Below are 72089 nucleotides of genomic sequence, written 5' to 3'. Positions count from 1 at the left end.
TATCGAAGTATATAATGACTTGACATCAAGCGTAACAAATATCAAGTTTTTGCTGAATACCAAGTTATCTAGTATTTGTAGGATGTGCATAGTGTCCCTGGTGTATATGGGTTATAGTACGCAAAAGACATTTGTTAATGGAAATGGAGATGGGCTCCAAAATTCCTCCTCTGCCACTAACAATCAGTCTGCCTTCTGGGATTGTGATAAATTCTTTATGTATCTTAGGCAAAAAAGTATCCGGTCGGCATTGTGGGACCATCAACCATTAGAAATTGCTTTTCAATGTCCGTAAGGACACCTTTCTTATACCATTTTTGAATAAATGTGGTGATTGCCAATTTGATCTGATTGTAAGGATTGGTGGGTAAGATCTGATAACAACCCTCTGCATTAAGACGACTTAGGCCCATGTAATGTAGTCGACTTTTTCATAACAATGATGTTGCCACCCATGTCAACTTCTTTAATTATTAAATTGGGATGGTTGGGCAGCCCCTTCAAAGCCAGATTAAATTTGTAGATTAAATTTGGGTCTTGGAGAATGTCATCTCGGTGCATCCGTTAGTTTGTGTATATATTTAGTTACCACCTAATGAAAGGTGTCTATTATGTTATTGTTTGCAAAAATAGGCGTGAACTTTGATTTCTTGCTCAATTCTTTAATTTTGAGAGTTTGTTGTTCAATATCCAAATCACTAAGTACATTCAGAATACTGGATATGGGTTGTTCATTAAAATCTTCCAATAACATCAGTATATGTGTATTCAAAATAGTTTGATCTGGGAAGGGGGAGATGGAACCTCCATAGGTTTGTACGTGCTAATTTGTGTAGCAAAAAACTTTTTTAATTTTAATTTGCAAATAAATTTGAAAACATCTATCTGGATGTCAACATAATTGTTGAAACCAGAAGGTGCGAAAGAAAACTCTTTGTTAAGTACAGATTTCTCTGCTGAGGAGAGTTGGTAGTTACTGCAGATTAAATTCAACGGGTCTGATTGATTAGTTGTTGTTGATATGATGTTTTTATGAACCTGCGTGGTACTAGTAGGGCGTTGTGTTTGCCGCCCCTTGACCAACTTGCTGTGTGCCTGTGTGCCTGGGGTTAAAATATTGGTTGCTACTGGAGTTTGAAATCAGACTTTTTTTAGTGCTTGTCGGTTTCCTTTTTTGTATCTCCTTATTTGTTCTAAGAAAAGATTCAACCCTGCCAATTCAACTATATTTGCAACATCCTCATTGAAATTGGTACTTAGATCATGCCATGATACATCAGAATCACTGGTACCCAACTCTGAAGTGCTAGGAGTTTGTTTCTCAGAATTACTATTCAAACAAAAGCAAGCATATTAACATGTTTTGTTTCTTTCTCATTTTCTGTTATCTCTCTTGTTCTCTTCTTCTGTTTTCTGTCTCTGTGATTATCACATATATATATTAGTGTTGGACATATATTGCTGATCTTATTTATTTGTTTGGATATATATTGATGACTTTGATGTATTTTGAATTGTGAATGTGACTACCAAGCTTCAATATTTTGCAAATTATTATTTATGCATTTGTGTTGTATTTCTATTTTGTGCCTGTTTTATTTGGTCCTATGGTTATGATTTATCAGCCTTGGATGATGAGCACGTTTTTGCTTGAAACACGTGTCAGGCTGCATCATCTGGAAAATAAACACCATATGCAACTGAAGCATACCAGAAGTTAACAATTGGTTCTGAGTGATTGGAACTCTTTTCTCAATGCATGTTATTACCGTGGTGTACACAGACATGCAATGTACCAACACTAACCAGTCACTTGCAGCCTGGTTTCTTGTATTTAACTTGCAAGCGCGGTGGACTCATCTGACTTTATTGCCAAAGGATTATATTTAGTAGTGCTTACATTTATAAATAAAGTCTGTATTTAAGTGCACCAATGTTACATTTATGTTTAAATCTTGTACTTTCAATGCAAAAATGCAATGGCTTGTAAGGAAATAACATCTCACTTTATTTTCAATTCTAAAGGGAAGACACAGGGCACTTTGTGTTCCTGTTCTAAAAATGCATTGCCTTGGACTTTCAGCCCTCTATTACCCTGGTACATTCCCTGGGCAGTCTATATGGACAATTTGGGAGTTACATTGGGAGTTATGTTTACCTTTTTGAATGTGATGTTTTATTTTGGAGAAACAGCAGGGGAACTAGTAGGTCTGGAGTTACTCCCTCATTAAAGCTCTCCAATTTCCAGCATGGACTGGTCATCTCTTCGTTAATGGGATGGTCATCAGTCTACATCGAGTCAGTCAACGTAAATCTCAGGTCTGCTCTGTCATCTCCAGTTTCCCACAAATCCTTCCAGCTTCCTTTCAATATTCGATAACAATAATCCATATGTTCTGTATGCATGCAATTGTAAATCTTTTGACGGTGCCTCTGCCTCTTTACTAGGTGTGGTTTCTTTCAGTCACATAACACACAGAAAGGGAGGAGTAAATCTGCATCAAACATTAAAATCACTATTATATTTTTCAGAGCCAGTTTGGATGTGAACGTGTGAAATTAATAAAATATGGATCACTGTAATCTAGATAGTGTGCACAGCTGAAGACCTGGATCATCGGTGTGTATCAAATATTTTTGGGGATATGTGTTTTGCCCTTTTCCCCCTAAACCTCACGTGTCATCCTACATAAGTTTTTGCATGGTTTGGTTGATATATTTTGCAACTATACAATATAATTTGTTTTGTGTTAATCTGACCTTGCATCACAGAGAAACTGAAAATAATGTTGGATTCAATCTCTAGAGGTCACCATTGACACATATCCTGCATAATTCGTTTGCATGATATCAATGTGTTCATGCAGTATTTAATTGGCCTGTTATGGAGATTTAGCAATTGCTGATTTATTTCAACCAAGAGCATTTTATGAGACTATGCTTGGTCATTTGAGACAAGCCCAAACCCATTAAGCTAATATCTAGGAGTGCCTTATGTGTATAAGCTTTTGAAGTGGCCTAAACATGACAACCAAGGCCTTTCTGTGACCTTGTCTTGTTCTTTTTATATTCCAAATTCCTGAGCAGGGATTCCAGAAAGGGGATCTGACAGTTTCACATTGCCCTCAACAATTTCAGGAATATGTCTGGGCACGTCTTTTGACTTATATTTATAGGTAGAATGCAGTGTTGCTTCAAATGAGACTGCAGTAAGCCTTACATTGTACATCATTTTGTTTTTTAAACTGCATTTGAAAGATAGTCATTGACTGTAACTCACATTTACAGTAGTAGTAGTATAACTTTATTCGGGGGACAAGCCACCATCAAAGTACACTTTACAATACAAAACATAAAAACACAATATTGCATTAATATCTACATTAATTTGCATACAATGATAAAACCACTGACCACTTGTGAGAAACACAACGTACAGACATCTCACCCGGGCTACTGCTTTCCCATTTTTTCACTCATAGTAGACCCCAACAATCTCTTCTTGAATGCAGCTCTTAAGAATTTTGAGACAGTAACACATGTTCAGGGAGGGTGCAGTGTTTCAGGGATTGTACGGCTAAGGGGGTTGGGAAGTGTGCTAGGTGGTTCCAAACAGGGGCAACCAACGCCTCCTTGCCAGAGCATGGGCTTTGCAAAAGAAGAAGAGATGTGCCTCACCCTCATGCCCTCCTTGACATAGCGGACATGCGGGTGAGGAACAAGGCCCACTCTTCCACTTGAAAGACTCATGGGCCAACTGGTCGGATCGGAGCTTGGAAAACCAGGATTTTAGTTTTGCTGACATCCGGAGGACCAAATATACCTCCAACCCCCAAGCGTCCTTAAGCAGCAGGTAAACCCTTGCTTTTTCCCCTTTAGACAGTTATCAAACATTTACGCCAAGCCCATTCTTTAAAATTGTTCTTAAGCACCACCTTGTAGGCACAGCCCAGTTTTGTGGGGTCATTCCAAAGATTCCCCAATCCAATATTAAAGAGCATAGTTATTACATGCTTAAACCAGGGGAGTTTCCCACCATCTGACGTCGCGAGAACCTCTTCCAAACCCTCCCTAAACAAAAGCAGGGCTTCATTATCCAAATGCAGAGCCAGTAAAACACTGGCTGCATCATAATGGGATATTGTATCTCAATGATGGTAAATTTGCATGCCATTGGGGTGGTTAGCGCATTGCACGGTAGGCCCAGTAATGCTTTCAAAAATGTGTTTTCTGCTGTCTGAATCGGGGTACAATCATTTGCTCCCCATAGATCAGCGCCATATATTATCTCTGGTATAGTCTGGGCCTGGTAAATCTTTAGGGGCACCAAAAGAGCCATGCCCTTCAGTCTTGCCATAGAATTTCACATTTATACTGCAGATATATTTTTTCTACACAGGGCATGTTTGTAATACAATGCATCTTCCTTGTATACTGGGAATCCAGGAACATTACACTAGTGATGAAATCCCAGACTCCCTATATATGTGTCATGTTCTTCAAAAATGTGTGAGCTTGTTGAATTTGTTTGCAAAGTATATGCACTACAATGTTTTGGCCCGTGTCTTTTACATGGTGCATTGTTCTTGTTTGGCTCTCATCCTTGACTTCAGCACTAATAAGCCAGGCAGTTAGCTCAGTGCACAGGCCTTGGACAAGGTTGCACATATTTCCACCATTGAGGAAATATGTTTTTAGGGGCAAATGCATTTATTTACACCTCACACTAATCTTGGCAGAGAGAAAAGGGTGCACTCCAACAGGCATCCTTCTCATCATGATAGAGAACAAGAGACAGCAATCTCCAACAAATTACATCATTTGTGACTGGTGCCTCTCTCGCTAATATAGGAATGTCCTTGTCAGTCCACTTTATGGTAGGCAATTATCTGAGCCTTGTTTTCTCTTACAATGGACCCAAGTTCCTATTATCACAAATCCACTAGTGGCGGGTCCACAGAACAAAAGCACAGTGGTAGGCTCTTCACAAGGGCAGAGGTGAATTTCAAACATTTCAATGTGTTATTTAATGAAGAACAGGGATGTCAACATCTATCAAAAAATAGTTATAATAACAGTTAGAGCTGTCAGGGGCGAGGGAGGCTTTCTCAGAACAGCACACAGATGAGCACAATCCAGTTTATGATGGTGTGTTATCAAAACATATGCAAAATTACATTATTACACAGTGCAGAAGTGGAGGGAAAATGTTGGGGTAAGTGAAGTTGAAGCCAAGCTTTGAAGAGATCCACAGTCAGGTTTTCTTTGATTGTGATGGGAAGCAAGTTACAAAGGGGTGGGTTTAGAACAGGGGGACATGGGACAGTGAGGTTGAGTGCTAAGGAGGACCAGAGGCAATGAAATGTAGAGTAGACAGAGATAGAATCAAATAAGTACTGTGGAGAAATAACATTGATAAGCTTTGTGCACAAGGAGAAGGAATGTTTAGCAGTTGTGTTGGTAGGTAGAAGGGGTAGAAGAACTGTGCAGATTGTAGAATCTGTGGGCTGAAAAGTTGAGGATTTTGTCCAGAGGGAGGATGAAGTAGAGACGAATGCCTAGGAATAACCTCTAGGTGTCATCATATTTCTTCAGAATTAGGGTATAGATTAGAGTTTTTGTAGAATAACGAGTAAGAAATAGACACACTATTAGCACATGAAGCCACGTTAGTTGCTGTCAGCGGTTGCTATGAAAGTGGGCTCCAAGGAGCTGATGGCAAGGGAGAAAAAGGTCAAGTTAGAAAGAGATAGGAGAAAAGAGGGCAAGGATGGCATTGGAAGCCAAGAGAAAGGTGCCTTTCATGTTGAAGAGTTCAGCATTATGCAGCACAGAGCCATCCATTCACAGATTGCAGTGAGACCGTTTGCAGTCTGTTCTTTAATGCTGCTGGTGTAGGCAGGAAAAGAGCAGAAGATTTGAGTTTTGTCAGCAAAGCGATGATAATGAAAACTAAAAGAAAATATAGGTCCTCTGAGGGAAGAGGTATAGGAAGTTTAGAGCACAGGTAGAAGGACCAATCCTGGGGGGTTGCTGACAAAGTGAGGGGTGTGGCCAGAGGTGTGTGAGCTCCAGGAGATTTTGAAGTAGCGACCATCCATATATATGGTGATCTAGGTGAGAGCGGGTTGGTTAAACCCAAGGTCCTGAAGAGTAAGGAGGAGAGAGAAGTGTTCCACAATGTTTAAAATGGCAAAGAGGTCCAAAGAGATGAGAATAAAAGAGGGTTTGGAGTACTGAACATCCGAGATGAAGTAGGAGACCTGCATAAGTACAGTCGCAGTGGAGTGTTTACTACAGAAGCCAAATTGAAGTGGATCTCCAAGGCTCTCAATCAAAGCCATTTTGTTTTATTGGGTAGGCATACAACTGGGATATTTTACACCAGGTTGTTTGGGTCAGCAGATGATTTTGCAGATTTGAAGGAGGCAGCGAAGCCTCCAACTGAGAAGTTAAATAGGTCATATATCAGAGCAGGTGATTGAGCCTAAGTCTTTGTTTGATAAGCAAACTGGTCGAAAGGAGAGCAAGGTGGTTTGGCACTGGAAGGACTGGTGCCTATTTTGTAAGAGAGCTATGGGGGAAGTAGTTGAGAGTAAAAGGATTAGGGGAGAGGTAGTGGGCAGGAGAGAGTGAGTAAGAGAGAGAAAGAAGTACTGGTTGAGTGTCATGAATTTTAGATTTTTAAGAGGAAAGTTAGTGAGGAATAGCAGAATGGGAGGTGGCAATGGTTATTGGTTATTCGTTTAGAAGGTATGAGCAAAGTTTAGAGGTCAGATAAAGGTGTCCAGGGGGTGATTGCAGAGGAGGAGATTTTGTTTGATAATTAGTAGGATTTTATAGAATACAGTGCAGATGAGATGGCATCTAGGGAATTTGTGTGGCTAGGACCAGGATGGGGCTGCATGATTAGTGCCAACATCATAGTTCACAATGTATATTTGTTACAAGGGTCTAGATCTCAGTAGTGATCCAGTGCACAGGGTAGAGACAAGAAGGTGTGAATGCGCATTCAATATAGTGTTGGCAAAAGGCAGTAAAGGTATAGTGAATGTTAGAAATAGCTGAGCCAATGAAAAAGGGGTGTAATAGGGGGGTGCTTTTTAAAAGTGGAGCCATCATGGCAGACTTACCCTGAGCTCTGAGCAGCTTTTAGTCACAGATTACTGAAACTGATGCTCTGACCGAGCCCTGCTGGCATCTATCTTGTACATTAACTTGGCAGAAGTGTGGGGATCCTCTTTTTACTGGGATCCATGGTGGCATTCCCAATAACTGCACGGAGCGGCCTGTGGCTTGTCGCTGATGCAACCCTCGCCCTGCACTGATGCGGGGAGGAGCAGGAGACATGCTACCAACATCCCATATGAAGCTGTGTTGGAGCCCTGTGGGACTGCAGCAGACTCTTGCTGCTCTATTATCCTTGTGTGCCTGTGAAGTGAGGGCAGTGAGTAGTGGGGTCTTGTGTTGCCTGCCCCAATATGGTGCGGGTGGTTGGCAGCAGGATCATGCTGTGCTCCAGCAGTGGAGGTCAGACTGCAGGCAGGCTGATACCTGCAGCACTGCTCTGGTATGTGACCACTAGCCCTGGAACCATTGGGGTGGCTGGACGTACACCTCTGGTTGTGGCAATTAAACAATTTGGACAACACTGCAGCTTTTGATCTGTCGAGGCCTGGATCTGAACATGACTCTGCGCAGTTGACACCCATATATTTGGCATGCCATTTTCACTACATTTGAGGAGAGAGAGTGGCAAAGGATAAATCCTTGCACCCCCTGTGGGGATTAACCTCCCTGCTTTCATGATTGGTCTGTATTGTTGGCATTGAAGTGCTGGTGCTGTCGATATTGACACTCCTGTAGTTACATGCCCCAGTTTACCGCGGCCCTTTGCTTGTTCATATCTCTTGGATTGTGGCCTGGGTTAGTGCCTTCTGCTTGTGCCAGAGACCTGGTGGCAACATATGTTTGCCATGGCTTCTGTGTGTTGCTACTTTCATTGGTGATCAAATGTGGATGGTACATGCTGGCTCCAGAGGAGGCAGCCTGTTGTGTACTCCAGCAGCCACAACTGAGATAGTACATGAGGCCTTTTATCTGTGTTGTAGAGGTAGGGGTATACTGCTCAGGCCTGATTGCATATCCTGCAGCTGTGTCTTTGCAACATTGAGGAGGTATCCCATCACTGGATGGATCCTGGAATGATGAAGGGAGCTGGAAACAAGAAAGGTAGGAGCATTTATCGTTTCACAAAATCCACTCCTATACCATCTCATGATACCAGGGCCCGAGTGCACTCATCTGATGTTTACTCCGGCCATTGTGTTTACTCCGGCCATTGTGTCTGCCTCCCTGCTTGATTTGCAGCAAATCTTGGAGACGATGCAGCGTGGCTTTGCATCAGTAAATGAAAAACTGGACGATATAAACACTAATGTTGCTACCCTTCGCACCCAGATGGAGAGAGAAACTACACTAATTACGGCAGCGGATCAGCATGACTGAAGATGATGTCTTGGTTTGACAATCTGCATTTGGCACTTTATCGAAAGACATGAAGCTGATGAAGGCAAAGTGCAATTACCTGGAGTCCAGGTCTCGCAAAAACAATATTGATATAATAGGGGTCCCAGAGGAGGCGCTACATGGGAACAGGTTGAGGAACTCCTCCGAAACTTGTTGGCTAATCCGTCATTATCGCCACACTTCACAGTGCTCTAATGGTGAAACCTAAGCCTGTGACTACCCTGGGCCTATCACTGCACGTATTATGAACTATTGCGACCGTAATTCAATACTTTGTTGTGCCAGAGAGACGAAAGAGTTTTGTCTGGACTCCCAGTCAATTCGCATTTACCTGGATTTTACTGTAGCAGTCCAGCAGGGGTGACGCACATTTCTAGGAGTTAAGAAAAGGCTCTGTGAAAGAAATATAGCCTTTGGAATGCTTTTTTCAGTACAACACAAACTTAAGTTTAACAATAAGTCATATTTGTTCACTTTGCCGGAGGATGCTCTTTCTTTTATTTAATCTAAGATCCCTCTTAGGGCTCCTGGGGATGGTGAAGCGTATGGGCTGAGCTGAATCTTGATTGAAAGTTGTTTGGTGCATATTATCACTGTATACATATAACTGTATCAGTTCATTGCGATGTGTTGAATGTCGGGCCTGGGTCCAAATCCACATCTTTGGTTAGTTATCCAAAATCGACGGAATTGGGGCCTTCACTGTGCTGCAATGGTTGGCCCCTTTTGCAAGTGCTACTGGTTATGTGTGCTATTATGTTGGGGGGATGTGCACTGCCAATTTTTGGGGGCAGTGAGGGTGGGTGTGGTGGTGATGGGAATCGTGGTTTGGGGCAGTTGAAAACACACTTGGTGACAGTAAACACTGGGCAGATGCAGAGAACGATGGCATCAAATGGTCCGAATTGTTCTCCTTGGACTGTGGCAGTGCCCCATAGGATGACCCAACCTGTAGCTCTTCTTGGTTGGAATGGCTGCATATTGGGCAAAATTGCAACCTATGTCAATCGGAAGTGTGCCAAGGTTTTATTTTTGCAAGAGAAACATGCTCTAGGGAGGCAAGCTATTTCCGTTGCAGCATACTTGGGCCTCAGCATTATTATACAACCTACTCTTCACATGCCAGGGGGGTAATGACTCTCATACACCGATCTCCTCAGTTCACGCATTTAGACACAAAGGTTGATGATGTGGGGGCATTACGTAGTGGTTCACAGTATATTACAATGAGGAGAGGTATTGGTGGTTAATGAATACGGCCCTAACGCTGATGATTCTGATTGTGATGATGGGATGTTTCAGTTTTGTGCTGCGTATTCCATGGGCGAAATACTGTGTGACAGTGATCTCAACACAATTCTTGATCCCACACTTAATCACACCAGCATGGCTGCGAGAACGGCCACTAAGGCTGCTTTGTGTATTTGCTGATACGAATGCCATGAATATTTTAGATGCCTGGCGTGGCAGGGTGTATACATTGTATTCGTTGGTGCACAATATGCACTCTCGTATAGAATATTGGCTAGTAACTAGCTTCCTTTTGAATACAGTGGTATGCTGTGAGATCCTGCCACCCACTTTGTTGGATCCCCCTCCTAAACAACTGGCTGTGGGGCTTCTGCCTTGGGATGGACATCTACCGCTGCAGTGATTTAAACCAGCAGCGTTGGTTAAACCTGCTGCCGTGAACAGGTCTCCTTTTATTTTGATAACAATGTGGGGACAGTGTACTTGATAGCAACTCTTTGGCAGGCATTTAAGGCATTTAATCAACGGCAGCAGCAGTATGAGCTTTACCCCTCACCTGCGTTTAGATACACAATTAATACTAAACTGGATGCCTTTCATGAGGCTGCACAAAGAGAGGTGAAGTATTTTCATAGACCTGCGCTTGCTAGGAGGTATGGTGAGATTGATAGGCCTGGAAGGGTCTTTGCATGCATGATGAAGGTAAAAGCTAGCAATGGGCATATACCATTCCTTAAATGTGGGGACAGCACAATGGCACATACTGATGAGGAGATAATTACATTTTTTTCCAGTTTTTCTCTACCCTCATAAGGGCAATGCTACCCCCCCTTGAAACTGAGTTTTTTTTTAATGGGTTATGACCACTCTAATATCTGCTGAGGCAAGAGAGACTCTCGAATCACTAATGACGGCCGAGGAGATTACGGCGACCATCGTGAATGGCAAGGCTCCGGGATCTAATGAATTCCGTACCGAATTCTATAAAGAATTTCAAAATACTCTTGCCCCATATGTATTACAGCTGTGGGAGGAGTCATTGCAGAGGGGAGTGTTGCCTGACACTATCCACAAAGCAATCTTCAATCTAGCAGGTCGTATAGGCCACTGTCCCTTATAAATACAGAAGCTAAGGTATTCTCTAAGATACTAGCGACCAGGCTATCTTTGCTGGTGCCCTATGCGGTCCATCCCAACCAGTCGGGTTTCATTCCAGGTCACTCGATGGCCCTGAATTTGAGAAGGCTTTATAGCGTGATGGCACTGACACCCCCTGAAGTGCATGTAGTGGCAGTATCGCTGGTTATGAGGAAAGCTTTACCAGGAGTTATCCAACTAATGGTTTGAACCCAAGTTTATACCATGAGTCAGGCTCCTGTACATGTCCCCATATGCTAGGGTATGTACTACTTGAATATTATCACCAGTAGTGAAATTAGAGGGTGGCACCAGGCAGGGCTGCCCCCATTTGCCTTGATTGTTGAACCCTTGGCAGATAAGATATGAGATAAGCATGCTAGAGAGGGCACATTGTTAGGAGGGAGACTAGAAATTATATCACTCTATGCAGATTATATACTCTACTATACCCTAAACGATCAGTCCAGGAGATGACTGTCCTGCTTTTTACGCATCTACAAGTCCCTCAGCAGATCTACATACGTAGATCCCTCTAGCACTTTTATCTTTCCTAATCCCATAGGACTCCACTTGAATGGGGGGAAGGATGCACCAGCACCATTGCTAACAGTGGCAGTGCTTCTGTGATGATTCTACCTACCGGGGCCTTTGCGCCTGGCAGTCAGAGTTGTAATGTGGCTGTCTGGAAAGGATGCTGGCACGGTGAAACCGGCACCGTTATTTCCAGACCGCATACTTATAATGAGGCCCACAGTGTGCTTTTACCTCTTCCCCATCACTAACCTGTTGCCATTTGAACTTGTACACCCCTCCACATAAGTGTTTACAACGTTTCAATTCACAGGTAACTGCGGCTACAAATGTTTATGTCATATATGCCAATAGCCATCAATTTCCTCAATAGCTGTGGTTATTGATAATGTCTTTGTGGCAAACTTCCTATTTCATGCGACCTACACTCCGCAATTGCACATGCTCTCCTCTGCCCCTATCCCCACATCTAGCCTGATATCATGTCATGCTTTTTTTGCACTTTTCGTTTTCGGGCAGCAGCTGCTATTTCCTGTTATATCCGCGGCTATTTGGCCTTGCCCACTGTATATTTTAAAAGACTGCCTTTTCACTAGTCATGGCCTTCGGGCATGTATAATATACATGTCTTTTGGACCCTGGTTAATGATCTATATTTTAAAACAATACCTGGCCACTATACATGTCTTTCAGGCTCTGGCTAGTGAGCACGGCATTTGTCCATGCCCACTGTATATTTTACAAAAGTTCCAGCCCACTAGCTACGGCCTTCGGCCATGGATATGATACATGTATTTTGGGCCCATTAACCAGGCCTTGGGCCTCGCCCTCTCTATTCTTTAAAACACTACCTTGTCACTAGCCAAGGCCTTTGGCTATGGCCAATAAACATGTTTTTTCAGGACCCACTAGCTAGGTCCTTCGACCCTGAATAATGAGCACACCTTTAGCCATGCCCATTGTATATTTTAAAACACTACTTGGCCACTAGACATGGTCTTTGGCCCTTGCTAGTGAGCAGGGCCCTTAGCAGTGACAAGTCCATACTTTAAAACACTACCAGGCCAGTAGCCATGACCTTCGCCTCTGGCTAGTGAGCAAGGAGGTCGGCTGTGCCCACTGTATATTTTACAATACTACCAAGCCACCAGCAATTGCCTTCGGCCGTGGCTGCTATACATGTCTTTTGGGCCCATTAACCAGGGCCCTAGGTCATGGCTAGTGAGCACGGCCTCCGGCCATGCCCACTCTTTATTATTAAATAAAATCTGACCACTAACCATGGTCTTTGCCATGGCTAAAATACATGTCTTTCGGGCCCACTAGCTAGGGCCTTCTTCCGTGCTCAATCTATACTTTAAAACATTACCTGGCCTCTAGCCATGGCCTTCGGCTGTGGCCACTATGCATGTCTTTTGGTCCACTAGTCTGTGCCTTAGACACACTGGCTATTTAACAAGGCCTTCGGCCATTCCAACTGTATATTTTATAACACTACCATGCCACTAGCCTTGCCTTTTGGCCGTGGCAAATATAGAAATCTTTCAGGCCGACTAGCCAAGGTCTTCTGCCCTGCCCACTCTATAATATAAAGCACTACCTGACCACTAGCCATGGCCTTCAACAGTGGGACAAATACATGTCTTTTGGGTGCACTAGTAGGTTAGTGAGCACTGCTTTCTGCTGTGCCCACTATATATTGTAAAACACTACCTGGCCACTGGACAGGGTCTTCAGCCCTGGCTACTGAGCCCGCCCTTCACCATGCCCACTCTGGATTTTAAAACACTACCTGACAACTCGCCTTGGTCTTCAGCCGTGGTCACTTCACATGTCTTTTGGGCCCACAAGCCCAGGCCTTTGGCCCTGGCTATGAACATGGCCTTCAGCCATGCCCACTCTATACTTTAGAACACTACCCGCCCACTAGCAATGGCCTTCGGCTGTGGCCACTATAGATGTCTCTTGGGCACACCAGCCAGGGCTTTTGACCCTATCTACTGATAACAGCCTTCAGCCGTGCCCACTCTCTATATTTTAAAACACTACATGGTCACGTATAAAATGAAATCTGTTTCGCCGACTGATGCTATCTCCCTTAACATTGTGAAGGAAATGTTGCTGTCGATTTTCACTAATGTTGTCTCTGATATTAACTTTTCCTGCTCTGTGGGTGAGTTTTCTCCTGAACTTAAACATGCCTTGTTCATTCCCCTGCTTAAAAAGCCCTCCCTGGATCCCTTAATTCCAGCTAATTTTCATCCGAGATCGCTCCTCCTTTTTTTCATGAAGCTGCTGGAGTCGTTGGTTGCTCCATTGCTAGGCAGGTTCTGTGAAGATACAGGTCTTTTTGATGCATTTCAATCCATCTGAGTTCCAACCAGGTCAGGGCATGGAAACTGTAAATGTGTCTGTGCTGGGTGACCTGGCATGTATGGCTGATTAGGGTGGAGTGGCAGCACTGATTCCTTTAGACCTTTCAGCTGCTTTCAATACCATCAACCACTCCATCCTGCTCAGTCGGCTCTCTGCAAGTGGGATCTCTGCTGTGATTCTGTCTTGTTTTCTTTCCTTTCTCTCGAATCGTTCCCAGTCTCTATCTCTTGTTCCTTTCTGTTCTGCACCCTCTTCTTTGGTGTGCGGTGTTGCACAAGGCTCTGCCCTTTCCCCCACCTTGTTTAATATTTACATCCAGCCTCTTGTTGCTCTCATTCACTCCCACGGCTTCCACTGTTATTCTTGCACCAGACCAGATTGAGATGGACCAGATCGAGATGAACTATGATACCAAGATCATAGTTCATCTCGATCTGGTCCACACCTCCATTCAGCTCAGTTAAGGAACTCTGTGGGGGCCGTGGCGAGCTTAGTGATAATTGGCTCAAATTGAATGGGGGTAAGGCAGAGGTGATGGTGGTGGGTCCTGCTCCATCATCCTCTCTGTGGAACTCTTCTTTCTGGCCCTCTTCTATTGACCCTCTTCCTGCACCTGTTTTCACTGTTAGAAACGTAGGTGTTAAACTCTCTGCTTCCCTTTCCACGGCTGCTCAGATTGGCACAGTTTGCCAGTCAGGCCACTTTCAGTTGTAGATCCTAAGAAAGATTTTGCAGTTTATTCCTCAATATGTGCGGAACCTTGTAGTTGGACACTTAAGGGGCGATTCATGGAACAAACGTGAGCCGAAAATCTTGGCGCAAGCTGGCGCAAGCGTGAAAAAACAGGCGCACACACGTGTGCGATTCATGGAAGTCCCTGCGCGTGTTTTCCTCGGGATGTGCGCCAAACCCGTGCGTGGCGCACACGGGCGCACACGTCATTGCAACATCCTGAACGCCGTGCGTGATGCGCACAGGGAAAGCGCACAACGTCCACGCACACACCAAAAAGGGGGCGGGACACAGGGCGGAACACGCGGAATGGGGAACAACGCGTGAAAAAAAGGCATAACTGGGGAAGTACTGCAGGGAAATACACGGAATGCCCACATGCACGCGAACAACCCGTATTCATGGATTCGAATACGGGAAACACGCGCATGGCAAAAGACGCGCATAGGCATCAACACGTCCCCATGAGAAGTATATAAGTGCCTGCAAACAACAAACACGTATATGAATGCCCCATTTGTCGCAGCACTGATTGTGGGACATCACAGGAGGAGGAGAATAGCCAGGGCCCACATTTTTTTTCCCCAGGCCAGCCTTTTTGGGATGCCCGACGACCACGTCATATGGCAGGTATAGGTTTCCACCTCGTATCATCCTAGACCTCGTCAGGGAGTGGGAAGATGACCTTACATCCCCCACCCTGTGCTCCCAAGCATTGAGCCCCTTGGAGAAGGTGCTCAATGTCCTGCATTTTTTGGCCACTGGGTAATTTCAGCAGACAACTGCCATAGTGGGGGGGGTCTCACAGGCCACACAGTCACGCTGCCTACACCAGGTGTTGCCAATCATCACTGCACGCCCCTCAGTCCGCAGGCAGATATACATGCCCAGAACACACACAGAAAGACAGGCCGTGGTCCAGGACTTTTACAGGGTGGCACACGTCCCCAAAGTGCTCGGTGCCATAGATTGCACCCATGTGGCCCTACGTCCACCTAGGGCCACTGAGCACATCTATCGAAACAGCAAGCACTGGCATTCCATCAACGTGCAGGTTGTATGCGATGCTAAAGGAATCATCACCTCTGTCTATGCAAACTACCCTGGCCCCACCCATGACAGTTTCATATACAGAATGTCCACCCTGAACCGGGCCCTGGAAGCTGGGCAGCATGGTGACACATGGCTCCTAGGTGAGTAAAAAATGCCTGTGCGCATGCATGCATGTTACACTCAGACAAATACCCAAACCCTAATAATCATAACTATTATCACCTCCCCAGGGGACAGTGCCTACCCTCTGAGCAACCACATGATGACGCCAATCCGGAACCCAACCACACCACCCCAGGTAAGATACAATGATGCCCATATTGAAACCAGGGGCATAGTGGAGCGCACATTCGGAGTGCTCAAGTCATGCTTCCTCTCCCTTCACCGCTCTGGTGGCCAGCTACTATATGCACCCCCAGTAGTATGCAGGATCATTGTGGCAGCATCTGTCCTGTACAATGTTGCAACACGGCAGGAGGTACCGGTGGACATGGTGGTGCCCCCACATCCCCAACCATAGGCACAGGCGCTGCCCATGGGAGGGGACAGGGCATGTGGCGAGGCAGCCCGGACCCAGATTCTGGCCACATTCTTCACCTAAACTCCCACCCCTGCAGAGTGCACACAGGCCTGGCAAAAACCAGGTGACAATCGATGATGACAAAGAGACAGTCAACTGTCACAACCTTACCACCCTGGGAATGTTGCCACGGAAGTGCTACATTGTGTGCATCCCTAGCTACTTAAACATAACCAATCTTGTGTGACCAAAATGAACACATGCAAGGTGTGTATCACACACCCCTGCAAAACAGGCCATCACAATCCCTGGTATGTCACCCAAACCCTCCCAAACCACATCACCCTTGTCTCTCACACCATGACATGGCATGCAATAGCAAAAGGCCAACAAATGACCAATAAGATACGAAATGACATGTCAAAAATTAAAACTGGCACGATACAATGATGCCTGACATGGAATCAGATGAAATGACTGACCAAAAACCTTCCACACATACAAAGTCAGACACAAATGCTTTCCACCAGTCGTAGCATGAACACAACACTGAATGCCCGTTCACATGCACATTGGGCATGGCAAAATCCAGACTCCCAAACCCGTGTGCTGTGTGTGTCTCCTGCAACACACTGCTCAGCACACAGCACTTTGAGCAGCCATTGTGTTGCAGATACACCCTGAGCATCACATGAAAATGACTAATCAAATCTATAACCAAATGAAGCATGTACAGGATACCCAAATGGTAATAGATCATGTGCTGCAGGGACACAGCGGGCCCGAGAATGCAATCTGTGTGCACCTGTAGCCATGGAAGTGTGGTTGTACGTGTGGTGGATCATTGTGCAACTGTGTGTGTCAATAGGGACATGCACTCAATATATGCATGTGAAATCAAGTGACCCTCAGTGTCCTGTACACATCACATCTGAACATTGCCCATGTGAACACCAAAGCATGTCAAACCACACCAATCCCCTGACACCTGAAAGGTAAACACAACACAGGAACAGGCATTGACCAGCATGTACATAGTACCCCACAATTACAATGTCAGAGTGCCCAAAACACTGTAGCCCAAGCCAATTGTCCAACAACAAAATGCCCTCCCTCATTTACACCTCACTGTGACCTTCTGAACAACTGTCTCTGGGCTATGTAGCCTTCTTCCTTCACGTCTACCTGTCTACAGGATCACCCTACCCCTTGGTCTCCATGTTCCAGCGTGCATGTAAATAGGGTCTAGCCCCCTCAGAGGCCACCTTGACTGGTAAAAATACCAAATCGCAGAGAACTCCAAGGAACCAAACCCACAAACCAGGGGAAAAGCCTGTAGGCACCAAAAAACCATGGAAGAGTCTCCAGTAGATGACTTGAAGTAGCAGTAAATTTCAAAGGACATGTACAAGCACAATGATAGAACAAACAAGGTAGCACCGTTGAACAATGGTCCAACAGGATGGGTACCATTTATGGTACATAACATACAATGAGGATGCAACAACTGATGGGTAGTGTCACAGCTCCAGTGTCCAGGCGCAGGAGTGGCACGAACCAACCACCCCCTCCGTGGTTTGGGGACCTGCAAGGTCAAACTTACACAGGCCTCTGAGACCCTGGCGGGGAAGGAGGGTCAGGGATATGTGGTATGGACAGGCATTGGTATTCTGGATAACCGGAAAGAGGGGCAGGAGAGGGGAGGTGGATTTGAAGGGGAAAGTAGGCAAAATACATTCACAAAAGCACATACTCAATTTGAGAAAACATGTTCATCATTCACATTGTACCAAATGAGTAAAATGCAAGCCAAAGAGAGACTTATCTCTGGGGTGAGTGCTGGCCTCCTGTCTGCGCACTCTCAGGTCCGGTAACAGGAGCAGTTCAATGCTGCAAAGAGAGCGTGAGTTACTAATCGTAATGTGTGTTTACAACACACACACAACACCATCCATGCCCAAAGTAAGTGACTCACCACAAACAAACACCCCTGTCTGCTGCTTTGTACCCATACGTTATCTTGGCCCACTGATGATTCATAGACTGTCAATGCAGTAAGGCAGGCGCATGTGGCCGCGTGAGAAATGTAAGACCAATGTGTCAAGAATCACACATGATACAATGGTCCCTGGGTGAGCTGCTAGACGCACATAGCAAGGTGCAACTTCAGTACAATTTGTGTTCTGGCAGCTGCAGATTTCAATAGGTAGTGCACGTGGCAATTTGCACATGCAAATGACATGCACTGCCCACAAATCTGTGCCTTGCTGGGTGTTCCTGTGCGCTGTATCAGTTTCTGGCTAGGAACGCTACTACCCTAATAACTCTGCTTCAATGGAGCAGGGGGTACTCGAGGATATGTTTGATGGCCCCTGCGTGTGCCCCTGACAACTTGTAAAGCCACTTGGCATTTGGCCCCCAACGCATGTCAGCTGTACTGTGTGCTTCTCCAACAATGCATGGCAAAGCTCCCCAGCACTGGTACTACTTAGCATGCATGTGCAAGTGGCCTGGTGGAAGGTTGGCTGCGGTGTGGGCCCTTGTGCTGCTCACCTTGCCTGGAGCTCCTGGAAACATGTCTGCTTCAAAAGCCACAAAGCACCACACTGTCACATGAATGCACAATAGGCAAACAATATTAAACTATATTAACTCATTAAACTAACAATGAACAACCTACATAACCTAATTAAAATAACTATAAAATAGTCAATATTAACTAAACTAAAAGCAAAAATAAAAAATGGCCACATACGACCCGGGTGGGGGCACCCAGGAGGGGGAAGGTACAGGGTACACCTCAACACCCATATGCGATGATGTTGAGACAAAAAAAAAACCTTCATGGGTTCAACGCCTGCACACCACGACCTGTGTGGGAGATATGCCGTCGTCCGAGTCTACCTCATCCTGAAAAGGTGGACGTGGACCAGGAGCCTGACCACGCCTAGGCGCAGCTTGCCTCTCGTTGGCAGCAAGTCTGCTGGACGGGTGAGCCTGTTCTGTCTAGCAATGACACGCAGCTCTGCATGCAGAACCTCCCGTGATACACGTGCTTCCTCTTGCAAGGTAACACGTGTAACACAGAGTTCTTCCTGTGTGGTCTGGCTGGACAACTGATGCATCTCCCGCCAAGCATGTAGCTCAGCCGAGATGGTACGCTCAAGCTGCTCAAACCTCTCCTCTGACCGCACCCTCTGGACATCAAGAGGACACCCAGAGTGGATCTGAGGGAAGCATACTCACCCTCCATGGCCTTCATGTGTGCCTCTGCGGGAGCAGCAATTGCTTGACGCAGAGAGAACATTTCACCCTGATGTGCCCTGTCTGAGGCCGCCATGCCCAGCCTGAGCGAGCGGGCCGTGGACTGCGCCGCCTGCTGCTGGAGAAGCACCTGTCTAGCAGGGGGAGCACAGATTGGGCCACACGTTCCATGCTCACAGCGATGTTATCAAGTGCTGCCCCCTGCCGCTCTGAATTGGCAGATTGGCAGTCATGTCTTGCTTCCACTCAGTATACCTCGGTGGCGCGCGGCCACAGCGTTGCTGGGCTTGACACCTGCGGGACCGGCCATCCTGGTTGGGTTGGCACCGCCCGCGGCTGCACGATTACATGCCCCCATCTACGTGATGCCCCAGGCACACAAGCGACTGGTGTGGAGGGTGACCCTGCATCCCCATCCACCACAGGCGGAGGTCCCACCACTATCTGGCCCCTCAGTGCAGGTGTCGCGGACAGAGAAGTGTCCACATCAGAATCACTCACCCCTGACGTATGGACCTGATGCACATCCAACTCGACATGGCCGTCAGAGTGGTCATCTGGGCTGGACTCATTGGCAGCCAAAGACAAGATAGTCTGTAGCACATGTGGGTTCTCGTGGTCTACCACCCCACAACCCCCACTTGTGCCGGGTTGCAGTTGTGATAACAACCCTGTGCCTGGCATGACAACACCATCCTCTGGCTCCATTGCATCATCATCTAAAAAATTGAGAGAAAAAAACATTAGTACACATGTTAGAAGCACAAAACACACAAACACATGGACATCACACAGACAGCCAACACATGAAGCAGACATGTCACACACAAAAGAGAACCTGCCATGCATGTCTGTTCAATTTGACATTGCATCAGTGAGTAGGCATGTAGTACGGTGTTACACGGCTCAGAAGTGGGTTGATGCAGTGCAGAACATGTGTACGCTACTCACTATCTACATGAACAAGTACTTCATGATGTGTATCAAAAAACATGAAGGCAGTGCAAAGGCAAGTTCAGGCATCACATGCAATGTGCATGCAATGGGTTACATGGCTACAAGCAAACACCCCCCATGAGTGAAAATGCAGGGATGCCTTGCATGGTAGCAAAAGGGTGACTAGAGACCTGTGTATTGGCAGACAGTGTTGACTAGCATCAATGGCATCATCTGAGTCAACTGACAACATAGCAGATGATGATGGGACATTAAGCAGGACACATGACGAACCCTCAGTAATACACACATGTGTGCAAAAGCCACTACACCAGTTGGACAGAGTCAGTGAGCCTGAAACTGGGGGAGGACTGTGCCCCACACAGTCTTTGACACCCTAAACATGTGTGTGATGCAGGACTGGGCCAGAGTGGGCATGGGATGGCTGAAGATATGCCATGAAATGTTGCTCATCCAAGACACGTACTACAATCATCATCCAGTCAAGGACACATAGCGTCATGCATGGAATGCACATGGAGCATGAATGGGCACTCATGTCCCTGCGGAGCATCTGCCATCTGCACAGTCCAAGTTAGAAACCCTGCATGAACGGCAGAGGATGTACCCCACTGCATGCGTCTGGCAGGTTAGCTGGTGGAAGTTAGCATGTACACAGGAGGCTTGAACAGGCCAATGCAGTACGCCAAAATGTTGCACACCAGTGCAATGGTGTAATTGGGGTGCATGGGGGGTGGAGGGGCAAGGGGGCATGCCTACGTGGAGTGCCCGCATGCAGGCAGAGGACAAATGCACGTCATTCATGCAATGATATTGTCCCAGTGCTGAGAGGAAAGACACCCCTGGCTTCATGCAGAAGGGCCAGTGAGCTGGTAAATGGACCGGAGGGGCATCTGGGTGACTAGCATGTGAGTAGGGTGCAAGTGTGGTGATGAGGACAGTCCCCGTCTGCTCTACATGTCCACCCTCCTGCACAGCAAGCACGCATCAGTGAAGCATTGCATGACTAGCACATGAGAACCATGTACACATAGCATGTAGTGACAGTCAAGCACAACACATCACACAGGCAAACCACACATGGGCTGGACGTACACGCAACAACATTCACTGGACGGGGCATCAAAGTCCTGCATCTCTCCCACTCCTTCGACCGATTCTGCCTTAGGTGGTGGCCCACCGCCAGTCACCAGAGTCATGCTGTAATTAGAGGCACACTTGGCCTTAGCGCTGCGTTTGAGGTCATCCCAATGCATCTTGTACTCAGCACCTGTGCGCACCTCATGGCCGAATGCACTCACATTATCCGCAAAATGCTTCCAGTGGGTATTCTGATGGGCAGCCGTAGTTTGACAATTCGGCCCCACTAGCATGTCACATCTGTGGCCCCGCACGTAGTCCACAAGGGAGTCCAGTTCCTGCACACAGAAAGGCTTCTTCCTTGATGTGCAGGAAGCCGTGGCTGTGTCTGGGGTCCCAGCCTGTGCTGCAGATGCAACCTTCCTCCTCTTGGATAGTGGTGCGGACCCTGGCTGGTAAACGCCGCCCTGATCAGTATGGCCAGTGGCACTGGTGGATTGAACCAAGAGAGTGGCAGGTGGAAGGATGACCGAAGGCCTGATTTGCGTCAGTGGCTGCTGGGTGCCCTGGAATGGACCTTGCGCAGCAACATCCGCTGTGCCAGGGTCATTGACCGCGACTGTCCTGGTTGGTAGACTCACAACCAGGGTGTTGTTGGCTGCATCTGCCCCTGCACTTGCCAACACCCGGCTGGTCGGGGCAGCAGATGACATTACTGCCCCAGGGACACGTGTCTCGGTCAGGGCAGCCCTGCGTGCACCTACGGTGTTCCTCCTGACCTGCTGGAAATCTTCCATGGACTCTTCAAGTGCCAACGCAGCCTGCGCTGGCAGACCCTGAACCTGGGTGGTGGTGTCCACAGCTGCACCTGCAGCTACCACTACCCTTGGGCCCGTGGCAGTCGATGAAACAGACTGCTGTGTCAAGAGGTTATAAGCACCCCTGCACCTGCAAGGCTGTATGTGACCCCGGTGATGAAGTGACAAGTCAGGCAACGCTCAGGCTCCCCTAAACTGCAGTAAAACCGTGCACGCACCCCGGTAGCCCACGTGTGTGAATTAACCTCATGCAGTACGCGGTGGCACCCAGGGACACGAAAAACACGTAAAACACGTACATGTGGGACACGCAGGCTACTATGACCTCAAAAACGGGTACGCGATACACAGGGGCACCCGCAGTGGGAAAAATAGCATGCGCAACTCACCGTCACACTAGCGTGATAATGAAAAACACACGTGGCCAATACCCTTGCCAAAAGAAGAGATACGTCCTTGATCCACAGTGAAGTAGTGATGGTGCGCGAAACAACACGAAGTAGCAACACACACGTCGGTCTCCACGAAAGGCACGTACACGTGAACTGCCGGGACCCACTCACCTTTAACCTGTGCTGAGGGAAAGGCCTGCTCGCATCATATCACTTACGCGCGTAGGCCCTTTCCCCAGATTACACGCATTAACATGCGGACAAGCTGTTTTTCACATGCTTAATCACTATGCACCCGTCACAAGGAAACTCCCTCATGCGTAACGTCACAGATGTGCTTACGCGCTAAGGACCTTTCCTCGAATTACATGCTGACGTGCACTTTTTTCACATGCCAAATCACTCTGCATCAAGCTGGCCATGCGACAACACACGGAAGACCATGCTCATGCCCAGAAGGCCATTTTCCTGAGCCCCGAGCATGCTCCCACCTGCCATCTGCTGCTGCCTGCCTGCAAAACACCTGCCCTGCTCTTTGGTGCCTGCACGTCAGCCATCTGCAGGGGTCCAGTTGCTGTGACTACCCCTGCTGATACAGAAGACTCCCGACTGGGATACCATCACTCCACAGCCCAGCCCCAAGACCCAGTTACCCACCCACACCTGCCTTGGGGGTTGCCATGTCGGACACAACACCATATGGCACCAGTGGCAACCTCCCAGCAGGGAGGCAGAGGGCTACCAGCTTCAGTGCCAATGAAGTTGGTATCCTGGTGGAGCAAGTCCTGGGGCAGTATGATGCCCTCTTTGGAAGTTGGCGTGCCGACTATGAAGGACGGAAGAGGATCTGGATGGACATTGTGGCTGCCATCAATGTGGAGGAGGTGGAAGCCCGCAACATCAAACATGTCCAGAAGTGCTGGGAGGACTTCAGGTCCAGGACCCTCAATAAGGCCCGCTGCCTCTCTCGAAGGCAACTGATGCTGAGGGGTGCTGGGTCCACCTAACCAACAACCAAATGAGGGTCCTGGAACGTATACGCCCAGCGCTCCAAGTCCAGGTCCTTGAGAGGCAGTCCCGTCTAGAGTCGAGCAGTAAGTGTACATACGTACTGATTGGACGCTGTGCATGTTGAGGTGTGGCAGGAGTGTGCAGGTTGCACATATGTCTTTATAGGGCCAAGTATGGATGTGTATGTACAAGAACGTGAGCCTGCCACATGTGAGTCCTCTCATGTGTGAGACACATCGATGGTGTATGTGTTGGTAAGCATGCTGGCCAAATGCAGGTGCGGGTGCACACATTTTTGAATTTCTGTGTATGTATGTAGCAAGGTTGTGGTGTCACACATGGAGGCTGGTTCCACCTGCATGCATCTGCACTATGTACATGTGCATGTGTGTGTATTTGACAAGTGTGCAACTGTGTTACTTCATGGATGCATGTGACACTGACATGCCAGAGGCTGATTGCCCGATGTGACATGGATGGCAATGTTATCACTGCAACAGGTGGTGGAGATGTACAGATGCGTGTATGTCTGGTGGCGTGTGTGCATGTGTTCAACACTCCCCGTGTTGCATGTGACGTCAGGCTCACCTTCGGCTACTCATGCTATTGTTAGTGTATGGATGGTGCTGCCTGGTGCAACATTCCTGTTGATTTGCTCATTTGTGTGAGTTCAAATGACATGTGTGTTGGGGAGTGTGATGCCATGTCTGAAGTTTGCGACTGCCACTCATGTGCAACTGTCATGTGTGTATCAGACCATTGTACATTGCCCTGATGCCTGTGTTCTGTCTCTCCCTGTCTGCACCGTCAACTGATGAAGAGGGAGGACACGGTTCTGTGGAGCACAGCGCCATGGATCCCACCGCCAGCCGGAGACCCAAGGCCCAGCTCCCCTCCCAGGTTGACATCTCTTCGGGGAGTGAGGAGTCTGGTGCCGCATCCGCGGCTTCAGCTGCCGGGGGTAGGTCCAAGAGGCAGAGGTCGGAGGTGGACTCCTCGGCAGCAGAAGGGTCAGCTGAGACCCCGCAGGAGCCCACGGAGGAAGATGACACGGAGTCATCCAGGTTGGTGGGGGGTTTGGTTGAGGAGGAGGCCGTGGAAGTCACACGCACAGGGCCTGGGGGGGGGGATTCCACTGCCAGTGGTGCAGTCCAGGGGCAGGGACAGGCGGCAGCACAGGCTGCCGCAGAGGTGCCTGTTTGTAATCCTGTCCCCGATCCTGTGACTGCATCATCCAGTGCCAGCAGGGATGCCTTCGTCCAGAACCATGTTCAGGGAGGGGATAGCTGCACAACAACTGGCCTTCCTCTCCCTGCAGACGTAGCAATCCGGGACCGTGTTCAGCCTGTCCTGGCTGGGGTGCAGTTGTGTGTTTGTGACATGCGGGGTGACGTGCAGGGTTCTCGTGAGGACAATGCACATCATTTCGAATGCCTCGAAGACTGCGTCGACCGGCTAGGAGGGATCACCGGTGCTGGGTTCCTCTGTGTGCCGGAGCTTCTACCGACCCCCTCCTCAACTGAACCCCCTATGCGCCAGTCGTCCTCTGTGCCATCTTCCTGCCCAAGTGTCACCCAGGCACCCTGTGGAGCTGGCCCTAACCCAGCGGCCAGGCTGGTGGAGGACACATCCCTGCCATAGTCAGGCTCAAGGTGGGAGCAATGATGGCTTGGGGCCATCAACATCAGAGGGGCAGGCATCGGCCAGAAGGCAGGAGGACCATGGATTGGGAGTGTCTTCCGTGTGGCAGCAGTTGGGCCAGCAGATAGATGCGGAGCAGCGGCGGGCAGAAGAGGCACAGCTCTCTATGGTAAGAGCGGAGAACTCCATGCACAGGGTGCTGAGGTGGGGCAAGTGCCTCCAGGCAATTCGCAGGGAGTTGGAGTTGGACATGGCGTTATCCCTGCAAAACCTCAGGGCCATGGCACAGGGCCGCCTCCAGGACATAGTACAGGAGTTTGATGATGCCCTGGCCCGGGAAATCCGCAAGTGATCGTAGGTCTCGCCCTCTGCCATTGGATATAGTTATTTAATGTTAGGTTTCATTTATGTTTTTCTTTCATTTGGGGTGCTTGGACTATGCCCCACCTTTTTGTAGAAAGTTCTTTATTAGGTAGATTTTTTTGTAGGTTTGATTTCAATGGTTGGGCTCATGCACACTGGATTTGTTATTTGTATATAGTTTAACAGTGGATTCATCGTCATTTTATTTTTTTTCACCATGGAGCAATGGATTTTACTTATTTCATTCCCTTTGGATTTGCTTTATTGGACAAGACTTTGGACACATTTTCATTTGGATTTTTTTGGATTCTGATTTCATATTCGTTCTCATTTTGGAACATGCAGCATTTTATTTCTTATTTCCATTATTTTGTGTTTTCATTTGATTCACGGCATTTTGTGTTGAATACATTTTTGTTTCATACTTCAATGTGTGGTATTCTCTCATTGGTTTCATGCATGTCACGATGTGGGTTTTCACATTCACTGGCACCCATTGTGTGTGTGTGGCGGACATATGTTGATGTACATACATGCCATTTGGGTTGTTTCATGTAATGGCCATTTCAATGTGGGGTGTATGTAATACTTGGTTGGTTCTTTGGGCAGGGGTGGTGTGCAGTGGGATTTGGGTGGCTATGAGGGCCATGATTGTGGATCATGATGATGTGTTGGGGGGGACATGAGTCGGGGCCTGCAGGCAGGTGCTTGTCACTGCCGGGTGGGTGGGGGTGCAGGGGGACATGAGTCGGGGCATGCTGGCAGGTGCCCATCACTGCTGGGTGGGTGACAGGGTGGGGGGACATGAGTCGTGGCCTGCTGGCAGGTGCCGTCACTGCTGAGTGGGTGAGTGGCTGGGGGGACATGGGTCGGGGCTTGCTGGCAGGTGCCTGTCACTGCTGGGTGGGTGAGTGGGTGGGGGGACATGAGTCACAGCCTGCTGGCAGGTGCCCATCACTGCTGGGTGGGTGAGTGGGTGGGGGGACATGAGTCGGGGCCTGCTGGCAGGTGCCCGTCACTGCTGGGTGGGTGAGTGGGTGGGGGGACATGAGTCGGGGCCTGCTGGCAGGTGCCCGTCACTGCTGGGTGGGTGAGTGGGTGGGGGGACATGAGTCGGGGCCTGCTGGCAGGTGCCCATCACTGGTGGGTGAGTGGGTGGGGGGACATGAGTCGGGCCTGCTGGCAGGTGCCCATCACTGCAGGGTGGGTGAGTGGGTGGGGTGACATGAGTCGGGCCTGCTGGCAGGTGCCCGTCACTGCTAGGTGGGTGGGAGTGCAGGGGGACATGAGTCGGGGCCTGCTGGCAGGTGCCCATCACTGCTGGGTGGGTGAGTGGGTGGGGGGACATGAGTCGGGGCCTGCTGGCAGGTGCCCGTAACTGCTGGGTGGGTGAGTGGGTGGGGGGCATGAGTTGGGGCCTGCTGGCAGGTGCCCATCACTGCTGGGTGGGTGAGTGGGTGGGGGGACATGAGTCAGTGCCTGCTGGCAGGTGCCCGTTACTGCTGGGTGGGTGGGGGCGCAGGGGGACATGTGTCAGTGCTCACTTGTGCATGGTGACATGTGGGCTGGCTGGGGGGCATGGCCAGGGTGGATGGGCTGCCTGCAGGGCATGGCCAGGGGTGCAGGGTAGTCCCCTGTGGTGTGGGCTGCCTGCATGCCCTGGGGAGGGGGGAGAAGGCTCACCTGGGAGGACACACACTGCCAATTCGCGTTGGGGCACCCCAGGAATATACGTACCCCGCTCGCCTAGCGAAATTGTGTGTGGAACACCACGCACACCCCTCACTATATACACGTACCCCGCTGTCCAAGGCCTATAGCGTGTATGACTTCCCGCACACCCCCAGGACACATGTACCCCACTCACACAGGGCCTATCACGTGTGAAACTCCGCACGTACCCCACAAATACACGTACCCTGCTCGCACAGGGCCTATCGCGTTTGAAACTCCCCGCGTACCCTACAAATCCACGAACCCTGCTCACCCAGGGCCTATCGCGTGTGAAACTCCCCACATACACTCCAAATACACATACCCTGCTCGCACAGGGCCTATCGCGTGTGAAACTCCCTGCGTACCCCACAAATTCACATACCCTGCTCGCCCAGGGCCTATTGCATGTGCAACTCCCCGCGCACCCCAAAAAAACACGTACCTGTCTCGCACAGGGCCTATCGCGTGTAACATTTCCCGCTCACCCCTGAAATTCGCCCAGTCTGCCCATCCACCCTCCCCATGCCCCACAGGCAGCCATCCACCCTCCCCATGCCCCACCTCCTCATGCCCAACAGGCAGCCCATCCACCCTCCCCAGGCCCACAGGTACCACATCCACCCTCCCCATGCCCCACAGGCAGCCCACACCACAGGGGGGGCTTTTTACACGCAAATTACTTGGCACGAGCAGGGTACGTGTATTCCGAGGGGGGCACGTGGAGTTTTACATGCTATTGGCCTAGCGTAAGCGGGGTACGTGTATTCTGGGGCGTGCGTGGGGAGTTTTGCACGCATTTTCGTGGTTGGAGGGCTGTATGCTGGTCCACTGGCCTTTGTGCCTGGTACTGGATTTGTGTGATTTCTTTGGCGCACAGGGCGGGGTTGGGGGTGTAACTGGCACTGCTGCAGGGTCGCTGCGCCACGGCTGGTTATGGATGTGTGATTTCATGAATACGCTGTGTGCCTAAATGGGTTTTGGCGCACGCGGCTGGCGCGGACTGCCGCAAGCGCACTCTGTGAGCCAGCCGCGTGCGCCACTTGTGTGCCGAATTCTATGAATTACCCCCTTAGTTTTAAATAATATCGACTATTGCAATTCTCTGTACTTGGCACAACCCACTTTTTTGATACGTCTGCAGATTCTTCAGAATTCTGCAGTGCGGCTGGCCACCTGCATCCCTTTCAGGGATTATATTTCCATGATTCTTTCTGCTCTTCATTGGCGTCCAGTGTCCAAGTGTGTGCATTTTAAATCTTTGTCCTTGGTACACAAGGCACTTCATGCTGTGGGGCCTGAATATTTACAGCTTAAGTTCCACCCCTATGTGCCCTGTTGTCTCCTTCATTGTAGGGACCGATTTCTATTTCTGTCCCTAGATTTCGTTATGTGCGAATCAGTGGCCAGGCTTTTTCAGTGGCGGCCCCCAACTAGGAAACACCCTGCCACTGCGCTCTACTGTGAATCACCTGCAGTTTCGACATTCTCTAAAAACCATGTTTTTTTGCTAGTTTGTGTCTGGCTGCTGGTGTATGCTCTGTAAGTCTTTCTAGGGCCACGCTGCCTTCTGCCATAGGTTGCGCTGTACCTCTTTGACAAAATGGGTAACACAACACATAACATAACACTAGCCATGGCCTTCGGCTGTGACAACTATACATGTCTTTTGGGCCCACTAACCAGGGCCAAATGCCCTGGCTAATGAGCATGGTCTTAGGCCATGCCCACTCTATACTTTAAAACAATACCTGGCCACTAGCCAGAGCCCTCCTCCTTTGAATATGCCATTATTCAACCCCTCCCTCCTTCTCCATTTACTATTCTGTCACTCTACCAAACTCCTCGCCCTCTCAACTGCTTCTTCAGTGATCTGGACCTTCTCCTTCCCACTGACAATCTCATGTCCATGATGGGGGACTTTATCCATTCAAGTTCTCTGCAGCCACACGACTTGAACTTAACTCCATCCTATCGGACCACTCGTACTACTACTCCCTCCATGACCATCAACACACCCTTTCCTGCCCTTGTCTTTCTCTTTACTTTGCTCTCCTCCTCTGTCCTCTCCCTTGACCCCTCCCTCTCAGATCAGTAAATTCTTCACATTAATATCTCGGTCCATCCCTCCTCTACACCTTCTTCTTCCCTCTTCAATTACCAAAAGGAAATTGAAGCAGGATTATCTTGCCCCCATATCTTAATGTGTGAGGACCTCTCTGTCTCTCTCTCGTGTTCTCTGTTGCTCTCTCCCTTCCCTATACTTTTATTTATTCAATACTTGTTGAATCGACAGCTGACAGTTACAATCCAAACAAACAAAATGAACATACAAATACAGAAAAAGAATAATGCACCAGTAGGCCCTGTTAAGATATTGCATATTGCTTCATAAACCATATCCCACCAAAACGTTCTATCATCATTACGAGTATGTAGGATTTCTCATAGGAAAATGACAAAAGTCCTGCCACACATTTTTAGGTCATCATATTGGTGGCAACAATGACAAATACAGTTCCACCGGTCATTCGCCCACATGACGTCATGTAAGCAATCCTCATGAGTAAGTGGCGCACTCCAGGACCATTGCAGCAAGATGGCACTCTTAGCAGGCAGCAGCCCCAAATTCAAAAATCGCGACTGAACTGTTCTCATTTTACCCGTGTACCCCAACAAACAATCCTGTGCCTTCAAGGTTGAATAGTCGACCCAGTATATCCAACGGAGTCTGGCAAATCAAATCCCAGTATCCACTGAGTTAGGGCACCCCTAAAACATATGCAACAATGTGGCATTCACCTCATGACATCTGGGGCGTTTCATAGCACTCAGGGAGCCAAAACTGTTGATCTTAGAAGGCGGGTAGTACAGCCTATTAAGTGTCTTAAACTGAATTGAACTAACTCAAATTTGGTGAACCCCCTTAGTCAGGTTGCATATATTCTGCCATTGTAAATCACAAAATTCTACTTGTAGATCTGCGTACCATTTTCCCGTTGATTTTTGCCCTGTTGTTGTGTCCATGGCCTGCACCAGTGCATAAAGTGTAGAGACATCCTTCTTGGCGCCTGGGTTAGATAATATTTATTTCAAACAGACGTGCCAAGGAGGCTCTGCTGGAAATGCAGACCATTGCGCCATGAAAGCAGCTCTCATGCGACAGTTGTATAACAAGTAGTGATCCATACCATACCATAACTGTAAAGGATCATCATCTATGTGAATCTTAATAGTATTCCAGTATACGAACCGTTCATCAATATTCAAATCATAGAGAGTAAGAATGTGCGCAATGCGCCAACTACTTGCAATGTTCCTGTACCTCGTGGGTGACACCAGCGATAATCCCCAGGCTGGTACCTGCTTATAATTTCGAGCCTCTGCCAGGCTGTCCATGTGGCCCCCACTGGATCTAAAAGATGGGAAGGCCAATACGGAACACCAGCATGCAGCGTCACCAAGGGTGTGGTGCCCATCTGCAGCCTCTCCATTTGAACATGTTGATAATCCGACAGTGGGCCCCCCAAACTGTTGCAAAGTGCACTTGTGCCATCAAGTAGTACAGTTCCCAATCTGGCGCTGCCGAACCCCCAACAGCATACAGCCTGGCACGATGAGTCCAATTCATGCGAACCTGAACCATTTAGGTATAGTCCAGAGTTCCTGCCGAAGCCCTTAAATACTTTGTTCAATTTAGACACATTACTTTCACGGATTTCGAATATGTTATGTTATTGGTCATTTGTATAGCGCCTTTTACCATTGGTATGATTCCAAAGTGCTGTGGGTTTAACACCCTTGGAAACTGCAGTCCAAGTCAGTGGAGAGAGACGTTTAATAAGTAGTGCTTCGGTGCACTAGGTATGTGTGCAGTTAGGGTGGATTAAGTGGTGTGTAGCTGAATTCTAGTGCTAGGTGTGGTGCAGAGGTTGTGCAAGGTCAGTAGAATCTGTGCAGCAAGGCCAATTGGACTTGGGTCACTGCATTCTGGTGGCTAAGTTTGTTAATAGGATTATTTGTGCAGCTAGGCCGATTTTTGTGGGGTATAGCTGTGTTCTAAAGACTGTTGGGGTGATCAAGGAGATGTTAATTGAGGGGTATAGCTCAATTTTATTGTTTGTTTGTGCTGAGGAGAGAGTTGGCATATTGGTGTGTTTGAGTGTCTGTGTGGAGTTGAGCGGGGACCCTGTTCCTGATGCGCTTCCAGTGCCTCTCAAAGGGCTGGTGTCTCCATTTAGGTTTGGGTCTATTAGGCTAAGGTCCTCCCTGTGTCGTCTTGGGTCTACAATTGCTTATTGGCAGTATCTGTTGGATGATGACAGCCAGATCAGGCACAAATCATATTGTTTCAATATAGGTGCTAGAGAGGCCCTCAGTGGTCTTTCAGCCAAATACATTTCCAGACAGGTTGGATTAGGAAAGTCCTATGGGACTCCACAGGAAAGGGGAGTAACATGTTCCGGCGTCTGCTATCTCATGCCACTGGGTCTTGTTATGTCCCTGTTGGTACCGGGATATCAGGCACCAGAAAAGTGTTGTGAGTCTGGTGGCAACCTGCCAGTAGTACCAGCAGGTTACCGCCTGACTCGTAATGAAGACCTATGTGAAAATGTGGAGTCAAAGAACCGGGAAATAATTATTTTTTAACAAAGGAATTTTGCGTAAACCCCGGCTATAGACGTGTATATAACCCCCACTATCGGCCAATTTAAAGATGCTAAATGTGAGTGTTTCACAAGAAATATACTGTAGATAAGCATAGGAAGTGCAGGGGGCATGATAAGTAGGCCAGGACCGTGTATTTGGGTGTGCAGAGGGTATTTGGGCTACAATAAAGCCATGTACAGGGCATACACACTGAAACAAGGCACATTTGTATATTTTAGTTAAATAACCGCGATTATGAAAAACAAGCATTTTGGTGCATATCCGTATCTGCGGTTATAGAAAAAATTACAAAAAGCCCTTTTGACACCTACTGTATAAAATGCACCATAAATGGATTATTGACTCATTCATACAGTTTGCATGTTTTTTTCTTCTATTTTTATCACTTGAAGGGTGGTTCTGATAAGAACTGTTTTGTGGTGGAGGGAGGAGGGTGAAACCTGGAAGGGTCGAATATTAGGACTGGAACATGGATAAAAGAAAAAGGAACATATTTCTGTGTTTTTTTTTAATGTTTTGATTTTTGCTCTTTTAAAAAGAAAATGGGGGATTAAACTGCCACTTGAAAATAAAAATAAGACTTGGCTTGATGTTCAAATATAGTTAGTGCCTCCTCATCTATGGTTGTTCCCACGGCAATCCTGTTGTGGCAAATGGTGCACATGCAGTCATTCATATTGATTGCCAGGTGAACGGCAGCTGGTTGGATCACCGGTGTAATGGCTGTCACTACCCCACTGCACTAAGAAGCTGTGGCCTCCGCAGATGTCCATGGAGGTGACTTGGGGGGAGCTGATGATGTAGAGTGTGAGAAGGTAGATGCATCACTGGTGGTAAAAGGTGCCACTCGAGGACTGTGGACCTGTATCTTCTGTCAATGGTGTGCCTGCTGGTTGGCCCCCATTACAGAACTTTGTGGCAGATTGTGCGCTAGACCTCGCCCACCGCCTTCAGGCTGGAGTGCTCTGGCACCCGAAATTACCTCGAGCTGTCCACTTTCTTGTGCATACCGCAGCTCTACTTTTGTACTTTTGGGGCAGTTGATGGCATGGTGACCCAAGCAACATCTTCAGGATCTTATGGAATAGTGACTCTCTGGATGTCATTGTTGCTGCTGCTGCTGTTGTGTCCAGACATAGTTGTAATTGTTGGACAGGGGAGAAAATGTAAAAACAATAAAAAAGACAAGACAAAGAGGACAATGCCACTTAAAAGAAAAAAGTTCCAAAACAAACTAAACTAAAAGCTAAAATAAAGAACAGACACTAACTACAAATCACAGGACAAGGTAGAGAGGTTTTGGAACAAGGGACAGTAAATAGGGATTGGGAAATTAAGTCTTTTTGACTTGAAAGCTCTTTTTTGGGCAGAGAGGCGATATGCCTCATTGGAAAAACAAAAAGCAATGAGAAAAGCTAACAAGTTTCCTGTGGGTGTGGTAAATAACTGTTGTTACGCTCCCTTGCCAATCGGAAGCTGTTTTGAGTAGCCGCAGCTATGCAACATCGTGCCTTGCGTAGCAGCGGTTATGCCCCGAAACCAATCAGAAGCTGCATTGTGTAGCCACAGCTCGTGATTGGTCAGGGGCGCAGGCACAGTAAATGTCATTTCGCTTAGGCAGTGGGCAAAGCCACGGTTACTGAAAGAAACCAATGCAAAAAAGACAAGAATGGTTGATTTTGACTGTTCTCACAGTGTTAACAGGACTCAAATATTTGATTATAGTGTAGCATATCTTGGATGCTAACATCTCATTGAGTGGGCTGTCAGGTGATGAATCTCATTGTTCAGAAGATTGCAAAGGAATAGAGAATTTTGAAAATGGGGTTAACAGTGATGTGGAATATGTTGCGCACATTTATGAGAAGCATTGGATTTTTATGTTTTACAACATCATTTTGAAAGGAGTTTTTGAAAGAAGAAGATTGTGTATGAATTGCGGAGGCATCTTTTTGACTGGAAGTACAGGATATTTTTTTTTTAGGAAAATTAATAAAGCACAGAAAGGAAGAGCACAGAGAAATGTTGGATGTTTTTGGAGTTATTTAAAGGAAACCTATAGTGGAATTGGATAAGTAGACAAGCTGTCACAATGAAAATGTACTTTTTGGGCACAATTTCATGTAAAAACACAAAGGCTCTTTTAAGAGCCAACCATGGAAGGGATTTTGTTATCTTGAAAATGTAGGGTGTGTTGTGATTTTATTTGATAGCCGCTGCAATGAATGTTCTTATTCTTTAATAGTTCAAAATAAATATTTACTTTTACATTTATATATTTGTGTATGTGTGTAAAAGGTAGTCATTAAAGGACTGTTTGTCAGTCGACTCAGTGTACTGTTTCAGAAAAGTTATATTTTGCTTTTATGTTGTCAAGGAATAGTGCATTTCCTTGAGCAGTTAACCGTAGTCCATCATGTCTATAAAGATTACACATCTCGAACTGGATGTTGTTGTTGTATAGCCACAGCTGTTAATGATTTCTGATGTATAATGGTGATGCCGAAGGTCATGGCCACTGGACATTGCCAAAGGCTATGGATAGTGGCACATACAAACAATCTTGGTATAGATCTTGGTGGTTAGCTTCCTTCAACTGTTCAATTATCTAAACTATGCCACTATATATGTCACCCTGACACCTGTATCTTAATGTATGCCATCATTGGGGCAGACCATACTGTAACCCAACCGGTCACGCCACAATCTACTGTGCCCCTTCACGGACCACTGTGTAACCTGGTCCTTCTCACCATTCAATGTACTGTATTATATTCGATTGCCCCTGTATGTGCAACAGTCTGTAACCATTGCTGATCCTAAAGACTTAGCGCCCAGTTATCCTAGGGTTTGGTTGCGCACTACAAATAAACAAACTAAACTAAACTAACCCTCGAAATCCACTGAAAAAGCAGTAATTGCAAGGACATAAAGGTGAGCAATAATTTGTAAAAAAAATAATTCACCTTTCCATTAGTGATCTAATCAGTGATGTCATATATGATGTAATTAGTGATATCACCAGTCATGTCATCAGTGATGCCATCAGTTATGTAATCCCTTATGTCATCATTGTGGTCATACGTTACACAACAGAGGGTCGTGATTTTAAGGTGCCTTTGCCTGCATTGTCTGCTGAATTTCAGCAATTTTGTTGCATGCATTTTCACCTTGACATCTCTGCAGCAAAAGTTTTTCCCCTGAATTCAAGGAAAAAACGTTAGTTGCAGAGACATTAAGTTCACCATGTACCTCCTGGTGCGCATTGTATGACCGCAATGATGACATCACAGATGGCATCACTGATGACGTTGTTAATTACATTTTCTATCAGAGCACTGATGACATCACTGATCGCATCGCTGATACCATCACTGGAGACACTTATTACATTGTATATAACAGATGATATCAATAATGGTATTGGAAATAACATCTTTTATCAGTTATCTCATAAAAACTCTTTGATTATCTTAATAACAATGTTGGCCATGGACTTGACCATGACAAATGCTGTGGTCACTGGCCATCACCAAAAGCCATAGCTAGTGGTCAGTTAGTGTTGTAATATATATAGTGGGCATGGTGGACGCCAAACCTAGTGTTCAGCTACTGTTTTACAATATACAGTGGGCAAGGTCAAAAGCCGTAGCAGCCACTAGCCATGACTAAGGACCATGGCTAGTTCCCATTAATATGTTCGAATATACAGCTGCCACGGCCAAAGGCCATTGCTAATGAATGGCTAGTGTGCTAAAATATCCAGTGGGCATGGTCGAAGGTCATAGCTAGTGGTGCATTAGTACTTTAAAATATACTGTGGCCATAGCCAAAGGATGCTGAGTGAAGATTTTACCTTAACATCCACTGGCTAGTAATGAGCTGTAGGCCATGACTAGTGGCTGGGGGGAGGGGTAGGAGTGAGGAGACACTGACACAGGTAATGGTTTACCAAATGCTTTTATTTAAATCATAAAAGGGGGTTGAAAGATAACTCACTAGCCCTAATTTTATGAGGGGTTTTCCAGTCTCAACAAATGAACTAAAGTGACAATCATCAGGATGTCAAAATAAAGTCAACTGTCATGTGTCAAAACCCTAAACTTGCCCTCACACTCTATATGCTCCAAAACTCCAAAAGGGGAAAATGAAATGGCGTTGGGTGCATTCTTGTGGCCTTCCTCCAAGTTCAACCAATCAAGTCTAGCAACTCAAAATAGTGCCAAAATTACAATTGCCAGTACGATTCTCCCACTGGCTGGCTCAGCTACTAACTCGGAAGTGCTTTTCTACCCTCTAAAATGGTTCTTTTAATGCCAGGGGGACAACTCTTTTCCCTGGTATTTTCAATCCTTTCCTATTAGGGAAAGTAGCTTTCATACCCTGTAGGATTTATCAGTCCCAAGGGGGACAATCCCCTTCCCCTGGAATGTCCTGTGGATAACAATTGTTTGTGGACAAATGATCTATTGTGGTATCCCTAATTTCTGGAACACTTGGTATATTCCTCTGCCAAGTATTGCCAATTGTTATTCTTAGTACCACTGGGACGTGGAAGAGTGGCGCTCACCCTTCATTCATTTTTCCCAAAGGGATGGCTTTGCAGTGTTCAGTTTCAAAATGTATTGGGATGAGGAAGAGTATTATGGAGTCTCTTTATAGCAGGCCCTTATATGCTTTGTTGTTTCCCTCCATAATGGATTGGGGATGAATGGGGTACTTCCACTAACACAGTTCTGGTTTCTTTACTTATTAACATGCATGACCAGATGACATGTGTTTGCCCTTGACTTTTATCCAAGCTGTTCACTCCCCACTTGGGGTTCCTGCACCTGCTCCCGACCCTCTGGTACCTGCTTAGTTTGCTCTCGTGTTTCAGCCCATTTTCCAGTGGATTTTTCTTTCTCCTGGAAGGTCCTCTGGTATGCTCCCCACGTTGCTGACACCAGCTGAGAAAGTCGTTCAAGTTCTCCCTCTCCTGCTGTGAGTGAGTCATTCGCTGGCTGCACCTCTGGCTGGCCTGAGTCATTTTGCCAAACGTGCCGGTCACCATGAAGTTGCCTAATGAGCATTTTATGAACGCAGCTTGCATTCACACTCTAGCAATGCTGCTTGTTTTCACCCACCAGCGTTCTCATTTCTCCAGGTGGGGCAAGCTCATATGAGTCTCCCCGACTAGTTTGGCCATGTCTTCTCGCTTCCCATCAGCACTCTGATACTGCTGCTGACCCTGTTAAATAGATGTATGGGCACTTCACCCATCACTGGTTTCCGCCATCGCTGGAGCTGAATAATTGGTTTCCTGCTGGTTTCAGCAAATAAATATTTTGCAAACTTGCTTTCTGAACTTCATCTTCTTGTTTGTTCTTCTTCATGTCCTGTTTCATAAATGGATCTCTTGTCTCTTCTTTGCAATAGTTTTCCCTTCTATACTCACTTTTGCTACACCATTGTCCCTGACCACTGCTGCTACTACTCCTACTAATTCTCTTCTTCAGTTCTTCTCCACTTCTTTCATGCACCGGACCTCTGCTACTGTCACTACGTCTTCGCTACTGCAACCACCCAAGTTCTTTTTTCTGTGTGTTTTTATTCCCTTGTTCTGCAACAACTAGAGCATTGCATATAGTCCAGCAGCTCCTCATGTGGCCTGCTCGTCCCAGTACGACCAACACCTGTAACTGGCATTATATTATCCCATGCTATTTGGTATGGCCCATGTATGTTAGTAGGGGAGGAAATGTAAGAAACCTTTGTACCATATCAGATTTTTCAGACTGGAATACTGTTCCCTTGTTGGCAATTAGGGACACAACCATTGGGTTCATCACACGGATTAGTGTATATGATTTACAGTGTACACAGATGAAGGCTGTAGCCACTGTTGAAAGCCATAGGCTTTGGCTGCTGGTCCATTAGAGTTTTCAAACATACAGTGGAGACGGCCGAGGACAGAGGCCAGTGTCCATGGCCCAAGGCCATTACTGGTGGCCGATTAATGTGTTAAATAATATCACGCCATGGCCACTGACCATGGCTGAAGGCCCTGCTTAGTTCTGGTTACTGTTGTAATGTAATTAGTGATGTCATCTGTGATGTCATCATTATGGACATAGGCTGCTCAACAGGGGGGTGAAGTTAAGGTGGCTTTAGCTGAATTTCAGGCATGTTGTTGCATTAAGTTCTCACCCTAACGCCCCTGCAACTAAAGATTTTTCATTGAATTTCAAGGGTTTTGTTATTCCATATATTTTTTTGGTGACACTAGCCATGACCCTCAGCCACAGCTCATAGCCATGACATTCAGCCGTGCCCACTATATAGTTTAGAATACTACCAGACCACTAGCCATAATACTTGTAAAGCTTATACAAACAAACATATGGTCAGCACAATGACTTATATAATTTCTTTCATGGATATATAATCTCTGTTCAACATCTCTGAAAGACAATACAATACATTTCATAATAGAAATAAAAAAAAGAGTGATTCATTTTTCTCAATACTTCTGTATGAATACTGAATGTATTCATAGTTCTCAACCAATTAAGGTTGAACACATTAATAATTGTGTAGAGGAAACAAACTTCTCATTGGGGAGTAAATAACCTCTACTCACGGATCTAAAATATCTCAAAATAAATAATTGCACGATTCTATCTTACTTTCTACAAACATCTCTATATGACAGACCTACTGAGGATGATAACATTCCAATGAATGCACATTATATGTCTACATTGGCAATGAAAAACATGTCCTACAAATTACAAGTTTCATGAAAGGGAAGATCCTAACTTCAGTTCTTTCTACTTTTTCAGCATCAATCTAGCACATAAAATGAATAATTGTTAATAGTACCTAAAAAGAGTAATACTCTGATACACAAGTGATGGAAGCTATGGAAATAGGAATAGACATTTCATTATACCTGCTATTCAATTTTTTTCAACATTGAGTAAGAAAACTATGCACCCAATAGTTTATTACATGGCCTGCGGTAGCGGCCATGTAGTTATAGTTAAGTTGCTAAACCCATAGGAAGAGCACTTTGTGGGTGGCTTATAACTTTGCTCCCCCTGGATGAATCCTCAACAAACTTTGCAAAAAAAGTATATGGCCCACTCTGTGGTGAGGTTTGGTCCAGGGGGACAAAGTTATAGGGGGGTCCCGAAATGTCTTTTTTTTCCCATAGAGTGAATTTGGAAAAAACTTTGCTCACGCCTACAGCTCAAACCGCTGGATGGATTTTCACTAAATGTGTGCAGGAGCAGCAGCTGGTCCTGAAAGCGTGCTTTTGTAAATTTGGTGGAAATCCGTCAGGTGTTTTTTTTTTTAAACGACCAAAAATTAGGTCTAAACAAATTACTGATATCTATGTCTGCTCCGCGGACACACTTGCCGGTTCGCTCCGCGGACAGGACACTGATTGGTTAATGGGATTGCATCATGTCCGTGGACAAAGGAAGTGTTTGCTGATTGGCTGGAGTGAGGCGTGAGGTCCATCACGTTGTTTTGATGCGCCTGCCATCTTGGATCCACAGACATCTGCGGACAGCGCAGCAGCGAACAGAAGAAAAATACAATTTTGGGGAGTGTGTTGGTGTGTAGGAGTGCTTGGGATGGGTTGACGAGTAAGAGATGGGTGAAATGCTATATTTCTTTAGGTAGCAGGTGCTCATGATGTGGCTGCGATATCCGCGGTCACCGCAGCTGTCCGTGGACATACTAACTGCTGGGCGCACTACTAGCTATTTTGCTTTAGTATGATGTAGGTTTTGGGTTGTTAGTAGAGTATTGATTGGAATTACTATCCCCTATAAGCAGCCAACATACCAGTCAAAATGTTTGGTAGCATGGGTGTGTTATGCTGCGGTGGTTGTGGCCAGGGCCTAGAGTCTTGGGTGCATGGCGGAAGGGCATAGGCACCCAAGACTCTAGTCCCTGGTCACAACCACAGCAGCACAACACACCCATAGAATCAAACACCCATCCAATATCCACAATCCAAAGGTTTGTGTACTGTTTGATTTGTAGAGTTTGTATGTGAAGTTTTGGCTAGGCCATGCAATTAAGATTGTAGAGTTTGGTAACAAGCACCGCAGTATAACATACCCATGGAAGTAAACATTTTGGATTGTGGTGCATGGTTAGATGTTTGCTTGAATGGTTGTGTTATGCAGAAGTATTTATGAGTCGATTTATTATATACTTACTGTTTGACTTTTTGGGAATGGATATAGTTTTTTCATGACATGGGTAACTGGAGCAGATATTCTTCTTCAAACTCTGTGATAAAAAAAGATCATATGTTAGTGTAGGTAATTCATAATGAGAAGTACTATATTTCAAACCAGTGTACTGTGCAATTTGCTCAATTTCTGAGTTTGTTTGTTAAATCATTGGGTCTGTGGGAAAACAATCCATGCTGGATTAAAAAAAAAACTTTTTTGATATGGTACATTATATTTCTTTCATTGATTTCAGTGTTTATATCTTCTTTCTTGCTAATCTACTATCTGTTGGCTTGTTGCAGATTTTTGGGGCAGTTTGATACTTGTTGGCGTATTCTAATTGTTTATTTATAGTTTCATGCTAATCTTCTATCTGTTAAAACAAAGAGGTGATGGCTGGAAGGTTTAGAATGAATCCTAACCACTGGCATTGCTCTGGGCAACCCTCCAGACCACCGTTCTTCGCCTGCCAAGCCATTACAGAAGGGGAAAGACCATATGCAAATCAGGCTTGGCCCCACCCCAAAAGGGGCAGTCCAGTCTGAACTGCTAGGTCACATCCCTTCTGCACAAGACCACAAGCATCCCCAAACATGTTTCACCCTTGTTGGGGCTCATCAGTGAGGAGTAGCTTGGGTCTCTAGGCCCAGCAGGCACGGGACCCACGTCTGGGCATACCCGTCCCACTCGGGGTGACAAAGCAAAAACAAAGAGGTGATGGCTGGAAGGTTTAGAATGAATCCTAACCACTGGCATTGCTCTGGGCAACCCTCCAGACCACCGTTCTTCGCCTGCCAAGCCATTACAGAAGGGCCATTACTGTTGGCTTGTTGCAGATTTTTTGGGGCAGTTAGTTACATGTTGCCGTATTCTAACTGTTTCTTTCTTGTTACAATTTAGTGGTATTGATTTATTTGTTTGGTTGTTGTAGAATCTTGGGGCAGTTAGATACCTGTTGGCGTATTCTAAATGTTTGTAGATTTTTATCTATACTTTCAAATTATTCATCTATCTGTTGGGTTGTTGCAGATTTTCGGGCAGTTAGATACCTGTTGGCCTATTCTAACTGTTTATTTCTTGTTACATTTTAGTGGTATTGATTTATCTGTTTGGTTGTTGCAGAATCTTGGGGCAGTGAGATACCTGTTGGCGTTACAATTTTGTGATTGAAGTTTTGTTAATGTTTATGCACAGATTAGCTATTACATTTTGGTTTTAAGAATATTAAATAAGCGTTTACAAGATTTGCTGGTAATCTTTGTTTTAGAGTAATGGTAGCATCATTACATTCAAATCATCCAAATTTCTTTTTTATATGTGCAGTGTAGTGACCTGCATTGGTTGTGGCTCCTGCATGGCAGATTATACCTATTGTTTTGAAGGTTTTTTTACTAAGTGATACTTGACCATGTGTGAATCCAGTCAGCTTGCAGTTGTTTTTGGTACCATCTGCATTGTAACGTAAACGCATTTCTATTACGTATTTACTATGTGTCTGTATTGGTATGGTGGATCTGAATTGCAGGTACTACATAATCTGCCATGGTTTGCATTTTGTACAAGTTGCTGAAATGGAATGTATTCACAGTTAGGTATGGATACATAGACGAAGCGTTCATTAGGAATTTGTTCCTGTACCACATGGCTGCAGAGAGTGCATGTTTGTTTCCACATGTATGAAATCTGGCAGATTTCATTTATAGGTATGTTTTTGTGTTCCAGTACTTGTAGTAAGTACATTAGAAATTCTTGTGGATCTTCGTGTGAGTTTATAGTATATTTGACCATTCCAGCACAGTAGACTAATTCTTGCCTTATTCCAGAACACTGTAGGTGTTGTTGGGATTGTTGGTTGCAGTTCTATTTTTTTTTTTTTTTTTTGGTTGGCTAATTAATTAACCTTTCAAAACAAAGATTTTTTATACAATAAGACAATAAAACAAAAATACAATAACACATCATTTCTTACTTAACTCAACATATGTGGTCAAGGAGACAATTTAGCAAACAGCAAGTAAAAAACTTAAATAAAATGTGGTCTAGTAGCATTGTCCTGGTTCTTTCACTAATCATTTCATTCATTTGGAGTCAGAACAAGCTTTCCGACAGATTTCAACTTTTTAAAAAAATATTTTAAGTTAAAAGAAAGGGAAGAGATTTCATAAGATCAAATATCCAATTCAATAATATGCCAAGTTATTTTCCAGAACACATTGTGCACAATACTTTGTTTAAAAATTGCATAGTAGCTATTCTTACTGCGATCTTAGGAGTCGCGAAAAGGTCATACCATAATTCATCATTTGAGCGTTTTATATAATGAAACCTTGTTAATTTGCTAATGATATCTTCTCTTTGCATTTTTATGGCAGCACACTCAATTAATAAGTGTTTCGTTGATTCTTACATCTTTACAAAATCGACAGTATGCTGATTCAACCTTAATAAGGCCTCTTCTCAACAAGATTTGTTTTGTTGGCCATAGATTTAGGCGAAACCTTATAATCTGATTTCTGAGATTATATGAGGGGCATTTTAGTAGATATTCAGCAGCGTGATGAAATTTTTTATGCCCAAAGAGCGCTCTGTCAAAATCTTTCAGTTTCAGACAGTTCTGTTGAGTTAAGTGCCAATCCAGTTGGTATAATTTGATTTTGGCTTTAGTTAGATTACTAAGTAAAAGGTCTAGTGAGATGTTTGCCTCAGACATGTCTGAGAGAAAAGCCGCTCTCCATTTTGATGGGAATGGATGGTTAGATCGCAATAGATAGTCTGCCAGAACTTTGAGCAGATCATTACTATCCAGACCCATTACACATTTTCGAAACAAACAGCATCTCTTCCACGATACTTGAACGTGCATTGATAAAGTTCCCAACTCAAAGCGAAGAAGCACAGTCGGGGTAGAGTTTGGAAGAATCAAGACTTTTTTCCAGAACCTTGCTTCAAGTTTATTCCAGTAGCAGGCCTCTGAGGGTAACCAAGCTTCTGCCCCATAAGTGATAATGGGGATTACCTTTTGTTGGTAAAAAATGAGAATATGTTTACAAGAAAATTTGCCATACTTATATTGCAAAATCTTGGCCTGTGATATTAAAGTAGTTAGTTTGCCATTTAGACTGTTTTGTTGCGGAATGTTTGCAGGGGAGTTACTAAATATGGCACCTGGATATTTATATTCATTTACTAGTTTCAACTTTCCCTTTTCCAAAAACCATTCATAATATTTCCTTTGTCTTATTTTGGATCTCCCAAGCTCCATTACTTGTGTCTTCTCCAAGTTTAAAGTTAAATTATTCTTAGGAACATATTGATCCAACTTATTAAGCATATTCTGCAGGCCACTCGGCGTCTGCGAAATAAGCACCAGGTCATCTGCATACAGAAGCCATTCAATAGCCTGGTTTCCATGTTTTGGCGCATCATTTAGTACTTCTAGAAATGCAATGCCCAAATCAAAAATAAACAGATTAAATAGAGTGGAGGCAAGTATGCAGCCTTGTTTCAGGCTGCGTTTGGTGTAGATTACTTCAGATAACAACCCTTCCAAGTTCATTTTAACCTTCATTGAGGTATTAGAGTGAAGCAAGTATATTATTGACACAAGTGAGGGAGGGCAGCCAAATCTTATCAGTTTTTCAAATAATAAACAACGATCTACGGAGTCAAATGCAACTCGAAAATCAACATAAGCTAGATAAAGAGGTTGGTTCTTCGTTGCGTAGGACTCTTTGATTGCATTGAGTGTCGTTATATTAACACTAGTACCTAGACCTGCAACAAATCCAGTTTGGAATGGATCACAGCGATTTTCTTCTGCTGCCCAGATGTTAAGATCTCTCAAGACAATTCTACTAAAGATCTTGCCTGGGGCATCAAGGAGGGAAATCGGTTGGTAACGTGCAGGGTCCGTGCGATCACCTTTCTTATAAATTGGCACAGTTGTGGCCTTGCACCAAGATGGCGGAACTGTTTGTTTAATTTATATGGCTTGAAAAACTGCAGAAAGAATAGATGCCCATAACACTGGATTCTGTTTTAAAACAAAGTTTGACAGGCCGTCCGGCCCTGGGGCTCTTGAAGAGCTTGCCTTGTTTATATAGAATAACACATCTTCTCGATCAAATTTGATATGAAAGGAAGTGTTAGCAAAATCCAAGTCAGAATGAGAGATGGTGTTATTTGGGAGGTCATAGATGTTAGTGAAGTAACTGACCCACCTATTTTCCGTCACGCCATTAAGTTGAGATGTTAATTGGGAACAGGGTGAGCCATCATTTATCAACTTCCAGATCTGCAAAGTGTTTTTAGACTTAATTGCCTGTAACCATCTTTCGCCATCATTTTGGTACATTATTGCTCTATGTTCTCGTGTCCAGTTTCTATAGTTTGTCTTCAATTTGCGTAAGGATAGTTCACGATATTGCACCGGTAAGGATAATATCTGCCTTTTTTCTTTCCGATACTGCGTCTTCCTCAATCTGACAGATTGGTCAAATACATGGGTGCAGGGCTTATTGCCTTTCTTAGCACCTGATGTGGAGGAGGAAGCAAAAAGAAGCATTTTATTGTGATAATCAGATGAGTCAAGACCTTTCGTCAATCGTTGGTTGTCTTCTGTTAAGCTACACGCAAAAGCTTCCAGCGCAACACTTGACCATCGTAATCTGTTCTGTTGGGGATTTATGATCAGATTGTTCAATTGCAGTTGGCGAGATCGCGGCTTATCCTGAGAGTGAATCAAGATCTCAGCCCTCAGCATCAAATGATCACTTGATGTAGTTGGAATTACCCTAAACTCGGAAATTTAAGCAAATAAGCTTCTATCTACATACATATAGTCAATAATAGCTTTTTGTGCTACACATGTCCAAGTATGGGAAGGGGGATTATCAGTCTCCACAGCTCCATTTAACATAATTAGATCCCATGTTTTAACAAACTCAAGCCACAGAGAGACCCGATCCGAGTTTCCTTTTTTTGCCGGAGCTAGTAGATGAATATTCAGATCACCGGCTAGTATAATATGTGCAATATCCGAGGTTGTAATAATACCTTCCATAAGTGTACTGAGATCATTAAAAAAGGTGGAAGTTAAAATCGCCATTGGGTTCCAGTATATATTAATAATTATTAATTTTAGTTTTTGAATCATTATTGTGGAACATTGTAATTTGGATTAGGCCCGTCTGTTACATTGCTTGTTGTGAGGATATTAGAGATAGTTGCCAGGCCAGACATTGGTCTACCTTTTTGACCCTTTATCGCCGGGATTAAATGGACATAATGATTGTCCCACGATAATGGGACGGTTAACCAAGTTTCCTGCAGAAGCACTAGATCACAATCTTTTAGGCAGCAATTGGCATTATTTAATAGGTGCCTGTGACCCTTAGTATTCCAGCTCACAATTACTACTTTGTGAGTCCGGACACAAGGTTCACCGACTCCTAGTTAAGTTTTCCCACAGCAGCATCCCTGGGCTAAGGTGCGATCACCATTATTGGTTTGTTTGGCAGATTGATGAGCAACCTCAACAGGCGAGTTCTCTATTGTAGTTGGAAATAGATTGAAACCCAAGTCATACAGAGCAGATCTAGCAGACCAAATAATATTAAAAATAATATGAGATCCTATCCACAGACAGGAAACAGTTGGATCATTGTCATCAGGATATTCAACTTGTACAATATCATCAGTAGAAATATCTTCCAACATTGGAATATCCGAAAATATTTGCATAATACTCATTATGTTCATGGTGTATGTTGGAAAGGATTCACCACGACAGCTAAGGAATAATGAGTACAGCTGCGGAGGCTTTGTATTCTTAGAGGTCACTTTTAGAGAGGGGCCTTTTTGCTTACTAGATATTTCTGTGTGCGCACAGCAATTCTTTCCCTCCACAGGGGATTTAAACGAAACACTCTTGGGGTTCGCTCTTCCATCAAGAGCATTTACAGAGTCAACTTGACTACTAATAATTGATTTCATGGAGGATTTGAGAGTCTTTTGTTAGAAGGTTAGAGCTACTAGGCAATCTTTAATTGTACTTAAGATGTTATTTTGCAGATTGACCTGGGAATCAGGAGTCAATGGTATTTCAGGAGATTTGTTCTTTATAAGCTTTACTACTTGTTTGATTTGAGGTCTCTCAACATTTACATTCCCCTCCAGCTTCGATCCTGGCTTTTTCACCATAGCAGTAGACAGCTGCGTTAACGGATGGAGCAAAGTCGGAGGTGAGTGAAATTGACTCACATACTCATCCACTGCTTTCCTGAGTTCCTATCTATTAACTGTTACTTCAGGTATATCATTTCCATTTATTTGGTTAGTGTCAGGTGCCGATACAACTTGAATCTGTTCCGGCACATTCCTTGGACCAGTCCTTAGCTTCTCCGCAATTTGCACCAACTCATCCAGAGGAGCGTGCTCTAGAAACACTTGAGAGGCGTTCACTCCATTTTTTGCCATTCTTTGTCTTTCTTATGCTAAACTTGAGTATTTTTTTGAGATAGCATTTGAGGCTACCACTGAACATCTCACTGGTTTGGTCAGGGATTTAAAAAATTGTCTCGTTTGCCCATTCGAGACCACTCCCTTGGGCTTTTGATTTTTAGGTTTCTTTAAGTTTACCTTAGAAGGATGATTTGGATTTTTTGAGTTTTTTGCGAAAATCGTGTAAGACTCTTTGTGCGGTAGTGCGTTTCTCGACTTAAGGGACTCAGCAGCAGGGGCAACTACCACCTCTTCACCAGTCAATGACTGAGAAGAGGAGGGAGCCCTCACAGCAGTTTTCAGAGGTAATTGACACATATCACCCTCTGCATCAGGCACTGCCATTGCCACCATTGGCGAAGGTTGGGAAGCCAGAGGTGTTTTCGCCACCACCTCCGAAGTTAATTCCCGTATGACACCTGCAATATAAGGCACCGCACTCTTAGAGCATTGTATGTTCCTTTCAGCTGTATGAAAATTCAACTGCATATCTAATCGATCAATTACATTTTTATGTGCTGACAACAACTTTGCCAATTGTTTTAGCAACAAAGCTGCCTCTCTATCATCTGACTCTTGTCTCTGTGCCAAGGATTCAGTAACAACCTTCTGCGATCTCACAAGGTTTTCAATATTGTCATGAACTAGATTTACCTTTGAACCCAAAACTTCAAACAGTTTTGCAAGGGACATTAATGCCGTATTCATTATTTCCAAAGTTATCAGAGGGGCTTCCCTAAAAGGGGTGCCAGGGTTTACAGCCGAGCTAGTTCTATTCGGTCTTCTAGGGGTCGGGGGAATGAATGAAATGGAGCTTTCGGATTCTGTGACGTTTCCATTTTCAAACAAAGCCAGAGATTTGGACAGATCAGAATCAGCTTCCTTGGCCAAAAAGAGTCCGATGATTCCAACTCAATAATCCCATCGTCTGCAATGTCATCAAAAGTGCCCTTATTTAGTGGAACCAGACTAACAGTTCCTGAGCGAGCATTCTGTAATATCATGGAATCTGTCAAGGAGACATTACATAGTTGTTTGTCTACCTCAATATCAACATTCATATCACATACAGTCTGTGAACTCAGTGGTGGTTGCTGTACCAATACCTCACCCTGATCATTCTGGAGAGGCTGAGCCTCAACATTTGAAACACTCAAATTAGTGAGTTCTGACATACAAGTCATTAGGCGCGGAGAGCGCGAGGAGGAGAACCCAAAGTCTCTTAAGTCACCAATTATAAAATTGGGTCTAGTTCTTTTCTTCCTCGAACATTTGTCCCAGTGCGCAGTCTTAACAAAAGGACGAGCCGCTTTTGGAGTAGAGGCCGGACTGTCTTTGGATGTTGATTCAAAGAGAACACGCAATTGTTCAGGGCATGGCATGTCCGTTCGTAGAGTATACATTTTCGACTCTCTCTTACCTCGTGTGAGTAACTCAAAGATAGGTCAGCAGGTGCGCGCGCGCCTGGGCTTATATAGCTCCGCCCAGTACTTGATGCAGTAAAGCCTATATAATAAGAAAAGTATGTTAGAAGTCAACTTTCCATATGAGTAATGTTCTCCACAAAGTCTTTAGTTGTTTTTCTTTTCACCTGTTGGGGCTTGTAGTCCTTTGTGTAGTCTTTCGTGCAGACAGCAAGCAAAGTCCACAGAAGTAAGCGCTGAAGAATAGTCCGCGGCAAAGCGGGACTTAACGGGGCTTTACACGGGTCTGAAGGACCTACATTTACAAACACAATTGGTCTGTGTTGTGTAAGTAAATGTTGTCAATAATTGGTTGCAATTAGAATAGAATATTCATTGCTACATTTGTGTAGCAATTGACATGAGTTGTATTTGAACATTTTGAATGAACCTGACAGTTCTGTGTCCAAGTCATTTGTTCAGAGTGTGTCTTGCTTCTTTGAAGAAGTACTTGAGTTACTTTGAGCAGTAGATTCTGCTTTGGTTGTGGTACTTGATGAAGTATTAGCTTCTTTTACTTTCTTTGGAGGAATTGCAGTGAGATCCTGTATCGTTTCTGTTTGATTTTCTTTTACAACGTTTTGCATTTTGCCGAACTGGATAGGATTTTAGATGCAAGGAATATCAGCATTTACTTACTTGCATCAAAGTTGATTAGAAATAGTCCGTCAAGTGTATGTAAGCGTGATAGTGCTACATAGCTCATGCCTTCTTTAAAGACTGCTCCCAATAGCTATCAATGCTTTATCTAGGGTAAGACCTTGTGATTTGTGAATGGTGACTGCGTATGCTTGGGAAAATTGTTGTCTGCGTACATACATATCTTTGAAAAGAATGAAGCTGGATGTTGAGCGTCCTATCCTTTTAACTTCTGATAGTTTGTCGAAGAGAATATTGACAAACTGAATGTTGTTGTCATGTGGTTATGTTTGAAAGCCAACAACTGTACCAAGTGCTCCATTAACTAGTCCTTGCTCCACATCAAGGTTACGTTTAAGAATTACTCTACAGTTTAAAGATAATTTTAATATTTTCTCCAAACCAGCTGTATTGGAGATAGAGTTTTCTAGGGTATTTACTCTTGTTGTGGTTTGTTGACACATGGGTAGTGTCATACCATGTACGTCCAGTTTGTCTGTGGAGCAAATTTCAATTATGGGTTGCATTTCTTTTTTCAACATGGTTTCATTGAATTTTGAACAGCTTGCAAGAGGTGGCATCAAGGACATACAATTGACATTTTTGTGTGCTAATTGTTCCATGACATCAGTAGCACATGAGGTATGGCCATAGAGTGCATGGATGTGCCTGGTTTTTAATATCGATTGTGCTTCTTGAGATAGTACACCAACACTAATACTTTTTTAAATATTGGCGTATATGAGGTCTGCAGACGGGCGTATGTTTTCAGTTAATTCTCTGTATTACAAATGTTGCCAAAGGTTGACATTTCCTATGCTGCCAAGAGTTTTACGGCACAATTTGTGCCCTGAGGTTTGAAAAATACATTCACATTTCACTGGTGTTAATTGAAGAAGATCTCCGAAAACAATAATATGTTTTCCTCCAAAGAGCTCTTTGCAGTCTGAGTAACTCTTGTACTCTGAGGTGAACCAAAGCCAACATTAGGTTGGAGACCATGCTCACCTCATCTATTAGTAGCATTTTCATTTGTTTCAAAACTCTGCATAGTTCCATTGCAGCTTCTGTAGAAAGTTTGTAATAATCTCATTTGTTTTTTTTTTCTTCTGGAAGGAGTAGTAATAAGTGTAAATTGACACCGCCTATGTTGTAGGCAGCTAAACCTGTGGGGGCAGTTACATCAGCTGACAGTTTGTTTGTCAATTGTTGAAGAAACTTGCTGATGATTTTGATTAAGAATGTTTTACCTGAACCACCTTGACCACTGACGTATAGCAGTATAGGTTTGTAGTTTTGGCAGGTACAGTTTTTATTTTCATGTTGTACACCATGTACAATTTGTTTTGTTACTTCTTGGAAAATGCTACGCTGCTCATTGTTCAGTTTTGATTTCAGTACAGTGAAGTCTTCTGTAGCTTGTTCATACTGACACACACAAGCCGATTCATGGAATAATTAGCGCGGCGCAAGTGGGCAAAAACGTGCGATTCGCAGTGGAATAGCGAAAATCGCAGTGCAATTGCGAAAATCGCACGAAAAGCAGCGCACGCCGATTCATGGAAGGCCGTGCGCGAGAAAACCAGCGGATGTGCGATAAAAAAGTGCGCGGCGCACGTTGGCGCACAGGCCATCTAACAGCGTGCGCCAGGTCACAGCGAAAATCGCACAGGCCACAGCGAAATTCGCACATAGCGCGGCGCACGCAACAAAAGTAGGCGGAACACGGGCGTAACACTCGGAATGGGGAACAACTTGCCAAAACGTGGGCGTCACGGGGGAAGTACAGGGCACAAGTGCGCGGAACGCCCACACGCTCGCCTACAACACGTATTCATGGAATAGAATAGGGGAAAAAAGCGCACGCTCAAACCAGCGCACAGGCACAAACACGACCGCCACAAGAAAGCAGGCGGTAGCGTCTCTGCGGCTGTAAGAAATGTGCGCCAAAAGGTGCGCCAACAAATCGCACCTATATACTGCCATGATGAATGTCCCATACTGTGGCCCTCCAGGAAAAATGACGTGCAAAGGGGTACCCACAAACACGGACACCCGCTGACAAAAAATACGTGTGCGTGTATACCGGGGTGCGCGGGAAGTGTAACACGCGATTTCAGCAGGGTACGTGCATCACAGGGGTTCGCGTGAAGTTTCACACGCGATCGGGCCTGGGGGAGCGGGCTACGTGTATATCAGGGGTTCGCGTGAAGTTCCTCACGCGATCGGGCCTGGGGGAGCGGGCTACGTGTATTACAGAGGTTCGCGTGATGGGGGAGCGGGCTACGTGTATTACAGGGGTTCGCGTGAAGTTCCTCACGCGATCGGGCCTGGGGGAGCGGGCTACGTGTATTACAGGGGTTCGCGTGAAGTTCCTCACGCGATCGGGCCTGGGGGAGCGGGCTATGTGTATTACAGGGGTGCGCGGGAAGATCCAGGGGTGCGCGGGAAGTTCCACACGCGAATAGCCTGGGCGCGTGTATTTCAGGGGTGCGCGGGAAGTTCCACACGGGAATAGCCTGTGCGCGTGTATTTCAGGGGTGCGCGGGAAGTTCCACACGCGAATAGCCTGGGCGCGTGTATTTCATGGGTGCGCGGGAAGTTCCACACGCGAATAGCCTGGGCGCGTGTATTTCAGGGGTGCGCGGGAAGTTCCACACGCGAATAGCCTGGGCGCGTGTATTTCAGGGGTGCGCGGGAAGTTCCACACGCGAATAGCCTGGGCGCGTGTATTTCAGGGGTGCGCGGGAAGTTCCACACGCGAATAGCCTAGGCGCGTGTATTTCAGGGGTGCGGGGGAAGTTCCACACGCGAATAGCCTGGGGGCGCGTGTATTTCAGGGGTGCGGGGGAAGTTCCACACGCAAATAGGCTGGGGGCGCGTGTATTTCAGGGGTGCGCGGGAAGTTCCACACGCGAATAGCCTGGGCGCGTGTATTTCAGGGGTGCGCGGGAAGTTCCACACGCGAATAGCCTGGGCGCGTGTATTTCAGGGGTGCGCGGGAAGTTCCACACGCGAATAGCCTGGGCGTGTGTATTTCAGGGGTGCGCGGGAAGTTCCACACGCGAATAGCCTGGGCGCGTGTATTCCAGGGGTGCGCGGGAAGTTCCACACGCGAATAGCCTGGGCGCGTGTATATCAGGGGTGCGCGGGAAGTTCCACATGTGATTTGACAGTGTGGGTCCTCCCAGGTGTACCCTGTACACCCTCCACGGCCCCTGCAGGCAGCCCACACCACAGGGGACTACCCTGCATCCCTGGTCATGTCCCGCAGGCAGCCCACCCACCATGGGCATGCCCCCCAGCAAAGGCACATGTCTCCTTGAACTAATGAACACCAACTCATGTCCCCTTGCACCCCCACCCCCCAGCACTGTGGGGCACCTGCCAGCAGGCCCCCACCCATGTCCAACTCATGTCCCCCACCACCCCCACCCCCCAGCACTGTGGGGCACCTGCCAGCAGGCCCCCACCCATGTCCAACTCATGTCTGCCACCACCCCCACCCCCCCAGCCACCAGGGTCAGCCTCCACCAGGCCCCCACTCATGTCTCCCACCACCCCCACCCCCCAGCCACCAGGGGCACCCTCCACCAGGCCCCCACTCATGTCACCCACCACCCCCACACCCCAGCAGTGCAGGGTCACCCTCCACCAGGCCCCGACTCATGTCACCCACCACCGCCACCCCCCAGCCACCAGGGGCACCCTCCACCAGGCCCCCACTCATGTCTCCCACCACCCCCACCCCCCAGCACTGTGGGGCACCTGCCAGCAGGCCCCCACCCATGTCCAACTCATGTCCCCCAGCACCCCCACCCCCCAGCACTGTGGGGCACCTGCCAGCAGGCCCCCACCCATGTCCAACTCATGTCTCCCACCACCCCCACCCCCCAGCCACCAGGGTCAGCCTCCACCAGGCCCCCACTCATGTCTCCCACCACCCCCATCCCCCAGCCACCAGGGGCACCCTCCACCAGGCCCCCACTCATGTCACCCACCACCCCCACCCCCCAGCCACCAGGGGCACCCTCCACCAGGCCCCCACTCATGTCTCCCACCACCCCCACCCCCCAGCACTGTGGGGCACCTGCCAGCAGGCCCCCACCCATGTCCAACTCATGTCCCCCACCACCCCCACCCCCCAGCACTGTGGGGCACCTGCCAGCAGGCCCCCACCCATGTCCAACTCATGTCTCCCACCACCCCCACCCCCCAGCCACCAGGGGCACCCTCCACCAGGCCCCCACTCATGTCACCCACCACCCCCACCCCCCAGCCACCAGGGGCACCCTCCACCAGGCCCCCACTCATGTCTCCCACCACCCCCACCCCCCAGCACTGTGGGGCACCTGCCAGCAGGCCCCCACCCATGTCCAACTCATGTCCCCCAGCACCCCCACCCCCCAGCACTGTGGGGCACCTGCCAGCAGGCCCCCACCCATGTCCAACTCATGTCTCCCACCACCCCCACCCCCCAGCCACCAGGGGCACCCTCCACCAGGCCCCCACTCATGTCACCCACCACCCCCACCCCCCAGCCACCAGGGGCACCCTCTACCAGGCCCCCACTCATGTCCCCCACCACCCCCACCCCCCAGCACTGTGGGGCACCTGCCAGCAGGCCCCCACCCATGTCCAACTCATGTCCCCCACCACCCCCACCCCCCAGCACTGTGGGGCACCTGCCAGCAGGCCCCCACCCATGTCCAACTCATGTCTCCCACCACCCCCACCCCCCAGCCACCAGGGGCACCCTCCACCAGGCCCCCACTCATGTCACCCACCACCCCCACCCCCCAGCCACCAGGGGCACCCTCCACCAGGCCCCCACTCATGTCTCCCACCACCCCCACCCCCCAGCACCGTGGGGCACCTGCCAGCAGGCCCCCACCCATGTCCAACTCATGTCCCCCACCACCCCCACCCCCCAGCACTGTGGGGCACCTGCCAGCAGGCCCCCACCCATGTCCAACTCATGTCTCCCACCACCCCCACCCCCCAGCCACCAGGGGCACCCTCCACCAGGCCCCCACTCATGTCACCCACCACCCCCACACCCCAGCAGTGCAGAGTCATCCTCCACCAGGCCCCCACTCATGTCTACCACCACCCCCACCCCCCCAGCACTGTGGGGCACCTGCCAGCAGGCCCCCACCCATGTCCAATCCATGCCCCCCTGCACCTGGGTCCCAACATTCCCCAATCATGTCCGTAATGCCCATCCTCCCCTGCCAAAAGGCCCAACCACCTATCACACCCACCCACATATCAAAGGCAATTACATGTTACACCCCCAATTTAAATAATGCAATTTAACACATGTCTGTCACACACAATGGCTGCAAGTGAATGACAAAACACCCAACATGACATGCCTGAAAGCAATGAGATGATACGACACATTGAAGATTAAACAAATAATATGTATTTAACAGCAAGTAGAATGGAAATGAAATAAGAAAAAACACAAAGCAAATCAAACTAAACAAGATGAATGTCCAAGAAAATAATCTGAAAAAATAAAATAAGCCAATGAAGAAGATCATCCTGGGTCCATGAGCCCTACCAAATTAAACCTAACTGACTACTAACTAAAAAGTGAACTATATACAAAAAAGTGGTGCATTGTCCAATCGCAACCAAAAAAAAATCAAAAAAACAAAGGAAACCTAACCCTAACTATACAACTATATACAAAGGCAGCGGGCTATTCGGACGGCTCACTGGTTGTTGTCATGGGCCAGGGCATCATCGAACTCCTGGTCAATGGCTTGGAGGCGGGCATGTTCCCTGGCCCTGAGGTCCCGCAGGGATAACGCAGTGTCAAGCTCAAACTCCCTGCGAAGACCCTCGAGGCACTCAGCCCGCCTCAGCGCCCTCCGCATGGAGTCCTCCGCCCTGACCATCGTGAGCCGTTCCTCCTCTGCCCGCTGCCGCTCCGCACCTATCCGCTGGCACAACCTCTCCCACACGGAAGCCACTCCCATTCCAGGGTTCTCCTGCCCTCCGGCCGATGCCTGCACCCCTGATGTTGATGGCCCCGAGCCATGATGCCTCCCACGTTGAGCCTGCTGCTGCCTCCGACGCAACTGCCTGTGCCAGCACGACGGCATCCAGGCTGATGGAAACCACCGACACCGTCGTGCACGTGCCCTGCCCGATGATGCCCTCACATCCTCCATCTGCTGGGGTCCAGTTGCTCTGGTGTCCACCCCTGCTGGATCTCTGACTCCTGACTGTGGCAGGGATGGGATCCCCACCGAGCTGGCTGCATTGGTCGGGGCAGGTCCACAGGGGGCCCTGGTGGCATCTGGGCTGGAAGACGGCAAGGAGAACGCGTGGAGGATAGCCTGCACAGAGGAGGAGAGGGCCGCCACATTGGCCAACACATGCAGGAAACCCCCGAACATGGCCGATCCCAATTGGGCCACGTCGGCACGGTGCACTTCGTGATGACGTGCGTGCTCCTCCCGGGAAGCACGCACGGCATCACGAATCACAGCCGTGCGCATCGCGACCCCAATCAGGACCTTCTCCGCACGGCCAGGGGTTCCCACGTCCGCAGGTGGAGGGGAGTCAGGTGACATGGACATCCCCTCTACCTGCGGACAGGCCTGGGACGGGGCATCCCTGCTGGTGCATGGTGGTGCACTCACAGGGTCAGGGACAGCGACATGCACAGGCCCCTCCACGGTGACCTGTGCTGCCTCCTGCCCCTGGCCCTGGACTGCACCACTTGCACCAGCAGGGATGCCCCTACCAGGCCCCATGTGTGCCCCAGTGGCGGCCTCCTCCTCCTCTGTGCAAACCACCAACCTGGATGGCTCCTCACCGTCTCCCACCGTAGCAGGCCCCTGTGGGGGCTCACCCACCCCTTCCGCTGCAGCCGTGGGGGCATCCCCGCCGCCTTGCTCCACAGCGCCGTCTCCGCCCTCTTCTTCACTAGCCGCTGCGTAGAGGGAGACAAAGAACACAAGCATCAGGGCACTGTACAATGGTCCCCTAGACAGGAAGCAATAGCAGATGAGCACCACTGTCAAAGTACACTTCCATCATGTCCCTCCACAACACATGGGTCAGTCCAGGCAAAACACACACAGTAACAGGCATGGTGCATGCCATGGACATTTCCATGCATGTCCAATGGACTCTTGAAACATTCAATGATATGTAACTCACATGCATCATGGCTCATGCCCATCACATGCACACACTTCACCTCAGTCACATCCATCTGGCCCCAAACACACCAAACACAGCGGATACAAGGGTAATTTGGCAGCTTTACTGAATCTCTGCATTGTCACACACATGTGTCATGCATCCATGGCATGCACAAGTCACAGACACGCAGGTCAGGCACACAGACATGGCTACCATATATGTACCTGGCATCAGCACCCATCCCACACCCCCACCCATGTCCAGGTACAGAGACTGGCATGCTCTCATGTTCAAAATCTGAATAGGGCTCCCCATGCGGCATTTCAACACATGCAACAACCATGTGCATCACACATCACTGGTCGCACATGCATTACCATGATGTCCCTGCACACATACATGCATACATGGCCTATGGCGCACATACAGGCAAGTATCATAGAACCAGCACACCGCAACATGCCCTGTCTCACACAGTAATGCATGGACACTTACTGCTCAACTCCAGACGGGCCTCCCTCTCAAGGATCTGGGCGTGGAGCGCTGGGCGTACGCGTTCCAGGACCCTCATCTGGATGGAACTCATGCGGCCCCGGCCCCCCTCCACGAGGCGCCGGGCCTTCACAAGGGTCCTGGACCTCAAGTCCTCCCAGCGCTTCTTGATCTTCAGGACGTCGCGGGTTGCCACCCCCTCCGCGTTGATGGCAACCACACAGTCGGCCCAGATCCTCTGCCGTCCTTCCTTGCTGGCGCGGGACGATCCAAAGAGGGCATCATACTGCCCCAGGACATGCTCCACCAGGACACCAACTTCGGTGACAGTGAAGCTGGTGCCCCTCTGCCCCTCTGGCCTGGGGTTGCCACTGGTGCCAGATGTGGAAGTGCCCGACATGGCAACCCCAGAGGCAGGTGTGGGTGGGCAACTGGGTCCTGGGGCTGGGCTGTGGAGCGATGGAATCCCAGTCGGGAGTCTTCAGTTCCAGCAGGGGTGGACACAGCAACTGGACCCCTGCAGATGGCTGATGTGCAGGCACCAAATGGCAGGGCACGGTGGCAGCAGGCAGGCAGGCAGCAGCAGATGGCACGTGGGAGGCTGCTCGGGGCACTGGGGGGCAGTAACTCGGCCTTCTGGGCAGGAGCGTGGGCTTCCGTGTGTTTTCGCGTGGCCAGCTTGATACGGAGTGATTTGGCACGTGAATATCCTGCACGTCAGCGTGAAATCCGAGGAAAGGCCCTTAGCGCGTAAGCGCGTCAGCACGCATACGCGATTCTATTGGACCAGAGTCCCTCAGCGCGTAAGCGCGTCTGTGACGTGACCCGCACGGGTGTTCCCCACTCAGCACGTGATGACGGGGCACACGTGGAGATACTGCACGTCAGAGTGTCATCGCGTGTAATTGGACAAAAGTGCGCGTACACGCGATTGGCCTATGTACGTGTATTTAATGGGTGCGCGGCCACTTACACACGCAAGTACGTCAGCGAACCTGTATCCCGTGGTGCGTGTGAATTTCCACACGCTATTGGCCTGGGAACTGGATTCCAGGGGTGCGCGGGTCACACGCTGTATCCCATGGTGCGTGTGAATTACCACACGCTATTGGACTGGGAACTGGATTCCAGGGGTGCGCGGGTCACACGCTGTATCCCGTGGTGCGTGTGAATTTCCACACGCTATTGGACTGGAAACTGGATTCCAGGGGTGCGCGGGTCACACGCTGTATCCCGTGGTGCGTGTGAATTTCCACACGCTATTGGACTGGGAACTGGATTCCAGGGGTGCGCGGGTCACACGCTGTATCCCGTGGTGCGTGTGAATTTCCACACGCTATTGGACTGGGAACTGGATTCCAGGGGTGCGCGGGTCACACGCTCGCTAGAACACGCGCAAAGCATAAAATTGCGGACTTTAACAATAACAAGCTCAGATGCCAGGATGAACATACCGTTCCTAGCAGCAGTGGCAGTGGGCTACCAAAGGAGGAGGAGGAGGATAGTCAGGGCCAGAATATTCACACCCAGAACCAGCCTTTTCGGGATGCCTGATGACCAGGTGTATGGGAGGTACAGGTTTCCACCACACATCATACTGGACCTGGTGACTGAGTGGGAGGATGACCTCACATCACCCACCCTGTGCTCCCAAGCACTCAGCCCCCTGGAGAAGGTCCTCAATGTACTGCACTTCTTAGCCACTGGATCATTTCAGCGGACAAGTGCCATAGTGGGTGGGGTGTCACAGGCCACCCAGTCACGCTGCCTACACCAGGTCTTGAACATCATGACTGCACGCCCATCAGTCCGCAGGCACATATACCTGCCCAGAACACCTGCAGAAAGGCATGCTGCCCCCCTGGATTTTTACGCAGTGGCACGATTCCCCAAAGTGCTAGGTGCCATCGACTGCACCCATGTGTCTCTACGTCCCCCCAGGGCATCTGAGCACATCTATAGGAACCGCAAGCACTGGCATTCCATCAACGTGCAGGTAGCATGTAATGCCAAGGAAATCATCACCTCAGTATATGCCAACTATCCCGGCTCCACCCACGACAGCTTCATTTACCGAATGTCCACCCTAAGCCGGGACCTAGAAGCTGGGCGGCATGGCGATACATGGCTGCTTGGTGAGTATGTATGCCACTGCACATGCATGCATGTTGGATACTGAACAAGGTCACAACCTCACCAATGATACCAATCCCCACCTCCACAGGGGACAGTGCCTACCCTCTCAGCCCCCACATGATGACGCCAATTCGGAACCCCACCACGCCACCCCAGGTAAGATATAACACAGCCCACATTACAACCAGGGGCATAGTGGAGCGCACATTCGGAGTGCTAAAGTCACGCTTTCGCTCCCTTGACCGTTCTGGCGGGCAGCTGTTATACGCTCCCCCAGTAGTGTGCAGGATCATAGTGGCAGCATGTGTCCTGCACAACGTTGCAACACGCCGGGGCCTGGCCGTGGACATGGTGGTGGCCCCACATCCCCAACCACATGCACAGCCGCTGCGCATCGGAGGGGAAAGGGCACGGGGGAGGCAGCCCGTACACAGCTAGTGGCTAATTACTTCACATAGAAATCACACCCCTGTGGAGTGCACACTGCCCTGGCACATTCCATCTGACAATCAATGATGACTCAACCTGACACTGATCCTGAATGTCTGGAGAATGAACCGGGAATACCATGTCAGCCTGAGATTGTTCACCTGGAAGTGTCACAATGTGTGCATCCCTACCCACACAGACACCACCAATGCAGTTTTGTGAAGTTACACATTGAAGCAGCTAAAATGAATACCCACTTGCAAAATGCAACAAGAGGACAGTGCCATGTCAGCCAACCCAACCCCAGCACTGCCACACGACACACCGTGCCATGTCATGATAATTGCAGGTAAACAAAGTAATCCCCACAACATGACATCACTCTCACTATGTACAGTGGCACTATTAGAAACCTGCAACACCTGAAATGCTCACAGCAATGCCGGACCAACAACATACTTGAGCACGTAGTACCATTAACATGACATCACAAATGTTACATATTAGTAGTCTCACCACCTGGAAATGCCTGCACTCCCACCACTACCAACTGTGCAGTGTTGTCGCCATGTAGAGTTGTAGGTGCACTGCTGCCAACATGGTCCCCATCTCCAGACTAGAGGTCCTTGTGTGGACTTGAGGAAGGGACCTGCAAATTGGGAGGTAGACACAGAAGAAGAGTTACACATCAATGCAACATGCAGTGTACAACACAACAGCAATATGCACTATGAATGTATACACAGTATTGACTACAGACTGGCCACACAGCTCATGGGAGTCCAACGTCACTGTGTAATTCACTGTCACTTGGGCACACCCTTTGCAAGCCCATGGAAACGGGAAGCAGGAGGGGTGTGTGTGACTCAAACCCAAGCATCTGAACCAAATACATTACAAGCCTGCATGTGCCCAGCCACAATGCAGCGTATGCCCACAGGAACCACGGAAGCCAACAGATCGAAGCCAACAGATCGAAGCCAACCGATCGAAGCCAACAGATCGTCCCAAAAATATTGGGAATAAAAGAAATCAAAATAAAAATAAAAATAAGAAACAATCAAAAATGGCCATTGATGGGCCCGGGGGGGGTTGGGGAGGCCACCCAGGAGGTCCGAGGACAGGATGCACACCAGAACCCACCTGCGTGGATCCTGGGAAGATAAAACACCTCCATGGGCTCATGGCCCACACGGCTACCCTATTGTGGGAGTATCACTGCTGTCGCTATTATCACCCTGTGCAGCTGCATCCGGAGGTGGTTGCACTATGGGAGGCAGCCCACGCAAGGCCCTAGTCTGCTCCTCCATGGCTGCAAGCATGCGGGTGTGGTAGGTCTGGTTCTGGAGGATGAGTGTGCGGAGGTCCCCATGCAACAACTCACGGGATGCCCGGACCTCCGCCCTCGTTGCCTGCATCTCAGCTGAGAGCGTACGGGTGAGACGCTCCAGCTGCTGTTCTGTCCTTTGGTGTGTTGAAGCCTCAAGCTCAACAAGAGTCGTCCTGAGGTGTAGGAGCTCCTGCCTCAGGGCTTCCCTGTGGCCCTGGGACTCAATGGAGATGGCCTCCTGCAGAGTCGCCAGTGCCGCCCGCCTGTCCCTGTTGGACCCCAACATGTCCTCCCTGTGTGACTGGCAGATGGAGTCGGTTGCCTGCTCTAGTCGCTCCATCAGCCTTTCTGGGGGGACAATGGAAGTGGCCACCCTATCCATGGCCTGAGCCATCATCTCGGATGATGCAGCCTGTTGGGTAGCCATACCGTAAATGGATTGCTCCCATGCGGTATTGCCGGGTGGTGTACGGCCACCACGTCGGCGGGCACCACACCTGTCTGGGGCAAGGCGAACTGCGCCTTGCTGTGCCGGCACTGCCTGAGGCTGCAGGACTGCATTCCCCCTCTGATCTGCTGGCCCAGGAACAGGATCAGATGTCGCGGAGTGTGACCCTGCATCCGTAACCACCGAAGGCGTAGCTGCCAACACTGACATCCCCATGGAGGGTACTGACCCTGGTGCAGGTGGGTGAGACAGAACAGAATCCCTCCCTGGAACACTCACCTGCGACGGCACGTAGGTCTCATCCGAATCAACACCTGAGTACAGCTCGGGGGAGGTGCAGCCAGAGACACCCCTTGAGAGCACGACCTGCAGCACTTGTGGGTTCTCCCCCACCACCACACCACGTCCCTCACTGGTGGTTGGTCGGCCCTGGGACACCTCCTGGGTCTGCGCCATCTCCACAACCCCAGCAGTATCAGGTGCGTCTTCCCCTGCAAAGACATGTAAACAAAGAAATGGAAACAGGCATTAGCACCATGGCACACATTGAGGGCTGAGAAGCAAGAGAACCAGTACTTGATTGACACATGTCCCACATGACTAAAACCCTCCCATGCATGCACCCTCACTGCGTATGAAGTGCAGGCAAATGGCACACACTGATGACACCAAGATGGAAGATGAACACATTTTCTGCATGCTGCCTGGCAGTGGCATCACACATTGGCCTGTGATTGGCAGGTGAAACACACATGCCATCACACAGATGGCATGTACCATTGCTATTGAGTGAAGATGGAGAGGAGGGCAGCACCTATTCATTCAGTCCAGTTCCCGCATGTAATAGCTTTTCTAATTCTAACAGGTCAGATTTTTCACCTGGAGCTGCCAGTCTGAAATGGTCAAATTGCACAGGGACATGTGTGTACAAATGATATCCAGGTAACAAAGTCACTCCACTTTACCATACCCATGTCAGACATGTGACTAGTGGACAGCGACATGCCTAGTGAAAGTGGTGGAATGCAAACAAACTGACTGAATGAACAGTGAAAAAGAAGCAAATATGTTGTGTCAAGGTGACACTTCAAGGGCAACTGGCGTGCAGTTGTGCTAGATGTCTACTGTTGGCAGAAGGGATACTGCTATGGCCAAATGCAGCTGCGCAGGAAGGATTGCATGAAGCACATGGCTGACCCATACGACTCAGGCGCACACACTCTCACCTGGCACCCGAACAGAAGCCCTCACACACACACCATGCACATGGATGACACACACATGCATGTGCACTCACCGGACAATGCCTCGTAATCAGCCAGATCTCCCACGCCTTGGATCTGTTCCTCCGTGACGTAGGTCCCAGCGACTGACTCATGTGGAGTGAGTTCCATGTCTACTACTGGAGACCCACCTCCAGTCACTAGAGTTGCGGCATGACTTGAGGCCAGCTTACTCTTTGCCCTGCGCTTTAGGTCATTCCAGCGCTTATAGCAATCATTGGCTGTGCGCCTCACGATTCCAAGGGCACTTACGATGTCCGCAACGGTCTGCCAGTGTGCCTGGCGTTGTGCAGGTGTGGTCTTGGATCCTGCAACAATGACCATCTCGTTGTCATGTCCGGACACATACTCGACAAGTGCATTCAGTTCGTCATCCGTGAAGCTGGGCTTCCTGGACGGGCCGGACTGTGTAGCCGTGTCTGGGGCATCAGCCTGTGCCGGACGAGCACTCTTCCTCTTCCGCTTGGAAGGTGGTGGTGATCCTGAGTGTCCTGCGCCGCTCTGGACACTAGGGGCAGGAGCCCTGGTGGACTCTGTATCAGGAGTGTGGGATTGCACACTCAGCATGGGAGTTGGTGCAGGCATTGGCTCTAGTGTGATGGTGTCAGGGGGAATGTCAGCAGCATGGACTAGGACCGACACTGTCCTGGCTGGGTGTGTGAGGGCTGGGGTGGATGGAGCCGCAGCTGCCCCTGCAGCCTCTCCGCCCTGCCTCCTTGGTGCAGCAGATGACCTTGCAGCCCCAGATCCACGTGGCATGATGGCATCAACGTGCACCAGCGCACGTGTCATAGCCCTGCTGTCCTGGAAGTCAGCCATGGAGTCAGCCAGGTCTGGTGCCACAATGGGCTGGTCCAACAAGGGCTGAGCATGGATGGTGTCAGCCACTTCAGCCTCAACGGGAGGGGGGGAGGGGGGGAGGGGGGGGGGTGATGGGTGCCCTTGACTGGTCCTCCACACATGGGGGGACAGGCTCACCCTGCAAGTTACGACCACGTCCCCTACCGGATCCACCACGGCCACCACTTGTGGCTCTTCCACCTTTGCCACCCTTACGGAATCCTCGCCTCCCAGCCATGGCACTGATATTAATGTGCGTATGGGAGTGGCTGTAGACAATTGTCCTGGGCATTTGGGGGTCAAAGGGGTTGGGTACCAGATGGTAATTGTACCCTAGTGCTCTAGCACGGCTGATTGTAACCCCTGGGGAAAGATGACGGGTCACGCAACGCACAGGAGGCCCAAAAAAGGGAGATGACGTGCACGCAACCCCTCCTAGACCACGTGTGCAGAAAGAAAAACCTGCACTACGCTGTGGCACCCAGTAACACAAGAATGAACGTATGCGTGTCACACGCAGCCTAGAATGACCTCTGAAGGGGTAGGCTACACACGGGGCAAGCACAGAAGTTGGATACGTGCGTGACTCACCGTCTGCCAGGTAAAAGAGCGTGAAAAATGAGCGCGTTTGGCTGGCTAAACCCCCGCCAAAAGAAGATGTGTAAGCTGTCTGAGAAGACAGGTCAACAGTAGAAGGGGACACTGTTTGAGGGAACAGGCCCAGGTAAACCAGTAAAAGAGAAAAAAGAGAAAAAGCTGTCAGAGGTAACAGGGAATACGAACTGGAAACGCCGTGAAGTAAATCGCGTGTGAAACGACAAGAAGTACAGAATTCACCCACTCGCTCTCCACGAAAAGCACGTACAAGGAAATGGTGTTCTACATGTACCTTATATACTGGCCCACACGTACAGCGTCACTTACGCGGCGTGTACATTCACCAATCACACGCTTTGTCACTCCTGCGTGTAGATCCATTTTCACCAATCACATGCTTTGTCACTTCTGCGTGTAGATCCATTTTCACCAATCACACGCTTTGTCACTTCTGCGTGTAGATCCATTTTCACCAATCACACGCTTTGTCACTTCTGCGTGTAGATCCATTTTCACCAATCACATGCTTTGACACTGGGACGTGTCACGCAACAATTTCCTGCACGTGCAGGTGACTATAGGCGCGCATATGCTGTTGACGGGTTTACGCGCTAAGGGCCTTTGCTGACGTGTGGGATTTCACTCCCTATCAGGCTGTCCACGCGTTCACACACGAGAGACCACGCTCCTGGCCAGGAGGCCAAATTACTGCCCCCAGAGCCCTGAGCACGCTCCCACCTGCTGCTGCCTGACTGCCTGCTGGCCACGTGCCCCACAGTGCTGGTGGGTGGGGGTGTTGGGAGACATGGGTGGGGGCCTGGTGGAGGGTGCCCCTGCACTGGTGGGGGTGGTGGGAGACATGGGTGGGGGCCTGGTGGAGGCTGCCCCTGGTGGCGGGGGGGGGTGGGGGTGGTGGGAGACATGGGTGGGGGCCTGGTGGAGGGTGCCCCTGGTGGCGGGGGGGTGGGGGTGGTGGGAGACATGGGTGGGGGCCTGGTGGAGGCTGCCCCTGGTGGCGGGAGGGTGGGGGTGGTGGGAGACATGGGTGGGGGCCTGGTGGAGGCTGCCCCTGCACTGCTGGGGTTTGGGGGTGGTGGGAGGCATGGGTGGGGGCCTGGTGGAGGCTGCCCCTGGTGGCGGGAGGGTGGGGGTGGTGGGAGACATGGGTGGGGGCCTGGTGGAGGCTGCCCCTGCACTGCTGGGGTTTGGGGGTGGTGGGAGGCATGGGTGGGGGCCTGGTGGAGGCTGCCCCTGGTGGCGGGAGGGTGGGGGTGGTGGGAGACATGGGTGGGGGCCTGGTGGAGGCTGCCCCTGCACTGCTGGGGGTTGGGGGTGGTGGGAGGCATGGGTGGGGGCCTGGTGGAGGCTGCCCCTGGTGGCGGGAGGGTGGGGGTGGTGGGAGACATGGGTGGGGGCCTGGTGGAGGCTGCCCCTGCACTGCTGGGGGGTGGGGGTGGTGGGAGGCATGGGTGGGGGCCTGGTGGAGGCTGCCCCTGCACTGCTGGGGGTTGGGGGTGGTGGGAGGCATGGGTGGGGGCCTGGTGGAGGCTGCCCCTGGTGGCGGGGGGGTGGGGGTGGTGGTAGACATGGGTGGGGGCCTGGTGGAGGCTGCCCCTGGTGGCGGGGGGGTGGGGGTGGTGGGAGACATGGGTGGGGGCCTGGTGGAGGCTGCCCCTGCACTGCTGGGGTTTGGGGGTGGTGGGAGGCATGGGTGGGGGCCTGGTGGAGGCTGCCCCTGCACTGCTGGGGTTTGGGGGTGGTGGGAGGCATGGGTGGGGGCCTGGTGGAGGCTGCCCCTGGTGGCGGGAGGGTGGGGGTGGTGGGAGACATGGGTGGGGGCCTGGTGGAGGCTGCCCCTGCACTGCTGGGGGTTGGGGGTGGTGGGAGGCATGGGTGGGGGCCTGGTGGAGGCTGCCCCTGGTGGCGGGAGGGTGGGGGTGGTGGGAGACATGGGTGGGGGCCTGGTGGAGGCTGCCCCTGCACTGCTGGGGGTTGGGGGTGGTGGGAGGCATGGGTGGGGGCCTTGTGGAGGCTGCCTCTGGTGGCGGGGGGGTGGGGGTGGTGGGAGACATGGGTGGGGGCCTGGTGGAGGCTGCCCCTGGTGGCGGGAGGGTGGGGGTGGTGGGAGACATGGGTGGGGGCCTGGTGGAGGCTGCCCCTGCACTGCTTGGGGGTGGGGGTGGTGGGAGGCATGGGTGGGGGCCTGGTGGAGGCTGCCCCTGGTGGCGGGGGGGTGAGGGTGGTGGGAGACATGGGTGGGGGCCTGGTGGAGGCTGCCCCTGGTGGCGGGAGGGTGGGGGTGGTGGGAGACATGGGTGGGGGCCTGGTGGAGGCTGCCCCTGCACTGCTGGGGGGTGGGGGTGGTGGGAGGCATGGGTGGGGGCCTGGTGGAGGCTGCCCCTGCACTGCTGGGGGTTGGGGGTGGTGGGAGGCATGGGTGGGGGCCTGGTGGAGGCTGCCCCTGCACTGCTGGGGGGTGGGGGTGCAGGGGGACATGAGCAGGTGTGCAGGGTAGTCCCCTGTTTTGTAGGCTGCCTGCAGGGGCCGTGGAGAGTGTACAGGGAACACCTGTGAGGACCCACCCAGCCTAATCGCGTGTGACTTCCCACGTACCCCTGTAATACACGTACCCAGCCAAATCGCGTGTGATGATTCCCACGCACCCCTGTAATACACGTACCCAGCCAAATCGCGTGTGATAATTCCTGCGCACCCCTGTAATACATGTACCTGGCCAAATCGCATCCCTGTAATACACGTACCCAGCCGAATCGCGTGTAAAACTTCCCGTGTACCCCTGTAATACACGTACACAGCCAAATCGCATGTGATAATTCCCGCGTACCCCTGTGATACACGTGCCCTGGCTAATCGCGTGTGAAACTTCCCGCCTACCCCTTTAATACACGTACCCTGGGCAATCTCGTGTTCAACTTCCCGCGTACCCCTGTAATACACGTACCCTGGCTAATCGCATGTAAAACTTCCCGCATACCCCTGTAATACACGTACCCTGGCCAATCGCGTGTTAAACTTCCCGCGTACCCCTGTAATACACGTACCCTGGCTAATCGCGTGTTAAACTTCCCGCGTACCCCTGTAATACACGTACCCTGGCTAATCGCGTGTTAAACTTCCCGCGTACCCCTGTAATACACGTACCCTGGCTAATCGCATGTTAAACTTCCCGCATACCCCTGTAATACACGTACCCTGGCCAATTGCGTGTTAAACTTCCCGCGTACCCCTGTAATACACGTACCCTGGCTAATCGCGTGTATAACTTCACGCGTACCCCTGATATGCACGTTACCCGCTTTGCGTTCCTTGTTTGGCAGCCCTGTAAACTGGTCCAGGGTTAGCGCAGCTTTGCGATGATTTAGCGATTTTGATGGCTTTTCCTTGCGCGAGGGCGTTCTTGGGGGCGTTACTGGCGCTGCTGCAGGGTCGCTGCGATACTCTGCGCCACGGCTGGTTTGGGAGCCTAAAATCCATGAATACGCTGTGCGCGGAAATCAGTTTTAGCGCACGTGCCTGGCGCAGTCAATCGCACGCGGACACTCTGCGCCAGCCGCTTGCGACACTTTTCTGCGAAATTCTATGAATTACCCTGACAGTGTTTTCTACTTCTGTCATAGCTAATTCTGCCTCATTTGCTATTAGTGGCTTTCACAATGGTTCTTGGCTTTCTGTTACAGAAGGTTGACTACTGTCGGGAGTGTCCTCATCTAGTTGGGCCTGGAGTTCTTCTTTGTGTTGCTGTTCATTGTACAACATTGTTTTGTACTGTGTAAAGTTTACATCTGTTATAATACTTTCATTTGCTTTGAAAGCATCTTCATAGGGATCATAGGTACCTAGTAACTCTTTTTCTTTACTCCATGTTTTAAAAAGTTGCAGCAGGGACATGTAATATAGTTCTTTATGTTGAGGAGTTTTTAATGACAATTCGATATGATTTATTAAGCTTTTTATCGTAGGTTTTACTAAGCTTCCTTCACAAATTGCCACTCTGTATCTACCTTTCTTTTCATCTGGTTTTATATTATTTTTGTATGTGAAGTTTTGGGCTATGTGCTATAGACACATGATTTCCAAAGTGGTACTCATGTTTGGGTAGTATGTGTCCAGTAAATTGTTTTTCAAAATGTCTTTGTTTTTGGGATAATTTTTGGCTATTGTTTCTATGTCCTCATGTGATTTCCGAACTCTTTTTCTAGATTTAGCAGGACCAAGACTTAGCCATACTATTTTTTCAGATTTTCCATACACGGCAGTACTGGTTGAATGGTCTGCAGCTTCATAGCAGCCACATTCTTCAGAGCATTTTTATTACTAAACTATACAATTTCGGTGACAGTGTTTTTTTCAAATGATAAGTCATCCTAGAGGTTTTCAAGCTCTGTTTTTTCTGCTTTGGTTAAGTAGGCTGTGACATATCGTGCAACTGCAGTGGAATTGTCTGCAATGTACTGCACATCTATGTTTGCATTCCATAAGAGGGCAATGATTGCATTGTAATCATTGATATATTTTTCTTCTTCTGTCCTTTTTATGTAATATGTGTTCTTAGGTGATTTACCTTTGACACTATGGGCCTCATAACGAGTCTGGTGGTAACCCTTAAATGCGGCGGTAGCACTATTACCACCACATTTAAGGGTCCACCAGATCATGGCTTTGGCGGATTTCCCTCAGCTCTGAGCTTAGGGGAAATCCGCAGCAAAATCACTGATTTTCGGTGCGATTACCGCCAGCGGGAAATCCGCCGGCGGCAATAGCGCAAATTTTCCCAATTGGGCCCAATGGGGAATGAGGGATTCCCGAATGGGCCCAATGGGGAATGGGCAATAACCCTTCTGCCAAACCCGTGATCCGGCGCTAATAGCGCTGGGGTTTTGGCGGTAGGGCTATTAGCGCCGGCGCTGCCCAACTCGTGATGAGGCCCTATGTCTAACTGAAGACATGAAGATGTTTACTTGACCTGTTGTTGTAAATGGTAAACCAAAGTGGCATTTGGTGTAGTATTTCCCTTTGTTTTTATATTTGCAATGACAATATTTCCCACATTTGTGTCTTTGAAATTGTAAAATGTGTGCATGGATGTGCATGTGTTGTTTGTGAAGGAATTTCAAAAGTGACATATTTTTCGATAAACTGTAAAACAGTGGCATGACTGTCTTGACCAAATTTAGGAGCATCTTTAATCCATAAAAGCATGTGGATATGTGGTGCTCCTCTGGCTTGATATTCCTTTCTCCAAAAGAAGTGTTGCACTTCTCTGAGGGGAGGAACAGTTTTATTACAAATAAAGTGTAGCATAGCAATGAAGCAATGATGGAAATATCTTTAAACATTAACTGGATCTAGAGAGCAGAGTTAGCCAGGTGTTAGTATAACTAGGTTTGTTTTGCTTTTGTTTGCTATGCGTAGGAAATCATGTAAATCTTCCCATGCATATTCTGCACAACTCAATGTAACAAACCAAGTGGGTGGGCCAAGGTTTCTCATCATACAGCATAAATCTCTGTGACGCTGGATCCAGTATTCTTTTGTACCACGCATGTTTGCTAAAAGATTTGTAATGCTTGACTGTAGAACCTCATCTTTTTCTTGCTCTTTTTGTAGTAATTGCGTAGTTGACATATTTTGAAAATGGGTAGCTGATTTCAATGTGTGTGCAACTGCGTAGCATAGAGTTGCTAGTTCACTTTCAAAGAGAAGGTGGAATATGTATTCCAAGTTTTGTCTAAATCTGGGATCTTCAGAATACATTCATAAAGAGCGGTATTCTGATGCTGTTATTTGTGTGGGTCTATCATCGTACCTTCCTCCTTTTCCAGTAGGAAATAGTAGAGGAAAGGCCGGCTTCTATACTTTTATTGTCACAACCCTCAACCCTGATCCTCACTGGCAATCCCATTGGCCAGGTGGAATCAGGGCTCGGATCACTAATAAGGCCTGGCATCCACTTCTCAGGCCCTCTTGGGGCCAGTCCTCGACCCTTGGCGCCAGGCTCATCAGTAAGGAAAGACATCTGCTTGAGGAACTACTTTATTTAGGCTTTCAGCCAACATGGAGGCATCCACTTAGCTTGATTCCTAGAACCAAGCTATGCGGTCTAGTGTTTTGGGTGTGGTGGCCTACGGACTACTTTATCTGGACTACTTTACAGTGGCTATTTAAACCACACCCGAACAAGACAACATGCTTCAAGTTACTTTGCTTCTAGCAACGTGACGCTCACTGTGTCCAGCTTTCTCAGAAGCCTGGTGAATTCCGGACCTACAGAAAAACCAATAACATTGTTAGCAGCAGAATCGTACCTGCATTCATCATCCTTCACTGCTCGCAGCTCCTGAGCAGCTCTGTTGGTGGAGTTCACTGCCCGGATCGAAGGACCTGAGAAAAGGAGGAAGACATCATTAAAGGAGGTAGTGGAGACATTACAACCACAAAGCGCTTAAAGACTTACCTGGTTGGTTGCTTTTCGGCCAGCATAGCTCCGGAACTCCATCTGCGCTGGGAACTCACTGCGACCTACGAAAAGAGAAAAGCACAGGTCAGTGAGGACAAGACATCGCTGCGCTACGCAAAGCGCCTCCTTACCGCATCGTAGCGCTATAGCGCACCATCATCTCCAGGTGAGAACCAGCATATCCAGTTCTCCAACCGGACACTCCACGCTCCTAGGGAGATAAAAAAAGAGACATTTAGAACAGAGAAAAGGCATGCAAAAATTATGATACTATCAACTGAAATAAAACCTACCTGAAAGACACTACAATGGCAGCAGTCAGTGAAGTAACTGGACCGCCCGCGCCCACAAAAGACAACGCTTCCCTGCCCAGAGAGCAGGACGGAGAGCCCACTGATTCCGACAACCAGGCGGAATCCCATCGACACAGAGACCACACCAGGGAATCATTGGGAAGGGCACCAACGACCAACTGGCTGGGTGGCATCCCCGTGGATACCAGGTGAGCGTAACATTTATCCCATATGCTGATTGGAGATCCTTTGGCTTGTCGCATTTGGTACATTTCTAGTGCATCATCTATGGTGTCTTTAGAGTGTAATGGATGAATTGTATAATGGTCTAAAATATTGGATACTGTAGCAGGATCTAGAAGTTGAAATTGACCAGTTTCTGGTAACTCTTGAATTATTTCAATTGTTTCTCTCAGGTTTTCTTCAATATTAATTTCTTTGGAGTATTCATCGTTGTCTTTTAGATATTGCAACGCTTGTCTAACTTTATGTAAGTCCACGAGTTGTTGCCAAATTTTTGTAGATACGCCATTTACTAAGACAATTAAAGATTGATCTATTGGGCGTTGCACTCCCAGAGTGTGTACATTTTCTTTCAGATCTAATGGTATATAAACTACTTTGCCACAAATGCCTTTCACTAATTCAGAGGGAGGTAATTTTGCTGTTTTTGGTTGAAGGTGTATTATTGCTTGAAATGGGAGCACTGTTTAAATTATGATGCTCTCATATAAATTGAGCTGTTGCTGGGGTTTTGGTAGTGGGAATAATTCCAAGTTATTTGTGATAGCACTTGAAGGAGTTTGGTTGTTATCAAGTATTGCAGTGCAGTAACTGCAAAGTTTTTAAGGGATCAGTGATTTTGTATTTGTTTTCTGCTATAAGGTACAGAGCTAATTCAAACCATTTTGAATCTTCATTGTCTTCTATTTGGTACGTTATGTCTACAGTTTTTGTGCTACTTTTATAAAAAAGTTCTGTGGCAACACACACACATGGTTTGCTACTTCAGCGGATTTACTTATACATTTTAGTATTTCTTTTTTGTATGTGTGTAGAAGAAGGTTGCCATCTGTATAGTTGTTGCTAGTCTGTTGTAAAGCTATTGCATTTTGTAAGTGGCTTTCACTTCCAAAATATTTTCTCTGGATATGCTTTATTTCTTTGAGTAGTTGTTTGGCTGTACCATGTAGACGATTGTTATTTAAATTGGCTAGTGCTAAAGCAGGACTAGCATAGTACAGTTTATGGACTAGATTTCTTATAGTTGAATGATGTATCATTTTGATATGATGTTAAGGTGCTTTTGCAAATAGGTCCTGAAATTCAGGCTAATGAATGTCCTTGTAGTCCTGTGTATTTGCGCACTGGACAGGCATCCATATTTTGTAGTATTTTCACTTTGAATTTGTCTTTGCTTTTTACACACTATTTGAGGAACTGGCGTAAACATCTGAAAGATTTTTTGGAAATGTTATACATTGACGTGCCCGGCCATTTGTACAGTGGACGTTTTGGTTCAGTGGAATGGAGAGGTGATACTGAGTTTTCTGGGGATATTTTTGTGAGCAGCATTTCTTGTTCCATTATGGTATTATTAAGTTTGTCATACCCTCATCGACTGCTTTGTATGGCAATTGGGTTTGTTTGCTTTTGTTTGTATGCTTCTTCATTAAAATATGGTTCTGTGCTTGTGGTGTGGGTCCATTCACGT

Source organism: Ambystoma mexicanum, chromosome 2p (assembly GCF_040938575.1).
Source record: "Ambystoma mexicanum isolate Mex_15411 chromosome 2p, UKY_AmexF1_1, whole genome shotgun sequence".
Lineage (NCBI taxonomy): Eukaryota > Metazoa > Chordata > Amphibia > Caudata > Ambystomatidae > Ambystoma > Ambystoma mexicanum.
This window is presented reverse-complemented; position numbering follows the sequence as displayed.